Source organism: Colossoma macropomum, unplaced genomic scaffold (genome assembly GCF_904425465.1).
Source record: "Colossoma macropomum unplaced genomic scaffold, Colossoma_macropomum, whole genome shotgun sequence".
In the NCBI taxonomy this organism is placed as follows: domain Eukaryota; kingdom Metazoa; phylum Chordata; class Actinopteri; order Characiformes; family Serrasalmidae; genus Colossoma; species Colossoma macropomum.
The window spans coordinates 484,235-556,323 of record NW_023494801.1 but is presented as its reverse complement, the minus strand read 5'-3'; the positions used below and the strand labels follow the sequence as shown (position 1 = coordinate 556,323).

General features: G+C 40.3%; 1 protein-coding gene across 4 annotated transcripts; it reads right to left on the bottom strand.

Annotated features, from left to right (window-relative positions):
* Positions 1 to 19,487: 19,487 nt before the first annotated feature.
* On the bottom strand, positions 19,488 to 53,263 carry LOC118821442 (prolyl endopeptidase-like). 4 transcript variants are annotated; one of them, XM_036590046.1, is made up of 16 exons: positions 52,962 to 53,263; positions 52,844 to 52,931; positions 49,841 to 49,915; positions 48,413 to 48,546; positions 45,599 to 45,729; positions 44,706 to 44,915; positions 43,155 to 43,276; positions 42,138 to 42,243; positions 40,846 to 41,037; positions 33,304 to 33,501; positions 31,999 to 32,102; positions 31,141 to 31,277; positions 29,523 to 29,617; positions 26,544 to 26,675; positions 21,937 to 22,093; positions 19,488 to 20,155 (listed from the first exon to the last, which is right to left on the bottom strand). In XM_036590046.1, the coding sequence occupies exons 2-16, from the start codon at positions 52,883 to 52,885 to the stop codon at positions 19,861 to 19,863; spliced, it is 2,130 nt and encodes a 709-aa protein (XP_036445939.1). In that variant the 5' UTR covers positions 52,886 to 52,931; positions 52,962 to 53,263; the 3' UTR covers positions 19,488 to 19,860. The 4 variants fall into 4 exon arrangements, with proteins under 4 accessions (XP_036445939.1, XP_036445941.1, XP_036445940.1 ...); XM_036590048.1 differs by having other exon boundaries at positions 52,844 to 52,939; positions 52,984 to 53,153; XM_036590047.1 differs by having other exon boundaries at positions 52,844 to 52,946; positions 52,985 to 53,153.
* Positions 53,264 to 72,089: the final 18,826 nt, after the last annotated feature.

The following is a 72,089-nucleotide window of genomic DNA, read 5'->3' as shown; positions in this document are numbered from 1 at the left end:
CTGTAAATATGTATTTGAAAATGCAATCTATTTTTCTAATTTGTTTGAGAAACAATGCGTTGAATATATCTTCTCACTGTGTTCAGAAGTTCCATTGTTTGAATTAGGAGAGTAGCGACGAGCCTTGGTTGTTTGGAATAAACAGAAAAAAATGAACTTTTTTGTTTTCTTGGTTTGATTTTTTGATGATTTTTACCTGTTAGACGAGAGATGGCTGTTATAATACTGAGATGTGTTATTAAAAAATGCATTACAAGCACTCTCAGGTGTGCTGCTCTTTATTTTACGCTTTTTCATTCAGTTCAAACTGTTTTGCGTATAAATGTGCATTTTTTTTAGGACTTGGCTTCTGTTTTGTGATCTCTAGAATCACAGGGATGGAGAGGAATTCGTGCCAAATTGGAATTCAGTCACTACATGGAAAAACGTGAAATGCAATGCGCACGACGTTCCTGTTCCACAGTGAGGGGCGGAATACGAGCCAGAATATGAAATAATCCCTCTATTACACTGATTTCACTTCTCTTCACTGAACAGTACATGAGAATTCACATTTAAAATGAAATGCTGAATTTGTGTCAGAATTGAATACAATCCATTTTAAAAGGTAATCATCATGACTACACTGCTTTACACTGTGCAGCACTTTAAACAGCATTAAATCAGAGTGATGGTCTTTCGTTTTGGCATGTTTTCTGCATTTCACTGTTCTGGTTACATTTCAATGCATTTGAAGTACAACAAAAAAAGATGCATCAGAAATCAGTGTAATAGAGGTTTTCCTTTTATTCTGGCTAGTATTCTGTATCTCACTAGCCACGTTTACATGCAGCCTAATAGTCCATTAATAATCCGACTAGTAGCTCAATTGGAATAGAATACGTCCATGTAAACACCTCAGTCGGAATAGTCTAGTCCGATTGAGGCCATTCGGAATACAGTTCCTATCCGATTGAACGAGGTGGGTAATCCTGTAAATAATCTGTTAAATAGAAGAATAATATCCGTGTAAACGCCTGTATCTGATTACATTCCCTATCGGAAAGTTTAAGTCCGTTCTGATCATGTTCGTCACGTCATAGTGAAAGTTTATACCGTTCAACACGGCGGAGCAGAAACTGGTCTGCAGAGGAGACGAAGTTTATGCTCTGATCTTTAAAAGACGGCGGTGGGACGGACGTCCAGCTTATGTGTCTCAGAACACGACGTCTTCCTCTCGGCCTTCTTTAATAAGGGCATGTGAAGGACGTTTTCCTGAGTCTGTCATCATTTTAAAGTCATTAAAAACACAAGCACTGCTCACTGCTGCTCATCTCACTCTGACTGGTGATGTTCACTGTTGTGGCGTTTACTCCAAGTGGTTCTGTACAGATGTGCGTCATTTTGGATCTGATTACTTGTAGTGAGCATGTAAACGAAGATTTTCCATCAGACTGTTTATTAGAATGAGAATAAACACCTCAGCCTTAATCTGTAATCGGAATGTTTTCAATCGGACTGGCAAAAATCTGTGTAAACACAGCCAGTGTGGAACAGTAATGTCGTGTGTTTCACTGTTTAAAGCGCTGCACAGTGTAAAGCAGCATAGCTGTGACTTTTACATTTTAAAGGTGAATGTATTCAATTCTGACTCAAATTCAGCATCAGTTTAAATGTATATCCTCTTGTACTGTTGTTCAATAAAAAGGTGAAGACAAGTGAAAACAGAGGGTTTGATTTTCATTCTGGCTCGTATTCTGCATCTCACTACACTATAGTAATGTCATTACATTTCACTGTACTGACTATATTTCAACTTGGCACACATTCCTCTCCATACACTGGAGGCCCAATATTGAGCCACAATACTTGTGATTGTTATGATACAATTCTGTTGTGAAATGTAAGGATTTGTGCAATATGATTATGATTATATTGAAATTTATTACAAATTACGCCCCCAAAACTTTAATCTAAAGTTTACACTTTATCTTATCTTTCATTTCATTAAGTGTTTCGTCCCTCACAGAACAAAACATCGCATCTCCAAACAGGGCAGCTTTACAGGAGAGGGTAAACATTTAATAAAAGTCAATATAGAGAGTTTTGGACCTCTCCTATCTGTAATTTTGTAAAGAATGTAGACCCAATGTAAAGAACAGCTGGTGTGTAATAAAAATAAAAAGGACAAAAAAAAATTGGAGATACAAGGTTTTGTTCCAACAGCAATAGTTTTATTAAATTATTTAATCCCTCCAACGTTTACATATTTAATAGTAAAGAGTGATTATCCACTATGCTGTCCATCTGCTTCTCCCCACTGACAGAGGGCTTGTTTTCTGTACTAAACAGTGGACAGTGGTGCGTAACATTCTGTTTTTTGCTGAATAACAAAAATATCTGAGCAAAATTAATACACCTGTTCATACAAGCTACCGACACCATCACTGCTACAAATCAAATGAACGGTTTGTGAACAGTTTAGCCAAAGCAGAGTGTAAACGCTACAACTTACCCCATAGGTGAGGTTAACTGTAACAGACTGACCGCACATTCACACTAGTAGGCGATGAAGCGATAGGCGTCCAGTCACTTTCTGTGGAAGTACGCAATTTGGAGCTGTGATTTAGCGACTATGATGCAGTGAAGCAACAATCAAACTGATTGGCTCAAACAAAATCTTCCAACCAATATTAGACATGGGGGGCGGGGGGTGGGCTCTCTGAACTTTTAGTTAATTTCATCTCTAACCCCAAAATTATCACTCAAAATATGGAAGAGAAACTTGGTGTGAACAACTGATTTAAATTAAAATTCAGACTGAAATGTGTGTTTTTCAAAAGCCAAACATGTAAAGCCACACATCTGTCAATCTGGACTGTGAGACATACACTGGTCTATAAGATGATTCTTCTGGGGTTCTTTGGTAAAGAAAATGGTTCTATACAGAACCATGAACACTCAAAGAACCATTTTCATGATGAAATGGTTCTTCTGATTGATGAAGAATGTGTTGTGTTTGGTTTTATTTAGCACTAAAAAGGCTCTGCTATTGTTACGATGTCAAGCTTATAAAAGAGAAGAAGCCTTTTTGGTGCTTTATGGAATCATATACAATACATTCTCCATCAATATCAAGAATCATCTCACCATGCAAAGAACCATCCAACTGACTGGCTCAAACAAAATCTTCAGATCAATCGCAGACACAGGGGGCTCCGGCCTCGGCTCTCTGAACTTTTTGTTCATTTCGTCCGTATTTCCTAAATTATCGATCAAAATATGGAAGTGAAACTTATAAACATGTAAACATACAACTAACATATATATAGCAAATATTTTTACATTTTTCTGACATTAGGCCTTGTTCAGACTGGCAGCCCAATTTTTCAATTTGTCATATTCAGATTGTATCCAGTTTGATTTTTGAAAGTCTGGACATCTTAAAAAAAAAAACAAAAAAAAACAAAACACATGAAACCTGATTTTTGCATTCAGATCCAAACCACATTTGGAGGTGGTTTGAAATGCGACTCTGATTTTTACAGATGTGTCTCCATTTTTACTGCATCCACGTTTAAAATCCACGTCACCAGCGTAGCTACGTAGTTACTGACGCCCATGTTGTTACCACGGCAACCCATGCAGATAGACTGGTGATGTCTGGACACACAAATCAGATCTGATCACTCGCAGAGCAAAACAGAGCAAACAGATGACTCAAAAGATCTGATTTGAGAAACAAATCCGATTTGCCTGCAGTCTGAAAACAGCCTGAGTGACCTGTCGCCTCCTAATGTAACGTATGGCGTTATCAGTTGTAAACGTCTCCAGAAGGGTCTGATAAATCAATGCAACTTAATTCAGTACAGTTCTGCTGTTTGAACCAGACAAGCTCACACAAAACTATACTTCATCAAAATAGATATGATTAGTGTAAAAAGACTGCCTAACACTGATACAAAACATATTTACATAATCTATGTAAACATACATTTAAATGAAGGGAAATGGGGGATATTATATATAGTTCTGATTATTTACTTTGGGGGTGTTAGACTAACCCCCCCGTGTGGAGGCTGTACTTTAGCCTGTCTGTCTCTCACTGTGAGCTGTCTATCTGCTTCTAAACGCTGCTGTATTACAAAGACCAAGAGGAGATTAAACTAATACAGGACTGAATTCTGTACAGATCACTGATCACAAACACTCAGGATGGAGGAAGATAGTTTACTGGAGTAAAATCTGGACAATTATCCATCTGATTGCTCTGACGTTGCTATGGGACGCTGCTTAACTACATGTCAGATTTTACTCCACGCTCCCCTAATAAACTAATATTTGGGCTAGAGGTGGGCGATATGGCAAAAATCGAATATTGCGATACTTCAACAAATTTTTGAGATACACCATGTTACAATATTTAGACATCTGATTTGTTGGAATGGAGGAAAAAAGCCAGCAGTGCTGCATTTTAAAAAATACTATCAAAAACTGACTGAACACAATGATTTTTATACCATATTTGTCACTAAATCCAGTTAAACAGGACTAATTTTGCTCTCTTTTTAATGAAACAGTTGCAGTTGAAGCAGTTGGTCAGTGTCTACAAGGACTGACAATATACACGATACGACCAGAGAAGCTGTTTTGGACATAACTTATCACAATAATGATATATATTACCATACTGCCCAGCCCTAATTTGGGCCATGTATTGATAATCATTTTCAACACTATCAGTAGTTGTGCTGATGTTTTTGCTTGTTTATTTATGTATTAAAAACATGGCCACACTGAGCACACCGTTACTGTCCACTGAAATGCCATGATTAATAAATAAATAAATAAAAAAAGACTGCCAAAGGCTGATATGTCTATAAAAACTATGAAATATTTTTATTTTCCTGACATACACTTTGATGAATGTATATTGAGGGATGTTATATGTAGTTCTCTGATTGTTTACTATCTAAAACCGTGAACCCTGAGCCATTACTGTGTTGATACGCTGCCGTGACTTGAAGACTTACAAAATCAGCTGTTCCCCACTGTGTTCTACTCCTACAGAACCAAATGGAGTCACTGAATTATTTATATTCTGGTGCTTTGGGTTTTAAAAATAACTGTAATACAGTATAACAGGCCTCAGTCCTGTGGGCTTAAATAAACATATACAGTACAGTCACGTCTAAATGTAAACGAGGCAGTTAATGAAAACGGCGCAAAGTCATATAAACTAATCCATCCCAATACAGTCTCTATCCAGTACAGTGTTCTTTAGTCTAATCACTCTTTTATGGGTGTGAAAGTAAAAGAAAGTGTCAGAGTCTAGTTTCTCTGTTAATATGCAATAATCCTGCTCGTGTGATTATCCATTTGACTCTTCATAACCGCGTGTGCGTGCTGCCGTAATATTTGGGTGCTGAAATTCATTTTTATTATTGAAGTGGAGCGCTGAGTTTTGAATTAATGAGTTTTTCCTCTTTTTTTTACCCACCTTCATCCTCCCCGTCTTTCTCGGGTAAATATTTTTCTCATAACAGAAACCGTGCACGATTTCAAAAGATATAAAAACATTTATTACAGAGCTTGAGCTGCATCGTTATTATACCGGGAGCCCTCCTCGGTGTCGAGGTCAGAAAGTGCGTGTTAAACCACATAAACACAGTAGAAGCTTCTTTTAACTCTTTTTCACAGCAGAATCTGCCGGATTTGTCTCAACTGTCTCTGCACCATGTGTGTTTTTTCTTCTGTAATGTTGACTGTATATGCTGAGATGGTGATGTGGTCAATTTACTGAATCAGAAACTGGATTTCTGTCTTTGCCTGTCAAGAAGGGCTGCAACTATTGAATGATTTCCATAATCGATTAATCAATTCCTCATCTAATCTGGAAAAGAAAACATGCAGCTAGTTTGGCAATAACTGAATATTTCACGACACAATTATTTTTTATTTCCTCAACAAACGAAGTACAGAAAGGTTATTCCTCTTGCATTATGCTCTTTCAGATATTTTAGTGACTGTGCAGATCGTTATCCAATTTACATTGTTCTTCTTCTTTTGCATATTAGTATCATATAATAATATGCAAAATATATAATATGGACACCGTTCCAACTCTGGAATGTTCGGTCTGTTCGGGAACGGTGTGCTTAAAAAACAACTTTTTCATTGGAAGTACGGTTTTTGTAAAATCAGCGTTAGATTACTTTTTCCCCCCATTTAAATGAACAGAGGGCAAAAGTTTGTCCACCCAGTCTATTTCACAATTTACAATTCCATCAGCAACACCCTAATAATCATGTAGTATATCATAGAAAACCCATAGCAACCACCTGGGATACCATGGCAACCACCGAGCAAACCCATAGCAACCACCTGGGATACCATGGCAATCACCTAGCAAACCCCAAGCAACCACCTAGCAAGCCCCTAGCGACTACCTGGAATACCACAACAACTACCTAGCAACCACCGAGGATACCATAGCAACCCCCTAGCAACCACTTGGGATACCATAGCAACCCCCTAGCTACCACTTCAAACCATTTCAAAGAAAGCTCATAGCAACCACCAGGGATACCTTAGCAACCGCCTGGAAACACCTTGGCAACCGTTCTCGAATTGCTTAAGCTGCGCAATCACTCTGCGTTGTGTTCAGGAAATGTGCTACAGTAAGCTCCTAAATCAAACCTGCGAAAACAAAAAGGTGAAAGGCGCTAAAACAGTGAAGGAACTAAGGAAGTACTACAGTGGAGAGTCTGATTCCACAACAAAACCCTGCTATTCAGAGGATTTCCCCTCTAACAATGAAACAAATGTAAAAGTCTGTGTGGTCAGTAACACATCCGCGTTTTACTGTCCACCTTAAACGGTGCAGTTTATGTTATTACAGTGGAATGTAACGTCTGCTCCATTTAAGGTGGACTGGAAAATTCAAACAAAAACGCTGCTGGGTGAAATTTTCCAGTGTCCTGATTCCACTGTCACGGTTCTGATCACTGAGGGTGATGAGACGACCTAAAGGACACAAGTGGCAAACCGGGTGGCATGGTGCCAGGTCAACAATCTATCCTTAAAGGGTAACTCCACCAATATTTCAAAAATTTATTTTATAATAATTTACGTTATAATAATTCCATGGTTGCAATGTAAAGTAATTTAAAGTGATGTAAAGAAAGCCAGATTTCTTTACAGTGGTGGTGATGGGAACCAGGGGTCGCCATGACTGCAACACAAATATAGACATTTTATTTACTATCCAGAACCACCAGTGAACCTACACGAGTCTTCTGAGTCTATATGGAATGTTGATGATGGAAAATAGTGGAAAATCTGAAATAATAAGTTTTCTTTGGGGACTATTTTGTACAACACCCTGCATGTATCCCTCCACCATGAATGGATTCAAATAAATTGATCAATAGTTTGGGACCCAAACTTTATCACAAAACTATCATAAAACAGTGTCTCAGTCATCAGGCAGTGAATTCATAACCATTTCATGTAGTAACTTTCTGTGAGGGAGCTTTTAGCGGAGGACGTCTGGTTCCTATCACCACCACTGTGAACAGTTCTGACTCGGTAAGTTTCTCTAGAACAGAGCGTTTCACACCAAACCGCTCTGAACCACTCTGAACGACTCTGTTTACATCTGAACCATTTAATTATGTAGACATTTTGAAAAATTGGTGGAATTCCCCTTTAAAAGTCATCAAAATAAAGGAGAGGATTGTGGACTATCAGAGGAGGACAGACCAGCCCAAACCGCTGCTTATCCAGTGGAGTCCAAAAGTCTGAGAGAACTCCTGAAAATGCCTCAATTTTGCTTTAATTTCTAATTTAATCCAAAGATTCTATTGACAACAAAAATGAAGTGAACAGTAGATTCTTACAAATTTTACAGTGAATTTGAGATATTTAGGATGTCCCTCTTTTGCTTTAAAGACAATGTGAGATCCCACCTTAGAGTCGTCTGAACATGGTTCAATGTAAAGAATAAGACTTTAAAAAACTCTGACTTTTCTGTATAAATGCTTCAACATGATCAATGAAATCTGACCCAGAAATTAATTCCTGAAAATTCTTGAATATTTCTTCATTTTACTCACTATAACTTTCCTTTACTTTGATTAAAGTGTTTTAATATTCTAAAAGCTTCTGTTCTTTATTTCTAGGTAAAATGGATAAAAACCCATATTCTCATTGGGTTCTCAGACTTTTAGACCCACTGTACAGGCAGAGAGAGGAGCACCTTCAAACTTGCTGGTGTCCACATCAGTGAAGATCTCACCTGGTCTCCTAACACAACACCACTGCTCAGGAAAATGCAACAACGACTGCATTTCCCACAAAGACTCAAGAAACCTGCCAGAATTTGGAGGATCTTATACACATTTTAAAAAGATGGTTCTTCATGGGTTCTTCAGAAAAGGCAAGGGTTCTATTCAGAAACATGAATTCTATATATAACTACTTCATGCTTATATGGTTCTATAAGGTATGGCTGCATGGTGAAATGATTCTTCGGATTGATGGAGAACGCGTTGTACATGGTTCTGTGTAGAACCTATCTGAAAATGACTCCATATACCACCAAAAAGTGTTCTGATTGTTACGATGTCAAGCTTGTATACAACAGAAGAACCCTTTTTGGAGCTATATAGAACCATATACAACACATTCTCCATCAATCTGAATAACCGAATTTCAGCATGCACATGGTTCTTTGAGTGTTTGTGGTTCTACACAGAACCACTGTCTTTACCAAATAACCCTTGAAGAACCGTCTTTAAGTGTATCGTATATATCACTGCTTTCGGAACAAAACCTTGTATCTCCAAAATGGTAACTTTATAGGAGAAGGAAAAAACATACATTACTTTTAATGTAAGTCAATGGAACCAGAATTTTTTCCAAGTAGTTTTGGGTTGTTTCTTTTGATCCACTCATCATGAAACAGGCATTTTCAAATTATGCCAAAAACTGAAAAATGATAAAAATGGAGATTCTTCTACACCCTTATCTGTGTTTATAGTGTTTGTACAGTAAGTTGTGCAGAGTAAGAACTTCACTGTGTAGTAAATTCTTGAACCTTGAATTTTAAAAAATCTATTGAAGAAAAATAATTTCAAAAAATGATGTGTGTGACGTCTGTTCTTACTCGGATAGTCAGGAACGAGAAATCCGCACCAGTCCAGCACGTACGCCAGCAGCAGCAGCAGCAGCAGCCAGAGCAGAGTCCTGTAAAACACACTCACCTGTAATAAAAATGGAGATATGAAAAGGTTTAAAGAGGCAAATTAAGCTCAAACCCCGAAGACTCTGCAGCCGCTTACAAATCAGAGGCCAAATTACAGAAACCTCCTCTCTTTTAGTCTTAAGTTAAGATCTGACAGGTCAAGAAATGCACAAATTCGTGTTACAGAAGCGAATCTGAGCTTAACTTAAGAGTTTTAGCTCATCTTACAGCATCTGATCTCCACTTAGGAAATCTTAACCTACTCGACTGAAGTCGACAATCAGCTGTCATGTCTGCTTCCTAGCAACTGACCATAAACACATCATCAAAATAACAAAAAAGTAAGTTAAGTATATCCTGGCCCCGCGTTCAAACTGCTATTTTTTTTAAATTCACAGTAAAATTTCTTCTTCAGGATTTTTTTTTAATATTTTACAAATCTTAAGGGTAAATATATGAGATAACGACCTACAAATCCAGTGGAACGCGCTATTCGGATTTGGTAGTATATTGTGTTTTAAACCTAGCTGTCAGATTTTTGAGACGTTTTAAAAATAGAGACAATGCCCTTGGAATTAATTAGGAAATGCAAATTGCCCTCACACTAGTCCCACACGCAAAGCTCACAGGGTAACAATTAAAAAATACTAAGTTTTGGATTTTGATCTTTGGAGAATCTGGAAATGCCTCTAAAACTTTTTTAAAAGTCTAGATTGTGTTTATCTGTTATTTTTTTCTTTCACCGGTCATTTCTTCAGACGTTTTAACAGTCTCGAGGTACAGCCACAGCAGATCAACAAGTACAGTAAAAATTTGATGTTTAGTGTCGAGTTACGTTCACAATAAATGCGATCAGAACACAGTGCAGTAAAATTTTGTAGCAGATATTCAGAGCAATCAAGCAGAAAACGCACAGTCATATTTAAAAACAAAGCAGTTTAAAGAAAGGTGATAAAATCGTATAATTTAGCACTGTGATACATAGATTAATGGCAAATAAGCACAAATTTGACTAATGTACATACTGTGTTTTACACAAAGATGAACTATAAAATACGTTATGAATATTCTGAAACAGAATTAACCAGGAACACTGTCTGTTTCTTAGTTTTCTCCCTTTTATTCAGGGTATTTACGCTGAATTTTATTTACATGTGCAAGAATTAATACGAATTAAAAGCGTTATATTTTTTAAATAAACAATAGTGAAAGATCTTAAAATATAAAATGCGCACTGGTTTACAAAACTGTTCAGAACGTAACTCACTGCTTGTTTGTTTAATCCTTACAATTAAGAGCGTTTATAAAACGTTTATAAAAAGCGATTTTCAGCATGTTAAGACGCGCCACCTACAGGCGCCAGAACGTAACAGCAGCACCATTTAAGGTGGAACCGGGAAACCGAGTTCAACTTCAGCCTGACTGAAATTCCTTCTGTGAAAAAGTATTGGTACCGCCGTCTTACAAAACTCGTTATTGTCACAGTGAAGTCTACAGCAGAGAACATTCAACGACTTACAGCAGTAAAATTCGCACGAACATCCTCCCTCCTTCCAAATTCTCCAAAAGACACATTTCCCAAACAAATACAGCTCTGATAAAGAAATAAATCATAAACTGACGAATGACAGCACGCGGTATTCAAAATAACACATTTGACACAAAACAGAAATATCTCCGCTAGCTTAGGGGTTTTTATTACACAGACAGAAATATTTGCAAGTGTTCGGAATGCCGTGCTCTTACGTTAACGCATAAAAGACACACAGCTCGGAAACCTTTAATATAATGAAGACTGCTGTGCTTACCTGCCACAATGGCGAAGGAGTGAGCAGGTTTTGGGGAGTAAATACAGCTTTTAGCTCAGAAGCTCAGACTCCACCGAACCCCCGTCAGTTCACTCGGCGGCCATTTTTGCAGCGCCGTGATTTCCAGCCGTACAAGACCGAACTCCCCTCCCTCTGAACGGGGAGAGGACTCAGTACTCGAAACTGGTCAAATTACAGTTTCAAAAACAAATTTAAAATCACTGATAAAATCTGACAAAATCCTCATAAATAGTTTGTAGCGTTTGGCTCAAAAACGCACAAAAAACGTCTGTTCTGGCTACTGCGCTTGCGCAGATCCGCACAAAAAAAAGAAGGGGGGTAGGTTCCCGCTCGCCGCGTATCCAGCCAGCTGATTGGCTCTATTTCTTGAAAGGCGGGAGTTACTCTGTAAACAGACGCCATGTTGAGCGTTATGGGTTTTCCTAGTAATATTTCAACCAGTGGCCGGTCTGATCCTTTATAACGTCTCACAGTCCGGCTCGCTCTGATCACCTGCTGCACTGATAATTTCTCTTAACCTTTCTTTCTACTTTTCTTTTTAATTTCTCTTATTTTTCCTTATTGCAAATATCTATAGACTCACCATCGCTAAACATAAGAAAACTGACAGAAAAAGATACATGTATACAAAAAAGATACAAATGTATACAAAATAAATTTACTAGAAGATGTAAAATCTACTGTCCAGAGAGGCTGTGAGGTAGATATAATTTTCTGTACTGTTAACTTGAGATCTCGATTTAACTGTCTTGTTATGTTAAGATAACAATAAGAATTGTTTTCTCAAGATCACAACTAATTTTTCTTGTGATCTCAAGCAAAGAACTTTTGTTATCTTGACATCACAAGACAATTAGGTCATGATCTCAAGATAACAGTACAGAAAATTAAAAATTACTCATGGCCTCTCTGGACGTCCATAAAACATTTATGTAGTAGACATTTTTACCGCACACAGGGAGACAACTGTAAATCTGACAACAGATACGAGGACAAATATTTTGTATTATTATAATGTGTTATTATAATAGTTTTGTTGGCTACCTATTGAAACATTAGCACTAAGTAGGACGTGCTTCATGTAAATTATATGTATATGAGGGTAAATTGGGGAGTGTCTGAAGCAAATTATATGTTAATAAAGCCCTTGTGTACAAGCACTTGCTTTCACACACTGAAGGTGATTTATTGATTATAAAATTATTTTTAACACTAATTTTTTTCAAAACAAATTTTTGTGTTGTTTTTTGTTGCTATTCCCTGCTGAAAAATATAAACAGCTTGGTTGGTTCTAGCTGGGTGACCAGTATAGAGAATGTTTTCCTTTAAGTTTGATGGTTTAGCTGGTTGAGCAGCATGACCAGTTTGACCCAGTTGGTCAGTTAGCATGTCCAAGCTGGTTGACAGTATGACGAGAATGACCAAGTTAAAATTAAAAAATTCAAAACAGGAATCTGGCGACTTCAGCCTCGTAAAAAGTCAAACATTGAGAGACATTTTACAAGAAACTGTTGAGGAAAAGTTTCCTACCGGAGATGCGAGAAAAGTGGCTATAACTGAGCTAAAGCTTAAAGCAGAGCAAAGTAAGTCTGCAATTTCTTATATTTTTAGCCTATACTAACACATCCTGAGACACTTTTACAGCCAAGATGGTAAAATGGACATAAAATGTTGTGGCTCCCAAGGTGGTTTGATTTTTGTTAAAAGGATAAAATGGATCTTCTTAACGTTTGGGTTGCGACCCCTGACCAAGACTGTCACAGACCAGCTTAGGCCATCTGAAACCAATTACCAGCAAAAGCTTGTCTCAGATGGAGGGTTGCCGCAGTGTGGGGATCGTGGGGGGCCTTCCAAAGGCGCTTGTACCAAGGGGCCTTGTTCCCACCCACATTTAGACCAAAAATTCTCTTGACTGTCCCCAGACGCTCTTGTTACGAGATCACGTGTGGCCCCGTGAGACTGCTGAGTCTCTGCAGAAGGAGGTTAAAGGCGCGTGAGACGCTTCACTGTGCTATTTGTCTCAGTGACATTTAGGGAATCCCATTTCTTCTCTTATGAAGAAGTGTGAAGGAGAGCGTTTATGAGTCTGTGGAGTGAAGTGGAGGACAGTTAAGAAGTAAAAGACGCAGTAAACAGTTCTGAGGCTCTCAGCAGCGCGAGAACGCAGCAAGGGGCCTGTGTGTGTGTGTGTACACTGCAGATTAAAGCGCTGTTCTAAAGAAGCGTCCACCTCTAATCCAGTGTGAAGGGGAAAGTTTCCTTGCACAAAAGTTTGATCCGGGCCGTAAGCGTGCCGGTGCTTTAAATGGGATTTAGGAGATTAATCCAAGCGCGGGAGTGAGCGGAGTGGGACAACTCGGACTCTGAAGGTGCTCAACTGAAAGAGTTCATCACACTCACCGAGGAGGATGGAGATGCCAAAGCCAGGGGTCGGCCGACGATTATTGGACTCTGCATCCCAAAGGGGAAGGCAATTAAATGCTTAGGATGTAAATAAAGTAATTCACAGTGGTTTGGTGTGAAACGCTCTGTTCTAGAGAAACTTACCGAGTCAGAACTGTTCACAGTGGTGGTGATAGGAACCAGACGTCCACCTCTAAAAGCTCCCTCACAGAAAGTTCCTACATGAAATGGTTATGAATTCACTGCCTGATGACTGAGACACTGTTTTATGATAGTTTAGAGAACTTAAACTCCATTCATGGTGGAGGGATACATGCAGGGCGCTGTGAGGCAAAATAGTCCCCAAAGAAAACTTATTATTTCAGATTTTCCTCTATTTTCCATCATCAACATTCCATATAAAATGTGTTGCTGGCATCAAATTCAAAACGGGCAGATATTTTTCAAAAAACAATAACATTTCTCAGGTTGAACATTTGATTTGGTGTCTTTGTACTGTTTTCAATGAAATATTGGGTTTAAATTATTTGCACATCATTGCATTTTGTTTTTATTTACTTTTTGCACAGCGTCCCAACTTTTTTTGGAAATTTGGGTTGGGTTGTACATTTGAGATATATATTGGATATTTATCACACTTAAGATGTTGTCACTTGCAGGGATGTGATTTTTTTGGCAGTGAGGAAAAGCCTGTAAAGGAGGGGAGGGTTATGACAGGTGCTTCAGTGAGAAGAAGAGAAGGAGCTGCTCGCCCAGCTTCAGCAGCCCTGAGCAGCCCTGAGTCTTCACCTGTCAGTCTCTCAGTTACTGCACACCTGAGTCACCCAGAACAGAGCAGAGAGACAGAGAGAAACCTGCCCAAGCCTTACCACACACAGCCAGACAGTCGAAATTCATATTTACACGGCCATCTCCCAGCCTCTCTTTATCCCTTACAATTACTGGGCCTTTAAGACTGATATATGCAAATGAGGCCTGTTCTGGCTGCCCTGTATTATGCATCATTCAAAAAGGAGTCCAGGCTGAAACACTGCCTTTAACTTCAGTGTGTGTGGGCGGGGCTGAACTACTGTACACTCTTAAAAAAGACGCTTCTTCAGGGGTTCTTCAGTAAAGGCAATGGTTTTGCATAGAACCATGAGTTCTATATAGAATGATTTCATGCTTAAATGGTTCTTCAGATTGATGGAGAATGTGTTGTGTATTGCACCTTTTTGAAAATGGTTCTACATAGGTTCTTCTACAAAAAGGGTTCTTCTATTGTTACAGACTTGACATCGTTACAACAGCATAACCCTTTTTGGTGCTATACAGAATCCTTTTCAAAAAGGTTCTATATAGAACCATTTACAGTGCACAGCAATCTTCAGCCTGAAGAACCCTTTCACAGTGCAAAGAACAATTTGAGCGTTCATGGTTCTACATAGAACAATTTTCTTTACTAAAGAACCATATTTTTAAGTGTGTATAGAGAATTCAACGCTTAATTCAACATTTTTTTAACATCCTTTTTACGAGCGTCGTCTAAATAGGTGGATATATTAAGGTACATACATTATATTCTACATAATATATACATTTAGCACTGTTCGCATACGGTAAACACTGAGTGTTTAGTACGAGGACAAGAGGGCGCGTTGCCTTCTCAACAGTGGGCCTCCTCAGTTTTGATCATAATCAGTGTGTGAAATCCCCCCCTGGTATTCAGGGGTTCCATGTTGTCTGGCTGACTCTCTCTCCATAGCGGTGCTGAAGCTTCAATGTCAGTAAATGTCTGTTTTATCAGCTGTTCTTCTGTAGAGTCTCTGTTCTAGTGCGGTTCTGCGCTCTTCCTCACAGTAACTGAGATCTTCCTCGTCTCCTCTTGTGTAGAGTCTCTGTTCTAGTGCGGTTCTGCGCTCTTCCTCACATTAACTGAGATCTTCCTCGTCTCCTCTTCTGTAGAGTCTCGGTTCTAGTGCGGTTCTGCGCTCTTCCTCACATTAACTGAGATCTTCCTCGTCTCCTCTTCTGTAGAGTCTCTGTTCTAGTGCGGTTCTGCGCTCTTCCTCACAGTAACTGAGATCTCCTCGTCTCCTCTTCTGTAGAGTCTCTGTTCTAGTGCGGTTCTGCGCTCTTCCTCACATTAACTGAGATCTTCCTCGTCTCCTCTTCTGTAGAGTCTCGGTTCTAGTGCGGTTCTGCGCTCTTCCTCACATTAACTGAGATCTTCCTCGTCTCCTCTTCTGTAGAGTCTCTGTTCTAGTGCGGTTCTGCGCTCTTCCTCACAGTAACTGAGATCTTCCTCGTCTCCTCTTCTGTAGAGTCTCTGTTCTAGTGCGGTTCTGCGCTCTTCCTCACATTAACTGAGATCTTCCTCGTCTCCTCTTCTGTAGAGTCTCTGTTCTAGTGCGGTTCTGCGCTCTTCCTCACATTAACTGAGATCTTCCTCGTCTCCTCTTCTGTAGAGTCTCTGTTCTAGTGCGGTTCTGCGCTCTTCCTCACATTAACTGAGATCTTCCTCGTCTCCTCTTCTGTAGAGTCTCTGTTCTAGTGCGGTTCTGCGCTCTTCCTCACAGTAACTGAGATCTTCCTCGTCTCCTCTTCTGTAGAGTCTCTGTTCTAGTGCGGTTCTGCGCTCTTCCTCACAGTAACTGAGATCTTCCTCGTCTCCTCTTCTGTAGAGTCTCTGTTCTAGTGCGGTTCTGCGCTCTTCCTCACATTAACTGAGATCTTCCTCGTCTCCTCTTCTGTAGAGTCTCTGTTCTAGTGCGGTTCTGCGCTCTTCCTCACAGTAACTGAGATCTTCCTCGTCTCCTCTTCTGTCTTCAGTGTGAGAAATGAGGAACAGTCACTCTTCACTCCAAACTCTTGGGAAACTGGGCGAGTTTTCAGATTTACAGATCTGCTGCAGCTCATTGTAAAGTGTTTCAGAGGAATCCGGGCAGAGTTACAGTTTCTAGGCTATGAAGGACCAACTGGGTGAACCGGTCTGCTACAGCGCCACCCTGAGGCAGAGCAGTGCTGCAGCTCTAGTTAGTTAAGAACACCAGAGACAGAAGCTGATTGTGGGGGAAGCAGATAAACAATCAGCTTCACTGAATCTGGATGTGAGTGGCTGTTTTTCAGAAAGCAGAACGTCATAATAAGTTTATTTTCAGAGACTCCCAGAATTTTGATTTTGAGACATTCAGGGGGTCCAAGAGGTTATAGCTATTTCGCACCTTGATCATAATTATGTTGAATGTTTTAGTTTACAGTTTACTTGGGCCCATACAAATAGCCTGATTGGTTTTCCCATAGATTTTTATGGTTTGGTCAGGGACTGTGGTTGTATATTAGTGTAGGCCACATCATATCCTCCTCACTGTTGGCCGGATAAAATATCATGGAAGGTGGGTCACTTCATTTGATCACACATGAGGTACTGTCTCTGTTCTGTATGGTTCTGTCAATTATCACCCGTCGGAATTTCATACTTCCCCCCAACTCCCCCATCTTCAGTTTACCTCTCAATATAATACTTCAGGCATTAGCACTCTTTAATAATACTGCAATAGCTGAGAGTATTCACAAGATTTCTCCATTAAAGTCAGAACTGTTCACAGTGGTGGTGATAGGAACCAGACGTCCACCTCTAAAAGCTCCTCACAGAAAGTTCCTACATGAAATGGTTATGAATTCACTGCCTGATGACTGAGACCCTGTTTTATGATAGTTCTGAGAAGATTTTGAGTTTAAAATCTATTCATGGCTGAGAGGAACCTCTATTTTCCATCATCAACATTCCATATAAACTCAGAAGACTCGTGTAGGTTCACTGGTGGTTCTGGATAGTAAATAAAATGTCTATATCTGTGTTGTAGTCATGGCGACCCCTGGTTCCTATCACCACCACTGTAAAGAAATCTGAACCATTTCACACCAAACCACTCTGAATCTCTCTGTTTACTTGATGGACTTATGGAGGAAATTTTGAAAATTGTGTGGGATTTGCCGTTAATGTCCAAATGTGTCCAAAGCACATAATATATGTAGGTGGACAAACTCCTTGTACATTAGAAATCACTCAAGACTGCACAATAAATATTAAAATAATATTCCAACCAATCAGTCATTGGTATGCTATTATTTATGGTAGACTAACATTTATTGTAAGCGTATGTGTTCATTATCTATCATAACCATAAGTGCTTTAATAGCCATTCTCTATAGTGCAGTCATATCCACAATCATAAACATTATTGTGTATTATATTTGAGGTTGAATCAAGCTCTCCCCTTTAATCCAATAGCCCCTCTATTCAGGCTGTTTCTGGGAAACAGAGCTTTATCACTTCACTTCTCACCAATTGTTGTACAATTCCTCATTCAACTCTCTGTGACCTCCATGCGTGACGTAGAGTCCCACACAAAAATGTAATATATTACATCCCCAATCCTTCCACCCCCCCCAGTCCCTCTCATCTTCAGCTCTCTCTGCTCTAACTCTAACCCTGCTATCCTCTTAACCTCCCCCACCACGTCCTTAACTCCCTCGCTCCCCCATGCCTTCTCCACTGTAATTCTGATCTTCTCCCGGGCCTCTGCAGCCCCCAGACCCCCCCACCCCCCCACATCTGACTGAAGGAACCCAATCTAAACCCGTCTGTAATCAGCTCAGGCCCTCGCTGCATTATGGTCCACATGGCTGCACTCACTGACCCTAATGTGCTGCGGACTGATGTTCTGGATTACCCGTAGTGGCCTGCAGGGTTGAAGGACGGACCGTGGCGGGGATGGCCAGGAGGACAGAGCAGTAGGCTTCGCTGTGATGGCTGGAGAAAGATGACAGGGATGGATGCAGTGCTATGCTGCCCCTTAGTGGTACATTTCAGCATTGCTGTGTTTGCAGAAAATCTGAATGGATGGATGGATGGACAGATACATAGATTGATCGAAAGATGGATAGACAGCTGAATAAATAGATGCTAGATGGACAGACAGAAAGATGGATGGATGGATAGATGATGTATAGATACGTAGATCAATGCAAAGATAGATGGATGGATAAGTTTATAGATAAATAGACAGATGAATGGCTAGATGGACAGATGGGTGGATATATAGGCGGATCAATGGAAAGATGGATGGATGGATAGACTGACAGCTGGATGGACAGACAGGTGGATAAATGGATGGAAAGAAGGATGGATGAATAGATAGGTAGGTAGATGGATGGCTAGATGGACAGATATAAAGATGAATGGATAGATAGGTGGATCAATGGAAAGATGGATTGATGTATAAATTTATAGATAAATAGACAGATGAATGGCTTGATGGACAGATGAGTGGATGGACATAAAAAGATGGATGGATAGATGAATAGATGGATAGATAGATAGGTGGATCAGTGAAAAGATGGATGGATAAGTTGATAGGTGGATGGATGGCTGGATAGACTGACAGCTGGATGGACAGACAGGTGGATAAATGAATGGGAAGAAGGATGGATGAATAGATTGATAGGTAGATAGATGGATAGCTAGATGGAAAGATGGGTGATGGACTAATGGGTGGATGGACTGATAGATGAACAGATGGATGGATAAATAGGTGGATCAATGGAAGGATGGATGGATAAATTGATAGATAGGTGGGTGGATGGATGGGTGGATACATAGGTGGATAAATGGATGAAAATATGGATGGATGAATGGATTAGACTGATGGGTAGATGAATAGATAGGTGGATAAATGGAATGAAAAGAAGGTTGGATGGATAGACTGATAGACAGGTGGATAGATGGATTGATAGATGAATGATAGATGGGCAGATGGATGGATTTACAGATGAACAGATGGATGGATGAGTGGATAAATGGACAGATAAATGGATGGCTACATGGCTAGATGGACAAATCAATGGATAAATGGATAAGTGGATGGACAGACGATGGACAGATAACTGGATGGATGGACAGAGAGATAATTGTGCTGTAATAGTAATTTAGGCTCATGTAGTAGCTACATAACAAGAAACTAGCTGTATGATAAGAAACAGGAACATACACTGAAAAATGCAGTGTTTATTGGTGTGGTTTTAAAATAATGTGTAAAAAGATATAAGAAGTTACAGAATCTGTTACAGTATCTTTTAGACGCAGCATGTTAAAACGATCCTGTTCTGAACATTCAAGACTTTCTCAGAAGAAAAGTGCTGATCAGTTCCTGATTTTTGAACAGTTCTGAACGTGATCGTAAGGCAGCGATGTAGATCAGCACTGACTCAGACAAAGCTGATTAATAAAAGCACAAAATACTCAAGAATTTCTTTAGAACGTCTCACTAATTACAGAACTTTCCCAGATCCCAGATCCCACACCCTTTAACCTCCCTCTCCATCTCCTCTTTCCCGACCTTTCATCCCTCACTCCTGCTCTCACTCCTTCCAGCTAAGGCCGAGGGTCTGGGCTATAAAGGAGAAGATATGCGTGTCCTCCAGGATGGCCTTGGCGGTGGGCTTTCCCGCTCCGTGGCCGCTGCGCGTGTCCACCCGAACCATCAGAGGCTGTTTCTGTCCGGGTCTGCGGCCCACGCCGTGCTGCAGAGTGGCCGTGTACTTCAGAGTGTGCAGTGGAACCACGCGGTCATCATGGTCCGCTGTCAGCATCAGCATGGCCGGAAAAGGGGGACCCTTGCTGTCGGCCGACGGGAGGTTATGGAGGGGGGAGTACCTGCAGGAGTCGAGCGAATGGTAGTCATTAATCATTTAAAGTGAAAGTCAGCTTTGTTGTCATTTCTTTTGATGTGTAGAGAGAGGAGCAGAACGTAGGTTCTCCAAAACACAGTGCTACACAGAACAGCAGCACACAGACGATAAATACAGATGTTATACAAACACTACTCTTCTGTATCATATACATTATGATGTATGCATCTCTAACACTGAGCAAAGGACAGTAGAGAAAATAGACCAGCTGGTTTCTGTAATGTATGTATTTAGACGATATTTAGATTTAGGAGCCTTCCCGCATATCTCTACTGTCATCAGCTGAACAAATGCGCTTTAACATGCATACTGCAAGTGTACTTACTGTACCTCCACTAGATACACCTTAAAGTGCAGTTACTGTAACTGTTAACTTTAATACAGTAACTGATGCTATTTATTGGTGTATTTATAGTTTTTTAATATATAGTTTTTGAAGTGAAAAGAAGTAAACAAACCCTGCAAATCGTTAATGCAGCTACTTTATATTTAAGTATACATTTATAAATACTTAAAAAGCAGAAAAATAAAATAGTATTTGTGGCATGTGCAGAAACAACCTCCTAAGTCAGTACTTAGTAGAGCCCCCTTTGGCAGGATTTTGAGGTTCACAGTGGATCACTGTGTAACCATTTGCCTAGAGAACCCACTAGGTAATTAGCTACAAATCAAATGAGGGGGATATCATCTGGGATGGTGTAAACGCTATGGTGTTTAGTGTTGTAGAAGCCAGCTTTTTTCAGCTTCAGTGCCACAATTGCTTTCAGAATTTGCTGAAATTTAGTGGATTCCATTCTTCCATCTATCTAATGTTTCCTGAGCCCCTGGCTGCCACACAACCCCAAAGCATAGCAGATCCATCCCCATGCTTAACAGCTGCCACGGTGTTCCTTTCATCAGATGCTGCTCCTTGTTTTCTCCAAACATTCCTTGTTGCTTAATTCTGCATTCACACGTTTGTGGTAGATGAACGACCAGCAAACCAGATGTTCCTTTGTTTTCAACTGAATATTCTGGCACCCTTTTTGAAAAGTGTTCTATATAGCACCAGAAGGGTTCCACCATTGTTACAAGCCAAAGAATGGATGTAGGTTATAGAAGTGTGTAATAAAACTTTGGCCATTTAAGGGGTTAAACAGAATCTGCATTGTACAGTTTTGGTTGGACTTCAGTTCATGTGAAGTGCAAAGAAGAGGTGAAATCAGTGATATAGAGGTTTTGCTTTTCAGTCTGGATCCTATTCTGTACGTCACCTGTGGAACAGTAATGTCATGTGTGCATTTCACTGGTTTCACTGTTCTGACTGCATTTCAGTGGGAAAAATCTATTTAAAGCGCTGCACAGTGTAAAGCAGCATAGCTGTGCATTCATTACATTTTAAAGGTGAATGTATTCAATTCTGACTCAGATTCAGTGTTTCAGTTTAAATGTAAACCCTTATGTTGTTCAGTAAAGAGGCGAAGAGAAGTGAAATCACTGTAACAGAGGGTTTGTTTTTCATTCTGGCTCGTATTCTGCATCTTACTATGGAACAGTAATGTGATGTGTGCACTGCATTTCACATTCCCCCACTGTAATGACGGGTTTTCAATTTGCCAAAAATTCTTCTCCATAAATGATGAGTATTTTTTTAATACCTGCTTTACTAGTAAAACTTAGTAACTCCTGTTTAAACACACAGCTGGCCCTAAAGCCTCAGTACAGAGCCACGGTGCTTTAGCGGTTATGAAAGAGGTTTGTTTGTACTTGATGAGCCATTTGAACTGCTCGGGGTCATCCGCACAGCCGTAGTCGGTGGTCCAGGCATGGCCGATGGTGAACTTGTGGAACTTGAGCATGTCCATCACCCCCACCTCAGCTACGACGCAGCCGAACAGGTCCGGACGCTGGTTCACACACGCAGCTGAAACATACACACCTTTACTTTAACGTACATTAACACAGAGCAAACGCAGTCATGGGACAGTGATGCATCTAAAGGCTTCTGCTCAGCTCAGCCAATCAACAACGATCATTTAAAAAAGCAGCTTAGCAAACAATTCAATTTACATAATTAACTTTTTCCCGTTCTGATATATTGCCATATATGCACACATATCATAAAGGGACATGCAAAAATTTTAAAATACATGTACATATATGTAGTGTCCATATACTTAAGTACACATACATACATAAATGAATTGAATACACCCCAGTACTGTTTTAATTGTTGCTTTATTATCTGTTTACCTTTAAATATTAAATTATTTAAATGTGTTGGGGAACAATATTTTTATTTATTTAATGTTTTTGCCTAGCTTCCACGTTTTTAGTGTTATGTAGCTACGTAGTGGAAGGAACAAAGAAGACGCATAAATATTTTATATCATATAACATTAAGCTAGCATATGTGAGTAATATATGTCATCCATATGTGAAAAATGTTTTCTATCATATTTTGTTAAATATGTGTTACACATAGACTGTATCTTTGTATATGGTGACATACGACTAAAAGATATGTCTCATATTTGAAAATGACCAGTTTCAAAAAAGCTGGCATATATTTCACATTTATGTCCATATATGACAAATATAAGTTAGATAAAAGAGAAATCCATATATGTTATTATACAACGGTTAGTTTCGGCCACGCGAGCTGATTGGTTGAGAAGTGTTCTAACTGTGCTGTTGTTTCACCATAACATCACGGGTTTCTCACAAACACTATCACTCCACTGAGACGCTGTTGCTAAGCAACGGCTTTGACAGCTGTAGGAGACGCTCAAGACATTTGAACATTTTCACTTCTTACTTTGCCACAAACAGAAAACGGACACTTTTAAGATCACATTTGAACGACAGCCGATTTGGTCAGACGCTGAAGATGAGACGACACTAAATTCCCAAACTGTCAGTTGGTCTGTGTGGAGCTGGAGAACGAACTGCCGGCTGAGCAGCGAGTGGGCGGAGCTCGTTACTCTGACGTAGCAACAAGCTGCTCGTTAACGAACTATAATTTGGTGAAGGAACTGCGAACATTAAAACATATTAAAACGCCGCGTTCACGGCCCAGTTTATTAATTTATTACTGTATTTATTTAACTGTTGTATTAAAGCAGTAGAACACTCGAGGAGTGTGTTATCGCCAATAACATCACGGCTGTGATGATCTACGGCGACCAAATCACAGCCGTGATGTTATTGGCGATAACACACTCCCTCTCGGGTTCTACTGCTTAAATATAAGTCATATATTTGTAAGCCATATATTGCCATATATCAGATTTCTGTATGGGTTGCCTTACTCCAGATGTAGTTGATCAGCCAAGGCATGTTTTTAGCATGAAGTGTGTTTCTTTAGTTTTAGCGCTGGAGCTACAAGGCTGATGTAGCTAACAGGTAACGGACGTCGCCTGCCTAACTTCTAACGAAGACCAGAGCAGACAGGACGCAGATAACTTTTTAGGTACCTTTATTCCAGCTTCCATTCTTTTCAGGAGACTCACTTTTAGTTTCTCAAAGAATCTGCAGACACACCTCCAAAGTTTATTCAAGTGTGCTATTAGTATCCTTCTTTTAAACTAGAAATAAGTCAGTATGTGTTCGGTATACTTTTATGTACTTCTCAGAGATATGCTAAACAAAGTTATACTTAAGTACACTTGGCTTATACAAGTATACAGAAAAGTTCAAGTAAGTATAAAGTAACAGCACATAATGGCACAGTGGGTGGCGCTGTTGCCTCACAGCAAAAAGGGTCTGGGTTTGATTACCCTGCTGGGTGACCAGGGGGTGGTGACCTCTCTGTGTGGAGTTTGCATGTCCTCTCCGTGTCTGTGTGGTTTTCCTCCCACAGTCCAAAGACATGCAGTCAGGCTAATGGACATATATCACTGCTGTCGGAGGAAAATCTCCATTGTTTTTTGTTTTTCAGTTTTTGACATAATTTGAAAAAGCCTGTGGCTCTGTACTTTCTGTTTAAATTTCATGATGAAGGGACCAAAAGAAACGACCCAAAGTGACTTGGAAAAAAATCTGGTTCCTTTGACTTTCATTAAAATAAAGTAGGTTTCTTCCTTTTCCTGTAAAGTTACCATTTTTGAGATATCACATTTTGTTCTGACAACAGCGATATGTTTACTTATGATATACTTCAAATTATATTTTAATAAACTAAAAAGTGGACCAATTTAGCCCCAAGAAGTGAAATAGTACACTTACAAGTATACTAACACATAATATTAGTGAACTACTGTATGAAGTATACTTGGGAAATATACTTGTTAGGGTTAAAAGTTGGTAGTTAAGAAATTCAAAATACATTCAGTGATGCTGAGGCTGGGCTGTTGGGTGTCCAGTCCACTGTACATCCAGTAGTGTAGTATGACGACTATAACAGAGACGTTATGAAGAAGGAGATGGTCACTAGTTAAAATACGAATGGGAACGATCGTAACGCTCAACATGGCAGACCCCCCCCACGTACTGCTCCACAGTAGCCAGAACAACCCGAAAAAAACGAATTTCTTTGCATTAATGAGCCTATTTAACTATTTATGAGGTTTTTGCCAGATTTTACCGGTGATTTCAAATATGCTTTTTAACTGTAATTTGACCTTCAGTTACATTTCAGAGTGTAAGTCATTTGACTATAATTATTATACACTGCGCTGCAGTCAGCATCCTCTGTCCTCAGCATACTAGATGTTCACTTTTGTCGGGGAAGCCAATCAAACATAACTAGAAAGTAGGCTTACTATAATGGACACTGCTGAAAAAAATCATAAAAACCATTAGAAGTTTCTACTGGTTCCTGGTGGCATCCAACAGTCAGTAATGGTATTCTGTACTTTCCTGATGGGTTGATATTACAGTGTAAAAGACTGTGTTTAACAGCTGTTCTGGAGCTGATTATACATACATTTGATGGTTATTAATTGATGATTTAATGGATATAAAGGTGTTTCTAATGGCAGTAAATGAAACCATGTCGAGCTGTTAAGGAATCTCAGATGACACTCAAGTCCCTACACTTTGTTGTGCTGGTGCAAATATTAACCGTCATGTTTAACATAAAATAATTTCATGCTATTTTAATTTGCATGACTGGCACAGACCCTGAAGGTGCCATATGGTGGGAGTGGCTGCTGTCAAATGGCCGACTCTGCTGTTTAATCTGCTGTGTAACGGCAGGCCGACAGGCCGACTGACTGCTCGCTGACTGAGGCGACTCTAATGAGTGATGATACTGGGCTGGACACACATGCAGCTTTGAGGGACCTGCTGTGCTGACGGACGTGGTGAGAAAATGCCAGCTGTGCTGTTTGTGGTTGTGTTTATAGCAGAAGTGAGTCAGATATGAGGAATATGAACGCAGCAGCAGGAAGTCAGTCCAAATTAAATCATTCAACTAAGCTTTTTACCCTTAGTAGGTCCTACAGGTGTCTTAGAAATACATGTGGGTCATTTTCATCTTTGGTATGAGTAGAATACATACAGTGCAAGCCTTAAAAGGGAACTTCGCTGATTTCTCAAAATTTCTGCATAATTAAAAGGTTAAGAAGTAAACAGAGCGGTTCAGAGCGGTTCAGAGTGGTTCAGAGCGGTTTGGTGAGAAACTTACAGAGTCAGAACTGTTCACAGTGGTGGTGATAGGAACCAGACGTCCACCTCTAAAAGCTCCCTCACAGAAAGTTCCTACATGAAATGGTTATGAATTCACTGCCTGATGACTGAGATGCTGCAAGGTGGACTGACATGGTAAGAGTGTCTAATAGAGTGGACAGTGAGTGGACACAGTGTTTAAAACTCCAGCAGCACTGCTGTGTCTGATCCACTCGCACCAGCGCAACACACACTAACACACCACCACCACATCAGTGTTACTGCAGTGCTGAGAATGACCCAACATCAAATAGTACCTGCTCTGTGAGGGTCCTGTGGGGGTCCTGACCACTAAAGAACAGGCTAACAAAGTATCAGAGAAACAGATGGACTACAGTCTGTAACTGTAGAACTACAGAGTGAAACTATACGGTCAGTGGAGCTGATAAAATGGACACTGAGTGTAGAAACAAGGAGGTGGTTTTACTGTTATGGCTGATCTGTGTATCTTAATACTCAAATGCTATCATGGCTAAGAATGAACAGAATCTAAAGGGGGGATCACGCATGGTGTAATTTGTGCCGTTTTGACGAGCCCCTCTTAGCTGTCATTCATGGATGGTATTGTTAGAGTCTCTGGGTGAATGCTCCTCTAACACTTGCTTTTCATATTCCCCTTTTTATAAATAATAATGGCTGTAATATTGTTCAGATTTCCATCAGGAAACAGTTGTGAGGAAGAACGTTTGTGTGTTCTAACTCACCCACGAGTAACCCCCCGTTGGAGGCTCCATTGATGGCGATGCGGCTGGGGGTGGTGTAGCCCTCCTGGATCAGATACTCCGCCGCACTCTGGAAATCATCGAAGCAATTCTGCTTATTCCCCAGAGTGCCCGCTACAACACACACACACACACACACACACACGCACACACACACACACACACACACACACACAGCTTTACCATTCTGACAGTACACTACACACAACAGTACTCTATATATGTAACAGCGCATTAAAAATATAACAGTACACTGTAAACATAAAACAGTGCACTGTATATGTTGCAGTATATAATATATAGTGTATGTATCACTACATTCAGTTGGTAACAGCGCACTTTATATGCAACAGTGCACTGTATATCTAATAGTATACTGAATATTTAATAGTACATCATATATGTAATAGTGTACTATGTGTGTATCTAATAATATACTGTATGTCATAGTACTTTATAAATACTTATAATTATAATAATTTATAAATAAAACAGTACACTGTATATGTAACAGTACGTAACATATAGTGTACTGTTAATAAATAGTGCCACAGTACATATATAGTGAAACAGTACACTATACAGTTATTGTATATGTAACAATACACTATATATGTAACAGTACACTATGTATAACAGCACACTATATTTGTTTAGAGTACACTAAATATAATAACAATATACTATATATAAGAGTATATGTAACTGTGTAACTGTGTTAATAAAATATTACTGCTCTTAATCAGAAAAAAGGATTAAAGGACAAAAAAGGAACTGTAAGGTTAGAAGGCCTACAAAACAGAGTAAACTCAAAATATTATTCCAGTTAATAATTATGCTCAGTTCAGTCATTCTGTAAGCAGATCAACTATTTAAGATGTGATTAAGAACTTTATGGAGAAAACTAAAAAAGTAATCACTGAAAACCTAATTGCAGCACAGTATCATTATTACAGAATTAATATTGATATAGTTATAATATTGCAGAATAGTATCATTGTTGGATCATTATTATAGGAGTAATATTATTTTTTCACAGAAATCCATGACATGACCTCACAGGCCTCAGTCGAGTTGATGTGAAATGACCCCAGTGTCAGTTTAGTCCACCAAAAACACGCAGTTACAGCAGCTTAGAGTAAAGAGACAATTGTTGTTCCTTAGCACCTGGCGGTCGGTGGAACGACAAGCATGGTGTAAAAATGTGCTGTTGTCTGTTATAACAACAAAGATAGAGCACGTTTCAGTCAGTTTTAAACTGTGGGGCTGCGCTGATCACTGCTCAGCCAGCAGGGGGGGCACTTACACCAGCAGCCACACCAGAATCCTGCTTTAAACACATTGCAGAAATGTCCGGATTTGTTACTTAAAATGCTTAAAATTTGGTCAGTTCACTTTAGGGCAGGGGTGTCAAACTGAATCACTAAAAGGGCCGTATTAAAAAATCTCAACAAATCTGAGGGCCAGCTGTGTTTTTATTTTATTTTTAACATTTTGTCACAACCCCAACTGGCCATATTCAAAATATGCCAAAACTGCAACAGCAAAATAGGCACTGAATACTTGAACTATTCAAAAATAAACGAATAAATAAAAATTTACAATAAACATAAATTGTTTTATATAAAACAATAGGCCACAGTAGCAATAGATAACTGTTAGACCTCTTTAATGTCCCCAGGAGGTGTGTTAAAAACCTGCCTATTTGCCAGAACTAGACACCAGGGCACCTTTTCTTTTTGTGTAACCACTGGCCCAAAGATTGTTACTGAAGGGGCTTAGAGTGCACATTTTGTTACAATGCATGCTGGGGACTGTAGTGCAGCTCAGGGTGAGACAGGCTAATAATAATAGAGAATTAAAATAATTTTGCGGGCTGGAGAGGATTGTGCCACGGGCCTGTTTTGGCCTGCGGGCCTTGTGTTTGACACATAGGCTTTAGGACAAAGCATGTTCTATATTGTATACAATATTAAATTCTTATAAAAGATTTTCAATGTGGTCTCAACTGTATTTTATAATTATAATAATATGCATCATATTTGTCACTAAATGACTAAAAATACCATTTAAAAATAAGAATTTAATATTATGTACAATATAAAACGTGCATGGACCTGAAGTGAGCTGACCAGATTTTAAGCCTTTAAAATAAGTCGAAGTCAAATCCAGACATTACTGCAGTTTAAAGCGGGAAATAAACAACAGAACGTTTTAGAGTTTTGAACAAAAAAAAAAAAAAGTTATGAGAAGTAAAATGAAGAGGACACTTGAGGATCCTGCACTATTTTTAGGTCACAATTTAATTTGAGCAAATTTGAACAAAAAAGTCAGATTAGTTTTTGAGTTTTATTTCTATTTTTGTGGTTCATTTTTTTAAAAACAATTCTTAAATTTATGTACAACGTTTTAAAAATTCTATGTTTCACTCAAACTGTAACGCTGATAATATTATTCTTAATTAAAAGCCTTGTATTAAATTTAAAAAACAAACAAGAAGCATTTTTACTTTCTTTCTCTCTCCTTTTTTAATCTCTTGCTTTCCTTTCTTTCTTTCCCCTCCCTCTTATCTTTTCCACCTGTTTTTATTTTTCTCCTTCTTCTCTCTCTCTCTCTCTCTCTCTCTCTCTGCTCTCTCTCTCTACTTTCCTTCTCTCTCTCCTTTTTCACTTTTCTTTCTTTCCCTCTCTTGTTTCTCTTTTTCTCTCTTCTTCTCTCTCTCTCTTTCCTTTCCTTCTCTCTCTTTTGCTTTTCTTTCTTTCGCTTTCCTTCTCTTTCTTTTTCTAACTCTCCTCCTCCTCTGGACCGGTCAGCTGCAGGTGAGCTGAGTCGTGGTTTCTGATGACTCCTCTGAACCTTGTTGGTCTTTTTTGATCTGAGCCTTTTATCTGTGATCCTCCCTCTTGGGGACATTAGGTCCAATAAAAGGTCAGTGACTGATGAAGTGGTGAGGGGTTGTACCTTTGTGCCAGGTCTGGCCGTACTCTCCGCCTCCCCTGATGTTGGCCACGGCCAGGATTCCCCCCAGGTGCCGCACGAAGAGCAGGTTCGCCGTGCTGCGCACACACACACACACACACAGAGACACACACACACACACACACAGAGACACACACACGCACACAGAGACACACACACGCACACAGAGACACACACACATGCACACAGACACACACAGAGACACACACACACACACAGAGACACACACACGCACACAGAGACACACAGAGACACACACACACACACAGAGACACACACACATGCACACAGACACACACAGAGACACACACACACACACAGAGACACACACACGCACACAGAGACACACACACGCACAGAGACACACACACGCATACAGACACACACAGAGACACACACAGACACACATGCACACACATACACAGACACACACACACGCACAAAGACACACACAGACACACACAGACACACACACACACACACACACACAGAGACACACACACGCACACAGAGACACACACACGCATACAGACACACACACACACACACACACACACACATGCACACAGACACACGCACACACATACACAGACACACACACGCACAAAGACACACACAGACACACACACACACACAGAGACACACACACACACACACGCACACAGACACACGCACACACACACACACACGCACACAGACACACACACACACACACACACACGCACACAGACACGCACAGATACACACGCAGACACACACACACACACACAGACACACACACACAGATACACACGCAGACACACACACACACACACAGACACACACACACAGACACACACACACAGATACACACGCAGACACACATACCAGTTAACTTTAACCCATATCACACATTTACAACACACTCTGTCTCTTTCTCTCTCTTTCTCTTCTTCTTTCATGCCTCTCTTTCTTTCTTTTCACCTCTCCTACTTTTTCTTTTTTTCTCTTTCAACTTCTTTCTTTCTTTCTTTTTCTTTCTGTCATTCTCTTTCTACCTCTCTCTTCTTTCTTTCTCTACATCTTTCTTGTTCTCTTTCATTTTCTTCTAATCTCTATCATTTCTCTCCCTCTCCTCTTTATTTTTCTCTTTTCTTTTCCTCTTTCTCTCTCTGTCTGTCTCCATTGTCTCTCTTTTCTATCTCTCATTCTCTCTTTTCTTTTTCTACCTCTCTTTCTCTTCCTTTCTCGCTCTTTTCTTTCTTTCTCTCTCCCTTTCCCTCTATTTCTTTTTGTCCTTCTCTTTCTTTTTCTATCTCTCTCTCCCTTTTTTTACCATTTAAAATTCTGATTCAGTTGTGAATAATTTTTTAAAAATACAACAAATACACAAATTCACACACGCTCAGATGTGTCTGGAGGAAGTTTCACACAGTGGTGGAAAACAGACCATGAGCTTTTTTGCTGTTTACATTTTAAAACAGTCCTAATTAGATGTTGGTGTTAAAATGGGTTCATGCATTATTGAACATTATAATAATCGATTCTAAAATCGTGCAGTTCACAGTGCTTCACTGCGTGGTCTTTATAGTGACCGCAGTGTCCAGTGTGTGACCCTCACTTGAAGTACGGCTGAATGGAGTTCTCGAAGCCTCCGTATCCGTAGAGGAAGACCGGGTGGGAGCCGTCCTTCTGTATGCCACGGGCGTGAACCAGGAACATGGGAATCTTAGTGCCGTCCTTACTGGGGTAGAACACCTGTAACACACACCAACGGCTCAGCAGCACCGTTCATCATTTGTTTACTGGCCTATCAGCTTGTGTACTATTATTATAAGACCTTTATCTAATGAACAGAATCGCTCTGATGTTGGCACAAGTGTCCTGAAGTTGACGTGCCAAATGCACTGAAGCGTGAGGAACAAAGAACAGTTCAAACACTTCCAAGTAACCAGTAATTACACTGAGGTATGGCACGGACTGCGCTTTTTCAGAGAATGTTGGCTCAGGCTGGAGCGTGCTGGGCTTAAGGCCTGACCGACTCTCTTAAAAAAAAAGGTTCTTCACCGGGTTCTTTAGTACAGACAATAGTTCTATATAGAGCCGTGAACACTCAAAGAACTGTTTGCACACTTCAGTGGTTCTTTGCATGGTGAAATGGTCCCTCAGATTGATGGAGAGTGGGTTGTATCTGAAAAAATATAGCACTAGAAAAGTTGTTCTACTGTATACAAGCTTGACATCGTAACAATAGCAGAACCCTTTTTTGGTGCTATATAGAACCACACATTCTCCATTTCACTATGCAAAGAACTCTTTAAACATGTGAATGTGTATTTGAGTGTTCATGGTTCTATATAGAACCATTGTCTCTACTAAAAAATCCTTGAAGAACCATATTTTTAAGGGTGTAGAACCACAGATGCGTTCTCTAATATAAACTGTGATGTTGGACAGGTGCGTGCATGTGCAGTCCTACCTGGCTGGTCTGGTAGTCTGAGGCGTGAACCCCCTTCACCTCCACCTGTCTGAAAACAGTGGGCTCGGCGTCGGGCTCGCTCAGATCAAAGTGATAGATGATTCCTGCAGCAGATACACAGTGTTTATTTAGTTACAGACCATAAACACAGAATCATATCAGCATGGATTCAAGCAGGAGACACGCAACACACGCCTGTCAGACAACACGCAGAGCACAGACAGCAACGTGGAGAACACTGGGCAGCATGTGACTGATCAGACTGGCCAGCAGGGGGCGATGGAGTGTGGGTAAAGGTGGGGATATGTGGGAGATATGCAGACAGACAGACAGGCAGACTGACTGAATGACAGGCAGACAGACAGAAGTTTGGTAGTGTGTACTGAATAAAAGTAGTGTGTACTGAAGTACAGCAGTGTGTACTGACGTTCGGTAGTGTGTACTGAAATATGGTAGTGTGTACTGAAGTACGGTAGTGTGTACTGAAGTATGGTTGTGTATACTGAAATATGGTAGTGTGTACTGAAATATGGTAGTGTGTACTGAAGTACGGTTGTGTATACTGAAATATGGTAGTGTGTACTGAAATATGGTAGTGTGTACTGAAGTACGGTTGTGTATACTGAAATATGGTAGTGTGTACTGAAGTTTGGTAGTGTGTACTGAAATACGGTAGTGTGTACTGAAGTTTGGTAGTGTGTACTGAAATACGGTAGTGTGTACTGAAGTACAGTAGTGTGTACTGAAGTACAGTAGTGTGTACTGAAATATGGTAGTGTGTACTTAAGTACGGTTGTGTATACTGAAATATGGTAGTGTGTACTGAAGTTTGGTAGTGTGTACTGAAATACGGTAGTGTGTACTGAAGTATGGTAGTGTATACTGAAATATGGTAGTGTGTACTGAAGTTTGGTAGTGTGTACTGAAATACGGTAGTGTGTACTGAAGTACAGTAGTGTGTACTGAAATACGGTAGTGTGTACTGAAATACGGTAGTGTATACTGAAATATGGTAGTGTGTACTGAAGTTTGGTAGTGTGTACTGAAATACGGTAGTGTATACTGAAGTACAGTAGTGTGTACTGAAATATGGTAGTGTGTACTGAAGTTTGGTAGTGTATACTGAAATATGGTAGTGTGTACTGAAGTTTGGTAGTGTGTACTGAAGTACGGTAGTGTGTACTGAAGTTTGGTAGTGTGTACTGAAATACGGTAGTGTGTACTGAAGTACGGTAGTGTGTACCGAATAACAGTGGTGTGTACTGCACTCCTGTATGTGAGTGTGCAGCAGTGTGCGGTTTGTACCTGGGGTGGTAAAGGAAGTGAACTTGTAGAAGAAGTCAGAGTGTTTCTTCTTGCAGCTCAGGCCCACCACCGTTCCCACATCCAGCGGCAGGTCACGGATCCACGTCCCAGTGGAAAGCTCGTACAGCTGCAGGATGTCTTTCACATCATGCACGTAGTTCACCAGCAGGTGGTGCTGGTTCACACACTGCACGAAACCTGGAGGGGTTAAAAACTGAGGATGGAGCGTTATCAATTTAAATACACCACCCAATCATAATCATACTGCTTCAAATAATACCAAATCTGATAACCGTGTACAATTAGCGCCTTTTCACAAACGGATGGTGTAAGTTAATAGTGCAGATGTGCGTACGAGTGAGTGTCAAATTCAGAATTCAATATATTACAGAAACGATGGTGTCTCAATTCTACACATTTCTGAAACACCCAAAAATAAAGCATGGCTGAAAATGTGCCTTATATCAATATGTTAATGTGTCCATTTCAGTCTATTGAAATATTCATCACTATAAAAGTAAATGTGAAACATAAGTTGTGCTTTTTTCACAAGCTAACATGCTAGCCCCAAGCTAACACACTAGCCACAAGCTATTATACTAGTTTTGCCACAATGATACAATATGTGCGTTGTGTTGTTGTATCCCTATTCTTTACAGATCCAGTCATATAGGAAAGTTTATGATTGGTCAAATTATGTGTTTTTTTTTGTTTTTTATTTGTGTTTAAATAACACACTTAAATATAGACTTTTTCTGCTATTTTTAGCGCCTAATTATTTATTTGCTGGGTTTAATGATTTTATGATATTTTGTTAAATTCAGTAAATAAACAGTAAACGTGCAGAAGTGTGTTCTGTAGAGCCCATATATCAAACACAAGGCCCGTGGCACAATCCTGTTCGGCCCACAGAATTATTTATATTTTCTATTAATATCAGCCCATTTCACCGTGAACCGCACTACGGTTCACAGAATGCACTGCTCCCATCCCCTCCCCAGCAACAATCTATGGGATAAAAAAAAATTAATAAATAAATAAAAGTGCCAAGTGTCTCATTCAAGCGAATGGGCAGATTTAAAAAACCTACTGTACACTGGGGACATTTAAAGAGGTTTAACAGTTTAACATCTGCAGCTAATGTAGTCTATTATTTTATATAAAACAATTTGTTTTTATTTACATTTTGAATAAACAATGGCAAACTGCAAAGTAAAAATAAAATAAAAACACAGCTGGACCACAGATTTGTTGAGATTGTTTCATATGGACCTTTTAGTGGTTGAGTTTGACACCCCTGCTGTAGAGGATGTGTAACTTATTTACACTCAGAAAATAAACAACAACAAACTTTTGCATATAGCTGTCTTGCTGTGATCATATTTTCTTGTGACATTAGTAATTATTAGGGAAAAGTGATATAAGTGTGTATGAGTTATATAAACACGTTTACAGAATCATTATGTAAACAGTGAAACAGTAGTGCTGGTGATATTTTCATTTTTATGCAAATTGCCATTGTTGTTTTGATGCTGCTAATAAAGATTTCCTTGTTTTAGTTCCTTGAAGACATTGTATTATAATTTAACACCACTGCAATATTTTACGTGATCAGTTTGCTCAGTGATGTGGTAACAGGAGAGTCTCATGTCGTCCCTTTTTCTAGTTAAGACTGTGTCTGTGTTGTGGTGCAGACTGGAAAAGATGTTCTGGGACGGAATCCTTAGTTTCAGAAGAAAACAAGGTCTGTTTACAGAAAAAAAGCTGCTGCAGGACACTTGCTCAAACACGCTCGTTTCCTCTTTTCACCCCGAGATGTGCAAATAAAACTAGTAAGTGAAAGTACTTAGTCGATGAAGTTGTGGCTAGCTTTTCTGAGAAAAAAACAAAAAAAACAAATGTCATAACCATTTTCATGACGTTCAAACGAAACAGACCAGTGTTGCAAAATCAACCCGCACTCAGTGGTGGAGCTGGTCTGAGAAGGTTCCTCCTCAGAGATCTGCGTTCGGGAAATGAATTATTGCTGTAATCTTTTAGGAAATAGGAACAAAACAGTGCAGCTAATGGACCTGACGGCACAAACCTGCAACTTTCTTCAACATTTTTAATACATAACACTGCCTCAAGGAAGGGGAAGTCCATCGTTTTTTCAAAATTCATGCATTATTAAACGGTTGAGACGTAAACAAAGTTCATTCAGAGTGGTTTGGTGTGAAACACTGCAGCAGCAGGAAATCAGCCCAAACTGGCCTCACTCAACTAGGCTTTTTATCCTTAGTAGGTCCTACAGGTGTCGTAGAAACACATGTGGGCTATCGTCTGTGTTTTGAGTGGAGTACATACAGTGCAAGCCTTAAAAGTCCAATGATTTTTTAAAAAATCTTTATAGTTAAAAGGTTAAGATGTAAACAGAGAGGTTCAGAGCAGTTCAGAGCAGTTCAGAGTGGTTTGGTGTGAAACGCTCTGTTCTAGATAAACTTACCGAGTCAGAACTGTTCACAGTGGTGGTGATAGGAACCAGACGTCCACCTCTAAAAGCTCCCTCACAGAAAGTTCCTACATGAAATGGTTATGAATTCACTGCCTGATGACTGAGACACTGTTTTATGATAGTTTAGAGAACTTAAACTCCATTCATGGTGGAGGGATACATGCAGGGCGCTGTGAGGCAAAATAGTCCCCAAAGAAAACTTATTATTCCAGATTTTCCACTATTTTCCATCATCAACATTCCATATAAACTCAGAAGACTCGTGTAGGTTCACTGGTGGTTCTGGATAGTAAATAAAATGTCTATATCTGTGTTGTAGTCATGGCGACCCCTGGTTCCTATCACCACCACTGTAAAGACATCTGAACCATTTCACACCAAACCACTCTGAATCTCTCTGATTACATCTCAGCCATCTAAAAAATATTAACGTTCCCCTTTAATTACACTTACAATGCTATATGCATGTTTACATACAGACGTGCATTAAATTAGTTGTGTTCAGTTTGTTCTGCACCTGTTTGTTTTATCTCTGTTTTAAAACTGAACCAGTGAAAGGCGACACACATGAATATTCTGCATCTGTATGTAACAGTTATCTGCACTGTCACTGTGAAATAAATGAATAAAAATAAAATCTGACACTTTTAGACTTGTTATGCTGGAAGCTCCTGGTTAGTTTGAAGTCAGTTTTGCATATTGAGCACTGCGCCACATTAAAGATACTCAGTTTTGTAAATAGCCTAATTATTGGCCTGTTTCCATCCTACAGTCTGTCCCTGCTTTTATTTCCAACATGCTGAAAAGCACCTGATCTCCAGAGCCCTCCAGTGCATCACTCTAATTAACACTCATCGATCTTACAGGCTCACATCAAAGCCCTGAATGAGATGAAACATTCCTGTAAATGATTATTTTAGCCACACGAAACAGCATGTCTGTGAACTAGTAAAGTCAAAGTAATTATCATGCTTAAGTGTCGGTGCTGTTGCCCAAAGCAAGACCAACACTTTTAACACTTTAATCTAAGAGTTTATTGGACTGAAATCATCTAAGAGTCTATTAAAATGTAATAATGCAGTACCAAGCTGCCCCCCCATGTGGTCAGAAATTTAGCCATAAAGTTCCAATGAGTGACGTCACTCAGCCCCACATCAACGTCCAAATCGACCCAAATGGTCTTTCGTTTGTGCTGCTAAAAGAAACGTCTGTGCTGTTTTAACCCCTTCTAACATTCCAGGTTTATTTCATATTAAGGCTTATTATTCAGTAACTACAGGGACTTCAGTGCAAATTCATGGAGTTATTCTTAGTTTATAAAACTGTGTAATAAAACTTTGGGCTAACTTGCTAACGGCCTGCAGCTTAAGGCTCCGGGTGGAACTCGCTTGTGAAATTTGGTTCCACATTACAATCATCAATGTTACGCACGTTCTGTATGATTTATGCACGTTCTGCATGCAGTTGTTCAGAGAACGTGTGTAAGGGTGCCCACACACTAGACAACGCAAGAACAGAGCGGTAGACGCAAACGCATGTGGATCTTGTCCATGTGGGGCGGAGTTTGTACAGCTTGAAATCCATTGGGAAACCCAACATCAGGGGCCGTATTCCAGAAACTTCCTATCTTTATGTCTTAACTGAAGATCTGACAGGTCAACATAAGGTTTTTCACAATTCCGTATTACAGAAGCAAATCTGATCCTAATTTAAGAATCATATCTTACAGCATCTTATCTCATCTCAAGTTAGGAAACCTTAACTTTCTCGACTGAAGTCGACAATCAACTGTTGTGTCTGTTACCTAGCAACTGACCCTACGTGCACAGCTGAAACGTAAACATGTAATCCAGTTAGTTAGTCAGACAGCTAACGTTAGCTACCGATACTGAGGTAAAAAAGGTCAAATAAAACTAAAGCAATAAACTGAAAGTTAAGAATACTGCGAGAGCGCCCCCTGCTGTTTATCAGAGCGTCGCCGCTCCCCAGTTTCAGTCTCCATTTCCCAAATGCTTCAGCCGAGCGCGCTAACGTTACTCCTCCTAATAAACAGACACACGTTCAGCTCCGCCTCCTCATTATTCACCACCATCACTGTAATATTCCATCATCAACATTAACACACGAAGGTGATCAGAGGGTTGGTGGAGATCGAGTCTGCAGCGTCTGGGGCTTTTAAACACTGTTATACTGCTTTCTTATCTGGAAATAAGATAAGATTATAGACTTAAGAACTCTTGTTCTGTAATGGCTTCTGTCCAAACTTCAGTCTTAACTGAAGTTGCCATGACAACAAAGCAGATAAGATATGGTCTCAGACTTAAGAATTTTCTGTAATATGGCCGCTGGACCAGAAACAAAGAAATCTGGGCCATCGGATAGAAAGTTTTGGTGATGGCCTCATACAGAGACAAGCAGACGACGAAGTCATAAGGAACATGAAGAGACTGCACAGCGCTCCATCTTGGATTTTCATCCATGTTCTGCTTGCATGTTTCTATTGGTTGAAATGGTTTGAACTTTTTCGACGCTTGGCGATACGCAGTGTACGAGTGCGCAGTCTGTGTGTAAGACTGATGAACGCAGCACATAATCAAATTTCACAGGCTGGAATTAAAGAAGTGAAGCGAGTCTGATTCTCTACTCAGCCTGAGAACAGATTCAGCACCAACACTTACAGAGTTCTCTGTGTTTCTGCTCCAAACTACAAAATCACAGCTGAAGTTGAACTATCGGTGCACAGATTAGTTAACGTTGGCTCCCCGTCGAGTGTAAATGTCCCACTACAGGCTGTAGCATCTAATGTTACCTAAAGGGGGCGCTATATGGCACTCGGTGGAACAAACTGCAACATGCGCTACTGCCTTATGCATTTGGGGGGTTTTGTTGCTTGTTTGTTGTTTGTTAATATTTATGTATATATATCAGATTCGAGTTTTGCACATAACAGATGCAGATTTATTGATTTATCATTGGTCATAGTTACAATAATCATCAATTACCACTGTGCATTAGCTACTTGTCGAATAACTTAATGAATAATTTAAAGCTCACATTGTGGAATTCTTGTTTTACTTCTATCGGTACTTATTTTAGTCGACTGGCTTGGCTTGTCCCTTTTATTCATATACTAATAACTAATAATTCATTTACATAACTTATATGTACATATTTCTTTATTGTTTACATTTAAGGTTCCACTGTTTTATACTTTTTGTCATTCTATTGCTTTTATTTTTTACTATGATTGGTTTCCTATCCTCTTCTTTTGATGTTCTTTTTGCTTTTGTTTATATAAACCACACTGAACTGGCTTTGTGTATGAAATATACTGTATCTATAAACTTGCCTTGCTTATGGTCTTTGCTTGTTTTTTATTCAGCTATATTGAAAATGATGATTCTTCCTTAATGTGTTCCCGAGTTAAATAGAGGTTCATTTACTGAATATGTACAAAAAACAAACAAACAAACAAACAAAAACCTTAACACGCTTCCTCGTAGTACAACTGCCAGTAATAAGCACTTAGATTTGGTCACGGTTTGCAGGCCGAGAATTTTCAAGCTCGATCTGAAGATGATTATCTTCGCGCTTATCTTCTGCATAGCACACATACTCTTTCATATGTATTTATGTCTGTGTTCTTTTGTATCTCTATCTCTGAGATACGCTTCAGATTTAATTGTCTGAACTTAGTTGAGGCTGAATCGTTCCGCAGTAAATCGTTTTTTGTTTTGTTTGGAAACAAAACTTAACTACAAAATAAAATAAAATCTTAAAATGAAAATGATCCAGTCAGGATTGTTCTCTCTGTGGTATCTGGGTAGATACAGCTGAGCTGCTCTTCTATTGGTTAGGACTTCAGGAGCTGGACTGAAGGCCTCAGACGTTAGATTAAATACCATCATAATAAGAAAATGAAACAATCTTGCTCAGAGTCACTGTAACACTGATACACACAAGATCAGATATATGATAATGTCTGTTACAAGCTTCAAATGTCTGTGTTTAATCTGGAAAGGCCCATCTGAATCACCATTAGCTTAGTGCTACAATATTAGTAGAATCCCATAGGGGTGCTAGCAGAAATTAGCATTATTGTAGAGGTGTTTTTCTTGTTCTTTGATCATGTTTTGACAGTAATCATGGTTCAGCATTGATGTTTTATGTGGCTTCTATGATACGTTTGTTTTGATTCGGCAGGTGTTCTGTTTGAGAAACATGTTGAAATCTAGCAAATTCCATTTCCTGATGAAAATGCAGAGTAATTGTGCAGCTTAAGCGGTTGCTAGGGTGTTGCCAAAGGGTTACTATGGTTATTTTAAGTTGCTGCAAAGGTTTTGATAAGTGGTTGCTGTGGGGCCCCAGGTGGTACGTTACTGCTTTGAGGTTGCTAGGGTGTTGCTAGGTGGTTGCTAGGTTATTGCTTTGAGGTTGCTAAGGTGTTGCTAGGTGGTTGCTAGGTTATTGCTTCGTGGTTGCTAAGGTGTTGCTAGCTGGTTGCTAGGTTTTTGCTTTGAGGTTGCTAGGGTGTTGCTAAGTGGTTGCTGGGTTATTGCTTTGAGGTTGCTGGGGTGTTGCTAGGTAGTTGCTATGGTATCCCAAGCAGTTGCTAGAGTGTTGCTAGGTGGTTGCTATGGTTTCCCACTGGTTAATAAGATGTTAACAATAGACTTGCATCAACATGACGTATGCTGTTTGCACAAACTTTTGCACCCCATCAATGCCTACAGAAAAAAATGTTATTTAACTATGATGGTATGAATATTGATCAAGAATGTGTATTTCCGATCAGACCGATTATTCCGAAGTTGGAATGGTGTTGATATTTGGAAAAGTGCGGGATCAGTTAGGGGATAAAAGTCTGGCAGTGAAATAAGGAGATATGAATGGGCCACCAATGTGCCTTCACTAATTACTGTTCGTGGTAGGTGAGTGTGTTCTAGAGTGTGACTAATAGAGATGAGGTGGAGAGACGCTGGAGAGTTCCTTCAACAATGAGGCAGCTGTGCGGTTCTCCTCTTTAGCTCTAGTGTGCGGGTTCTTACCCAGGACGTCCTTGTCATGTTGAGGGATGAGCGTGCTCCACTTCTCTCTCTCCGACTCCTGGAGGTCGATGTTGATAACTCGGTAGCGCGGAGCGTCGAGGTTTGTGCGGAAGGTGAACACGCTGCCCTCGTTGGTCACATAGGAATACTGCGCCTCAAACGTTTCCACCAGCTTCACCCACGGCAACAAACCTGCACAGGGTTACAGTGCATTAAAAATCAGACGCGAGTTTGAATGAATAAGAATAATGACACTGTCTCCATTGGCGACACTCATGGGGGCTCGGACCTGGATTTTTCTGTAAAGCTGCTTTGTGACAACACCTGCTGTAAAAAGCCCTATATAAATAAACTTTGACTTGACTAATAATAATAATAAATAATAATCATAATAAATAATAATAACACTGTAGCGTTCACTGCTATTAAGGAAGATCACAGCTTATGCACAAGTCATTGTACTATGTATAAACACAGTGAAGGCAGGCAGCCCCGCTCTGTTTGTGTGGCCTACAGCTTAATGACTGAGCTGTTGTTGCTTTCAGATGGTTCTATTTCACAATAATAACACTTACAGTTGTCCGGGGCAGTTCTACACACTTAAAAATGATGGTACTTTAAGGTTCTTTAGTAAAGAAAAACCATAGACAGAACCATAAACACTCAAAAAACCCTTTGCATGATTAAATGGTTTTTGCATCACAGAAGGGATGCTGGCCGCTGAAACACACATGGATTGAGGTGTAAAACGTGTATGCAAATATAGAGGCAACTTCTGAGCCCCAAAGCAGCCCAATACTGTCTCTAAAGAAATCAAAAATTATATAAATATTTAAATCCATTTTCTAAATCAACTGTTATATCTCCTGCTCGGTGTGTGTTCGAGTGTGTGACTGTAGGAGTGACACAATTGGTTACCATCACATCAGCAATCTGATTGGACATCACTCAACTCATTTGCATGAAGTTTGTTTGATATGTCACGTCTCTGTTATGTGGATATACATATATGACACTCTGTTTAATATAAAATAAGTAAAACTCAAAATTTTAGAAAGGCAAATCGTTTTGCATGGCATCACCGTCCACATCATCGTTGTTATGTGCTTAAAATTTCAGAATCCCCAACTTAAAACACCTTCCTGTCCCTGGAAAGAACTCATTGCAGAACCAGCGGTCAAACGCTCTCTGTTTTCTGTTGTTGTTTTTCTTTTCCACCACTAACAAGAAACCACCTGTACATCCTCTCTCTTTCACTTCTCTCTCTCTCTCTCTCTCTCTCTCTGACTGACCTGAGATGCCTTTGGGCAGCTGCTGTAAGTCGCAGTACCACAACTGATTTACCGGCTCACAGCCTTCAGTGATGGACAACACCGCATACCGTCCATCATCAGACACCTGCAGAGGGATAGAGAGAGAGAGAGAGAGAGAGGAGATAGAGAGAGAGAGAGAGACAGAGAGAGAGAGAGAGAGAGAGAGAAAGAGAGAGAGAGAGAGAGAGAGAGTGAGAGAGAAAGAGAGAGAGGGAGAGAAAGAGTGAGAGAGAGAGAGGAGATAGAGAGAGAGAGAGAGACAGAGAGAGAGAAAGAGAGAGGGAGAGAAAGAGTGAGAGAGAGAGAGAGAGAGAGAGAGTGAGTGAGAGAGAGGGAGAGAGAGAGAGTGAGAGAGAAAGAGAGAGAGGGAGAGAAAGAGAGAGAGAGAGAGAAAGAGAGAGTGAGAGAGAGGGAGAGAGAGAGAAGGGGAGAGAGAGGGAGAGACAGGGAGAGACAGGGAGAGAGAGAGAAGGGGAGAGAGAGAGAGAGAGAGAGAGAGAGAGAGGAGAGAGAGAGAGAGAGAGAGAGGGAGAGAGAGGTTAATGAGTACAGAGTAATGTGAGATGATAGCTTATCTGAATTCTAAATATGCTCTTTTGCTTTTGAATTCCGTTCAGTTTAAATGTGCCACATGTTCTTTCTTGCTGTTTTCCTGTTCTGTTGTTCCGCTGTGGTTCTGAGGCAGAAGACAAATTTCTTTTGAAAGATTTTTATCATCAAATTATCATCTTGTTGTTCTTTCTTTTCAGATTTCTGCTCCTCTGTGAGTGTGAGGGATGCTGCTTTGTAATGCGTACGTTATAAACAGTGCTGAGTGTTATAAACAGTGCTGAGTGTTATAAAAAGTGCTGGGTTACTCTGAGTGTGTATAAATGTGGTGTTGGGTTTAAAGGTGAAGCTGAGCTCAGTTTACAGACTAAAAGCTATCATGTGACCATCATGTGATGTCATGTTTGGTGTGCAGGTGAGGGTCATGTGACCACGCTGCTCTCTCACAGTAACGCTGCTGTGCCACTTCGGGTGGTCAGGAAACTCTGCCACCAGGACGTCATCTGATTGGCTGGTACCGATCACATGGTAGTAGAGTTTCTGATTGAGGTTGGAGGTGGTCTCAGTACCTGGGGGAGAGAGAGAGAGAGAGAGAGAGAGAGAGAGGTTGCATTATACCACATTTTCTCTGATATTCTAACTTTAAGGTACAAAAAAAATTCTAAAAAAACTTTTTTTCTAAATAATTTTGTATCATTTCTGTTGATCCTTTTGTGCTGAATTGTTAAAGCAATGTAAAAGAGCCATTCAGCACTGATGCAAACAGTACTGTGCAAAATACAGACACCACCCTATTTTTTTTAATTTCCAGCTATTCAAGCATAAGTTATCTAGATGTTTGAGTGTTCAGTGAGTCTCTCTTCCTTTATTCCAGCCTCCACTCTCTTCAGGAGCCTCACTTTCAGCTCCTCAAAGAATCTGCAGACACACCTCCAAAGTTCAGTCTTAGAAGCTGGTTGAACATTTTCTGAAGTAATCAAACACATTCAGTGGTGTTGAGGTCTGGACTCTGGGGTGGTCAGTCCATCGTTCAGCTTCTTTGTTTGATGTGTCCGTCTCCTTTTCTCAGTGAGGTTCTTCTTGATCAGCTACACATCCTTTCAGACCCACAGCGCTGAGTCGTCTTCTCACAGTGGAAGGATGGACAGAAACACCTGTGGATGTTTTCAGATCTGATCAGCTTGATTTTCTCCTCTCTCTCAGAGATGAAAGCTTTCAGTGCTGTTTATCTGATGGGGGCAGTTTTGGGGTTGACCAGCTCTTCCAGGTGGTTGTTAGGAGACACATTTTCTCTGTAGCTTTTAATCAGTTTTTGAGCTCCAGTTTTGGAAGTTCTTGTTTTACCTTTGACTTTTTTTCTCTGAGCTCTGAGGTCATTCTCTCTGGATTTGTTCATCTCTTCTTAAACTCTTCTCTAAAGGCTCTTCATATAACATGATCCTCATATGTTTCATATCTAAATCTCCGTTATCTTCATCACTACTTTCCAAAACCGCTGCAGCAGCTTCAGCAGCTGTAAACTCTCTGCACGCCGTTTCACATGAGTCTCCGATGTGGACTGAATGAAGAATGAAGGGTTTCCGGCGTGATGGTCAGTCCTTAGTGATTTCCTGAGTGTCCATCGGTCAGTTTCACACAGAATGTAGACGGACACACCAATCCACCAGTTCCACACGGTGAGAGGCAGATGACGTGTATCTCAGCCCCTCTTCATAGGCTCATAACTCCGGATGTGAGTCTCGTATGATCTCGTGATAAGATGGAATGGAAAGGGCGACTCTACAGATTCAGGAAGTGTTTGAACTGGATTTCTGAGCTGGATCATCACAAAGATACAGAAGCCCATATAGAGACACCCAATTTGTGGATGAGTTTTGGACTCCAGAGGGTTAATGGCCATTAATTAAATGAAGGGTGGTCTCAGACTTTTGCACTGTACTGTACATACATTCATATATACATATACACACACACCCCCTAACAAATACACAAACCCACCGTCAGCCTTGCCGTCCTGTAGTGGGTAGCAGTTGTAGAATACTCCTTTAGCATCGTGAGTCCAGGCCAGGCAGCTGAACTTCACCCTCTCCAGGATGTCCGGCAGCTCAGTGAGGTCATCAGCCTTCATGAACTTGACCGTCACCCAATCAGAGCCAGCGCTGCTCAGACCGTATGCAAAATACTCACACTCCTCCGACAGACGCCCCACTGCAGCCATGGAGAGAGAGAGAGAGAGAGAGAGAGAGAGAGAGAGACTACTGTTGCATATGCCATAGCACAAGTTTAAATACTGCTATTGCTACTATTGTATAAAAATACTATAATAGTTCCTCCAAAACGTATTAATTCTGGTTGGTGGAACGAATTGTCATTTTTACTGTGGACAGCATGTAAAACATTTGAATATGACGGTAAAACCCTGATTCGTAGCTGGCTTTACACGGGACATTAAAGCTCCAAACTGAATACCTTTTGTGCACTGTGTACATTGCAAGGTCCTTTGTTTACCAACATTGAGATTCATAGTGCAGTGTTAGAACTACCTGATGGACTACAACTACCAAAAACACTAGAACTGAACCTGTATAACAGTGGGTTTGACTATGCTGAGGAGATGATTTGGGCAGGGGTGAAATGTTTAATATTTTACACGCCATGAAGAGAGAACAGTTCACAAATTAGATAACAAATTAGATAAAAAGGCAATTTTGTCAGTCAGAATAATTATGACTTACTACACTGTCTCATAATAATGAACGTTTCTCCTAATTCTGACTTACTACCTCATAATTACGACTTAGTGTTTCATAATATTCAATACTGTCGCATTGTACAGCCCTGATATATATACATATACACGTATGTGATTTTGCGTGCGAGTGAGAACCCACTCTTGAGAGCCACAGTGCCGTCCTCAGACAGTTTGTTTGGGTCGAAGAAGACGGAGGCAGGACTGTCCAGAGAGTCCTGAACATACAGGACATCCTGATTCTGTAGACCCTTGTTATGGAAGTAAAAATACCTGCAATAAAAGAGCACTGATATAAATGACTGAACACAGTTAGAGAACCTACACCACCGCTCTATAAAATAATAATAAATAAAATAAAACTGTTTTGAGGTTGCTAATGTACAACTTTAGGTCTGTACAACTTCACAAGATTCAATAAGCTGCCTTATCCATGCTTTGACCAGAAATACATTATTTCGTAGCAACTGTTGCTAGGCTGTGCAAACATTTGCCAAAAACCTTGGAGAATTCCTGATGTTCTATGAAGTCAAGATCAGGAAAAGCCGAAGAAAAACTAAGCACGACAGTGGCCCAGCAACAGCTAACAGGCTAATGGCTACAAACACCACAGAACATGTTTCTATCACTCCAACACCAGTTACTTCACTTTGTGCTTTCAAATGCGAGTCTTTATCCTCTAATCGAGGGTAATTTGAGCATCAGTTAGCTGGAATCAAGTCTGTCCTGTGGTGTGTTGCACTTTTAGCCTTCTAATTAGCCCAAGTCCAGCTGATGTTAGCAGGATTTAGCTCCAAACACTATAGAATAGGTTCGAATTCACCTCTACAACACCAGTCACTTGACTTTGATCACTTAGACAGGGCTGAACGATGTGGAGAAAATATCTTATAGCAAATTTTCTGACCAATAGTGCGACGGCAATTGTGATTGTGATTAGTTTCTATAAATTTAGGTTGTAGTTTTTTCTTTCAACAAGAAGACCAGCATATGCATTTGTCTGGACTTAAACTGTGAGTGTCCTGCTGAAAAAACAACACTGATCAGCTGGTCTAAGCTGGTATGAACTGGTTCATCCTGGTCCAGTGCTGGTTTAGCTGGTCACGCAGCATCCAAAATACAACATGCTGGTTTTGCTGGTTGTTTGTTTCTAGCGGGGTGTACTGTACCAGACTGCACACTCACAATCTCTGCGTTATTATATACGTTCCCCACTTGAATCTTGTCCAGACGATAATAATGTAAGATGAAATTAAAAACTGTGCTCAAATGGCTGTCTGGCTGTGAAAACATGATTACTCGTTTAGCCCTACTCTCGAACAGGAGTTTTGTCGTCTACACTTGTGTCAGTTAGTCAGGACTGAACCAGTACCCTGTTGCCTGCTTGCTAAGCTCACATTAGGTTATCTAATAGAACACAGATCCAAACCCCACAGAACAGGTTCATTTCATCTTTCAGTACCTCCAACACCAAACGCTTGACTTCATTCCCTCAGATTTGAGTCATTATCTTCTAAACTTGCCTCAGGTTCAGTTAGCCAGAACTGGACCAGTGAGCAGAGCTGTTAGCAATGTAGCTAATGCTAATCAGCTCCCCTCTCCTAGTTAGCAGCACTGTTTAACATTTAGCAATTGTTGATATACTAATAGGTTGGCATATTTTGAATGATGGATTGAAAATCGAGTCCTGCCTTCACTTAACTGGCAACTGTGCAGTCAAATTTTACAGAAGCCCTAGTAGGTCACAGATTTGCATGTATTTTTCCTTTAAATCTGTTTTTCCAAGTTACTTTTATTTGTTTTGATGAGATACCGTGTTATTTTTATAATTACAAAGACAAATAGAATGAGATCTCGAGATCATGACAAAATGAATATTATGCTGATTAAAAAATGTCCATTATGTCATGAAAAGTTTGGGAAAACAAATGTAAATAACTCATTATCACAGAAAAAAGGAGTAAAAAGATCATGAGAATCCAGGCCCTTTAGGGCTTCCATAACATTGAACTTTTTATTGATTGATTTTTGTTTGCAGTTTAAAATAATGCAGGAGTGAAGAGATGTGATGTAGAACCAGTCAGTGAGCAGCTCCACCTTTAAGCCATACAGAGTCTGTTTATTCTCGTGTTTTGCGTGACGTCACATTGTATAGTCGCCGCCATTTCGAGGGCCGAATCAGGAAGTGACTGCGCTGCACGATGCCTTCAATTAGCTGTGCTTTGTGAATGATTCAGCTGCAAGACACGACAGAAGCCGAGAGACGAGAGACACACAGACCTTTAATTCAGTTTTTTACTCCAGGTTTGGAGCTGCTGCACTGTATAGTTCAGTGTTTCTCTCTGCTGTTCACCTCGTTCAGCTCAAGAAGGGATTAATTAGCTGATAATATCAGGTATTTTAACCAGGAAACCACAGTTATGCAGTGCAGGGGTTGCAGGACTGGAGCTGAACTCTGAACTAACTGCACTAGCAAACTTACAGAATCACGTCTGTCGAAACACGACGTCGTTTTCAGTCCCACGACATTCAGTCTGATATTTAACGTTAATGTTTCTCCATTCAAACATCATTTAAATCAGAAACAGAGAGTGAAGTTATACCGGCTGTCTGCAGCTCCGTTAGGGGGACTGTTTATCTCCCAGCCTATTATATCGACTCTGTCAGGGAAACGATTTTCTCTTCCAAAGTAAGGAGAGTAATTTTAGCCGTCTTTTATCTCTAGTTACGTTCATGTGGAGCAGCGAAGCCAGAAACTCGGTCCCAAATATGGCGGCCACAACAAAAAACATCACGTGACTGAAACCCTGGGATAGTTGTGATGGGGCGGTGTACGGTCCTGGGGTTTTAGCACAGGGAACATGTGCTCATTTAGCTACACTGAATTTTACAAAAGCTGAGTGTTTCTGAGGCGACCGTAACGCGTCCCGCTGTGTGTACGGATTTATGGTGTTACCTCTGTCCTCTTTTGTAGGGGCAGCTGTATTTGGGGTAGTTGTAGAGCTCGGTCAGCCTCTGCTGGAACTGAGCCCTGACCTCACACTTCTCCAGGAAAGGCATGGTCAGCTTATTCTGCTCCTCTACAAATGCCTAAATACAAACAAACAAACAAACAAACAAAAATATGCATGAATAAACAGCCACACAGCGTATGTAAGGTCTGTAATGGAAACGATATGAACAAAATACCAGGTTTAACATTATTTGCTACATATGGGGATTATGATGCTACTTGTAATACACTAAAACTACATTTAAGGGCCCGTATCTAATATTTCTCTTACATATACACTACCAGTCAAAAGTTTGGGCTCTATGATTTCATTCATACAAAGCCAATTTCTTTGAAGATGCATGTATAAAATGATTTTACAATGAAACTAATTTCTTACAAGTTTGTATGAAGCTGTAATAATGAAGGTGTTTTGATTATAAACTGAGCTGTAAGTGATTTATGATAATGGATAAATCTGTACAGCATTGAGAATGAACTGATAAAGAAACTCACAACCACAATGCCTCATATTTGAAAACCCATAACCAAAATCTCACTAATAAACAGATAATCCGAGTTTTTACAGTAAACAGAAAATTATATCTTATTATTTAATAACTCGTACATATTTTTTACCATGTTCTAACATTATGTTGCTCCCAAAATACTGTAAACTGTGAATGAAGTGTTGGTTTACATTTTGGTGTCTAGTTTACAGCATTTATGTATTATATATAATGTATGTGTTAAAATATTTGTGTGCATTTATACACTAAAACAGTCCTAATTAATTTTTACATGACCATTTCCCAGCCTCTCTTTATCGCTTAGAATTAAAGTTTTCATTTCTGTGCCTTTAAGGCTGATATATGTAAATAAGCTCTGTTCTGATTGGCCGCCCTGTATTAAGTTTTACTCAAAAGGCAGGCCAGGCTAAAACACTCCTTAGCTATAGGTGATATATAGGTATAGGTATATACAGCTATAGGTAAATGATTTGTTTTTGTGACATCACAAAAACAAAGAATTCAGAATGGGCTGTTTTTGCAGCCTAGTTTCCACATATGGACCATATGGACTGGAGAGTGGATGGGTCACTTTAAAAACAACGCTTATACTATATCTAACTCTTTTATCTTTAAAAAGCTGATATGTGCCCTTTAATAAAATGTTTGAAGATGGGCTGTATTATTTGGGCTCAAAACAGTTTACATTTGTTGGATTGTGTGAACACCCACAGAAACTAATCTAATAATTAGTAATTGGATCTAATAATTAGTAATTGGATTTATCTTGTTCTTATATTTCCTAATATTATACATTATATAAATCCTATTGTATTTTATATAACTATGCTGTGGTATTCTCTTAAAAGTCTTAGTTGTTGACCTTGGTCTCCTCACTGTCCGGGTCCTCTAGCCACCAGTAAGGGTCAGAAATCTTCACCCCATGATAGTCGTCCACCTGAGAAACACGACAGCAGTTTTAGAAACTCATACATTCACACTCACACATGTACATGCAGTAAAGAGCGCTTAATGTTTTAAAGCAGTGGTTCTCAATCCCTGCCATGCACTTTTGAGAGTTTCCCTTTCTTGCAAACAGTGGGAGCCCTCAGGGCCCTCTCCACCTTCTCAGACTGCTTGATATTTTATAGGATATGTGTATGTGTACGTAATGTTTAGATTTATTTAATAGAATGATGCTTTTTAAACCCTGTACATATTGTAGTAATACTCTTTTTACATGGTTCTGCTTTGGTTGGAAACAAAAAGTCTAAAATCTTGAAACCACCAAGGATTGAAGTGAGCTCTCGCACTGGTTGGGACTTATGGAACTGGACTGAAGACCTTACACGTTAGATTAACTACCAACATCATTAGGAAGCAACAGAGGAACCAACCACTCACAGTGAGTCACACTGTGTCCTAAACCACATCTACAAGCCTGCACCATCTTAATGAAGAGCCGGGCGCGGTTTGAGAGACGTTTTTGGGATTTGTTTCCTTTTCCGTAACAGCTCGTTCGCTACCCAGCTCACATCTCCTCGTCAAATCGAGACGGAAACCTGATTTGGGCTACTCGTGCGCAGCAGAGGTATATCATTTCCCACATCGTTCTCCAATGTTGCTGCGCATGCATAGCCCAGATCGGGTCGGTTGACGTATATGTTCACACATGTGTAGTCCAAATTGGGTTTCTGGTTCAAATTGGGCAGTGAGAGGGCGTTTCCTGGCCCTGCCCCCTGCAATAAAGACTGTTGCTCACTGGACATCACGTAGCAGAGTGCTGCTATAGAACGCCGGCAGGGAGAGCCCAGGTTCAAGGTCATTTTTACACTCTACTCATATAAATTGAAGTCAATTTGAAATTGAAATGAAGTGTTCTGCATCACTCATTACACTTGGTATCAGTTTACTATCTCTACACAGACTGGCTGTTTACCAGCTGAAACATACGAGCTGAAAAAGGCTAGGCTAAGCTGAGCTAACTTACCATTTTGTTCTTATCACATTTGGCATCAGTTTACTATCTCTACACAGACTGGCAGGCTAGGCTAGCAACATTAGCTGAGCTAACTTACCATTAGCATCTGTCTGTTCATCTAGAAGACTGTCTGCCTTCCTCTGTGTACATTTCAAGCCACACGTGATCTCCCGTGGCTTTGTGTGGTGTCGATGGAGCTTTAATCTAATCTGTCTCACTGTGATGCACTGAGGAATTGAACAGAGCTCATGGAGAGTCATTGCCATTGCTGTGCTGTGTCTGTGCCGGTGTGCGAATTTTTGGATGCTGCATGACATAACGTGAGGCATCCCAGTGAATAAATGTTGAAGAGTACCAAATAAACACCGATCAGGCATAACATTCTGACCACCTCCTGGTTTCTACACTCAGTGTCCATTTTATCAGCTCCACTTACTATATAGGTGCACTTTGTAGTTCTACAGTTACAGACTGTAGTCCATCTGTTTCTCTGATACTTTGTTAGCCCCCTTTTACCCTGTTCTTTAGTGGTCAGGACCCCCATGGACCCTCACAGAGCAGGTACTATTTGGGTGGTGGGTCATTCTCAGCACTGCAGTAACACTGACATGGTGGTGGTGTGTTAGTGTGTGTTGTGCTGGTCTGAGTGGATCAGACACAGCAGTGCTGCTGGAGTTTTTAAACACTGTGTCCACTCACTGTCCACTCTATTAGACACTCCTACCTGGTCGGTCCACCTTGTAGATGTAAAGTCAGAGACGATAGCTCATCTGCTGCTGCACAGTTTGTGTTGGTCATCCTCTAGCAGTCACAGGACGCTGCCCACAGGACGCTGTTGGCCGGATATTTTTGGTTGGTGGACTATTCTCAGTCCAGCAGTGACACTGAGGTGTTTGAAAACTCCAGCAGCACTGCTGTGTCTGATCCACTCAGACCAGCGCAACACACACTAACTGGGGGGAGTTTCGGTTGCATTGGGAGGAGTTTTGGTTATGCTGGGAGGAGTTTTGGTTGCACTGGGAGGCGTTTTGGTTATGCTGGGAGAAGTTTCTGTTGTGCTGGGAGAAGTTTCTGTTGTGCTGGGAGGAGTTTCTGTTTTGCTGGGAGGAGTTTCGGTTATGCTGGGAGGAGTTTCTGTTGTGCTGGGAGGAGTTTCTGTTGTGCTGGGAGGAGTTTCGGTTATGCTGGGAGGAGTTTCTGTTGTGCTGGGAGGAGTTTCGGTTATGCTGGGAGGAGTTTTGGTCGTACTGGGGGAGTTTCGGTTGCACTGCGAGCAGTTTTGGTTGCACTGGGAGGAGTTTTGGTTATGCTGGGAGGAGTTTCTGTTGTGCTGGGAGGAGTTTCGGTTATACTGCGAGCCGTTTTGGTTGTACTGGGAGGAGTTTCAGTTGTTCTAGGAGAGGTTTTGGTTGTACTGGGAGGGCTTTTGGTTGTACTGGGAGGGGTTTTGGTTGTCGAATGTATCTTGGAGAGAGGGATGTGTTTACGCTGTTATAACATGCGGCTCAAATGCGTCTCAGTCCTCCTGAAGTGATCTGAGTGATCAGATCTGTATCTGTTTAAATGCGTTCTGGGTGACTCGCATTTTTATGTGGTTATTATGTGGATATAATCCCGATACTCATAAAGTGACCAGGTGTGAACCGGATCAGAGTTTTTTGCTGAATCATTGCTTTAAATCTATGAAAGCACCCAGGCTCTTCATTAGAACCAGGAGGACGCGTGAGGTACTGACAGATTTGTGGAAGTTTCCACCGAAACGAGAGCTAAAGAGAAACACAAACACTCCCTGACCCCGACACATGACCCCCAACACACACAGCGTTCCTCTCCGTCTGTGTGTGTGTGTGTGTGTGTGTGTGTGTGTGTGAGAGAGAGTGTGTGTGTAGTGAAAACCACACTGACCTTCTCCTCGTCCCGTCGAGCTGCAGGGTATGTGAAAGCCATCTCAGCGCTGCTGTGTCTGTTTTCGGGTGTCTTCTGTCTTTGTGTGTTTGTGTGTTGTGTGGTTGTGTGTTGTGTGGTTGTGTGTTTGTGTGTTGTGTGTTGTGTGGTTGTGTGTTGTGTGTTGTGTGTTTGTGCGCTCCGTGCTCCGGTGAATCAGAGAGTGAAAGTGAAAGCAGGTTCTCTCTGTGTTCTACATCATTTCCACGCACACAGGAAGTGAGCTCACGTGGCAGAGTGACAGCAGAGCGCGGTTCTTCACCCGTTACACTTCCAGTCAGCTCAGCCTCTCAGTGGAACTCATTCATCTTCCAGCATGTCGGGTTCTGTCACATGGTTCTGTGATTAGTCTGTCACCCCCTTTCTCTCTCTCTCTCTCTGTCTCTCTCTCTGCCTCTCCCCCTCCCCCTTTCTCTCTCTCTCTCTCTCTCTCTCTGTCTCTCTCTCTCTCTGTCTCTGTCTCTGTCTCTCTCTCTGCCCCCCCCCTCTCTCTCTCTCTCTCTCTCTCTCTCCCTTTCTCTCTCTCTCTCTCTCTCTCTCTCTCTCTGTGAGGTATTTTAATGTAGTTCTATGCTACTGAATTAATGCTCAACATTTTTGTTTTTAACTTATGGTGTAAATAAAGCCGGAGTGTGTGAGCTGGCTCTGTAGGCCGGTGTGTGACAATCTGCTAATGTTCCTCTTTTTGGGCGAAATGAACCTGAATCAGGTTAATTAATGCACTAATTTAACTGTTAATTAAGTAATTAATCAAAGGTCACTAGTTAAAGCACATAAAGAAACCTTAAAGTGAATCAAAACATGAAAACAGGACAGACTGTGTGTGTGTGTGTGTGTGTGTGTGTCACATGGGGGTGAGTGTGTCGTGTGTGTATGCGTGTGGTCTTAAAAATATCAAAGTTGTGCTTTGAGCTTTGAGTGACAGTTCAGAGACACCACCCACACAACAACACGCGCACAATCACATACGCACACAGCTACGCACACACACACATACACACACACACACACACACACACACACACAAACACACACACACACACAAAGAGAGAGAGAGAGAGAAAGAGAGAGAGAGAGAGAAAGAAGAGAGAGAGAGCATTTACTAATAAATTATTTTACTAACAAACTGTTTTGAATTCTTTATTGATTATATGATTATACATTCAGTTTTATCTGATCCTTTAACAGGACAGAAGCGAGTGTTGTGGGTATTGATACTCTGTGAAAATGCAGTTATGATCTGATATCTTGTTTATGTGAAATACATTGTGTGTGAGAGTCTGACTGCAGACGTACATGGTTAATGTAAAGTACAGTGCAGATCACAGAGGAACGTTTAGTTACATCTGGAACCTTCATTAAACACAACTGAACTAATTGATAAATACATTTGGAATATGTATTTTTTCTAATATAGGAGAAAAATGAACTATTTAAAGTGTCATTTTTTCTGACATTGTGCTGAACCACCAGTGGGCCGACAGTCAATCATTTCATGCTTTAATGATTTTATTGTGTTGCTTACAGGGTGTAAGTATCAAATATTGGACATAATATGCATAATTAATAGATCATACATATAAATGCATCCCTATATGGTTATAACTGTGATATGAAGAGTTTGTTTGCATCTATATTTTAGTGAATGTTCATAAATCATGCGTTTTTATCGTGCATTCCAGGTAACATCAATCAAACTGCCCCCCTTTCACTTCTTCTGGTCTCATTTTTACTTAATTTTATTATTATGTTCTTTTCCAGTCATTTTATCATTTTTAATAAAATCATATTATTTTCTACTTTGATGTTATTTCTATTACTGCTTATTTTATTATTTTATTTTTATTTTTTTCTTTACTTTATCTTACTCTTAATAACATTTTGCTTAACTGCTTCAAATTTTAGTTTGCCGTATTTATCTTTATCTGAAATTTATTAGCTGGTTTTAACTACGTTATCTTGGATTTATTGATTATTTCTGATCCTCTTCTTATTCTTATTCTCCTTTTTTTTCATTTTTCTTGTTTGCTTTTAATGTCAATTTGTTAATGTAGTTCATTTTAGGTAAACTGATTAAATCCCATTTTAATTTATTTTAAATCCCTTTGTGCTGTAAATGCTCGGCTGCTTTGAAAATGAGAGTCACCCTCAGGGCATTTCCCACTGAAACAATAAAGTTTCATTGATTGATTGACATTTGAAATCCATAAATTGCCACATAGCAGATTTCTGTATGGGCCTGTCTGGTTTTGCAACAGCTGAAATCTGGCAACCCTGGTTAGATGCGAGTCAGCATACACACCTACACTGCTGGAACAAGGTAAAAGTTCACCACAATGGGCTCAACATAAACAAAACTAAAAGCACCGGTGCTGTAGAGGTGACCCGCGGTGGCTCCTGACTCCATCCTGAAACATGAGGCTTGAAAACAGAACTCAGATAATGGAGGAAATGTGCGGTGAGTCGGGGGGAATGCACAGCCTCAGATGATGAGGCTCTCACTCAGCCCGCTCACAGAGAGTAACTGGCAGCTCCTGCAGGTCACGCTTACAGGCAGTGGCCAATCAGAAAGCCTCAAAGGGCACGAGATCCAGGCGGTGTGCCTGGAAACAAATCTCTGGACTGTCTAGTTTTGAGGCGAGTCCATAAGCAGGAAAGTCCCCACCTGACTCACCCTGAAGTTCACCCATACGTGTGTTTGTCTTTCGGCCTTTAAGGCACTTTGACTCCTTCTGTATTTAAAGTATGAACCACCTCCAGACCTGCCGGCTGATATTATTTCAATTCAAACCCATGATGTCATTTTCATGTCATTTGCAAATCTGAAGGAAATTTCTGGATGTGTTTATTGAGGAAGTCAGCCGAGGTGAGTGGTGTGCAGTGACTCAGGTGACGCACCTTCTATCTAATGACCTTTTTACATGTTGTTCTGTACTTTTTAAACGGTAACATTTTGTCTTTTACACAAGTATATTTGTATTTCTGCTCCGTTGGTGACCTGGCCGTCCCCTCCTGGTTTCACAGGTTTAGCTGAAATCACCCATGTGGTTGCCTAGACGACTGAAAAATGAATTGAAAAATGTTTTTGAAGAGCCCAAATCATATTAACAGGTAAAACTGAATTCAGTTCACTTTTATTAAAATAAAAAAGAGCTAACGTTGAATGGGAGTCAATGGAACCAGATTGTTTTCCAAGTAATTTTGGATCGTTTCTTTTGGGTCATTCATCATGAAATTTTAACACAATGTTAAGAGCAGCTGGTATTTTCAAACTGTGTCAAAACATGAAAAATGACAAAAAGGACGTTCTTCAGTGGTTCTTTAGTAAAGACAGTGGGTCTATATAGAACCATGAACACTCAGGGAACCACTTGCATGCTTAAATGGTTCTTTGTGTGGTGAAAGCGTTCTTCAGATTGATGGAGAATGAGTTGTATATGATTCTATTTTAGCACCAAAATGGGTTCTGCTATTGTTACAAGCCTGACATCGTAACAATAGTGAATCCTTTTTTTGTGATATTAAAAGCTTTTCAAAAAGGTGCTATAAAGAACTATATACACTCTTTAAAAACATGGTTTTTCAAGGGTTCTTGATTCAATTTAGAACCATGAACACTCAAATAACCCTTTGCGTGATCAGAGGGTTCTTTGCATAGTAAAATGGTTCTTCAGATTGATAGAGAAGTTGCTATAGATGGTTTCATAAAGAACAGGACAGCAGGGTTCAGATCATACAGCCTGAGTTTGAAAAGAAACGGTGGAGCTTCACGTCTCAGAGGAAGCTCGTGCTAGCCTTCACCCAGCCAGCCTGTTAACATTAAAGGAGCAGTGTGTAAGATTTAGTGCCATCTAGTGGTGAAGTTGCAGATTGCAACCAACTGAATCCCCTCCCTCACCCCTTCCTTTCCAAGCGTGTAGCAGATCCTACTGTTTCCGTCAGGTTTTCAGTCGTCGTCTGTCCCAATTTCGTTCTGCTTCATGTTTTCTCTTCTTTGACGGTGAGGATTCAACCTCCCTCACTTTTTCTTGTGCTAAATAATAAGTTTGATCCTCCATTTGTCAAAATTTGGGTTCTCAAACTTCTTGCAGCACAAAATGGTCAGCAGCACCGACAGCAACCACTGATTCTTCTTCTTTCTACGTCTTCCAACCGGAACTACAGTGTCACCAAATTCAAGTTGCCATTTTAGCGTAAATTCGTGAAAGACGCCCTCTAGAGGCAGAGTTTGGTTTGTCCATTTTGGGCTACTGTAGAAACATGGCGGCCTCTGTTGAAGAGGAGCTGCTCGCTATGTAGATATGAAGGGCTCAGTCTAAGATAACGGGAACATAATGATTCAGTTACAGCTGATTATACACTAATGAAGACATGGTTTTGTTACTGTATTTCATTTCTGATAATAGATCCCCCTAAACATTACACACTGCACCTTTAAGACCTTTAAGACAGTCTTGGGAGGAGAGACTGTTACAGTCCCCACATCAGAATGTGTTCTGCTTTGCAATTGGTCTCACTCTGAAACTGTGGCATTTTATTTTTGACCACAAAGAGAAAAAACGTCTATTCTGTCAGAAAGACTCAGGAGGCAGGAGTGAAGGATTTTTAACCCTCGATGGGGTTTTACAGGTTAAAAGATAACAGTTAAGCAGAAATTAAAGGGTCTTTGGCGTAGACCCTGTCCTCAGTCCAGGTATTGGACCGTCAAGACCCTCGCAGATCCTGCCGGCAGGAGACCAAACTGATGGTGGTGGGGAGGAAGGAAGGAAACGTTGAATTGTAGGCACCTGAAAGCAGCAGAACAGGTATGTGAGTCAAGCCATTTTAAAGACGGGTGTAGGTCCACGATTGGTCAGGAGCAGTGAATGAATGAGTGATGTGGCATTGGAGTCTTCCTGGCAGAACTTTCACTAAGCTTTAGTGAAAACCTTTCCGATGCTGCATAGAAAAACAAGTAGCTGTCCAAAGAAAAACAAGTATCTCCAAAATAGTAACTTCACAGGAGAGGGCAAAATGTTCTTAACTTTTAATGTAAGTCAATGGAAGGAGATTTTTTTGAGCAGTTTCGGACCATTTCTATTGGTCCATTCATCATGAAATGCATGATAAAGAACAGCTGCCATGCTCAAATGATGTAGAAGTGAAAATCACAAAAATTAAGATGCATGTTTTTCTTTAGACAGTGACAGATATAAAGAAGATGCAGTTTTATAAGGATCTGATACTTGTTGTTTTACATCACTGCTACATCTACTTGATCCACTATTTAATTGAACTAACAGCTCATCTTCCTCTGTAAACAGGAACATTATGTTCAAACTGTAATCTGATCTGGCTCACTCTGCCACAGGTCTGCTGTGCTTGTAACAGTTATGATATTGCTGTGTCTCTTGTGAAAGTGTTGAGATGGGAGAGTCTGTTTCCTGACATGTGTCAAAACTGGACAGCTTCTATCAGTGTCAGACGCTGCAGGGCTGTCTAGCACCCCGAGGAAGCCGTCTCACCTCTCTGCACCTCTCGAAAGTTACTGATAGACGGCCACTCAACACACACGCCCAAGCCAGGATGAGTGCCGTCATGTTTTGAAAACAACTGCTTCTCTTTCTTCGTAGACGATGACTGTATTATTCAAAATAAGTCTTCCTCTGAATGAGCCGACAGCTCGACTGCAAATGTTAAATATCTCAATGATACTAAAGATGTGTGATTTAACTAGAGCTGGATTAGTTTAATCTGGGGAGCTGCTGTAAATTGAGTGATTAGAGATCTGTGAATCAGAATGTATCTGCACTGTCTGTAGTTTTTATAATCAGCTAATGCCTGGCCCAAACTACAGGACAGTCGGGCCGATTCTGAGGCCGATTTGCTCCTCCGGGCAATCAGCAAATGTCTCCCCATCTTAAACGATGATCTTCCCAGATTCCCAGTGCTGTGGAGCATCTATAATCCAATCTTTACTACTCCCATCTGCTCCCAGTCCAGTCAGGGCCCTGATTGTGAATCATAAACATTAAACATGTTCAATGTCTTTGGGGTGGACGCTGAGTCTCTGGCATGAAACATGATGTTGTCGTCACACCTGAAAAACTGTGAACCAATAAGGAATGTACAACGGAACTCGTTAGTGTGTACAGACAGACTTATATATGTATTCATATGTATACGTGTATATATATGCACTTTGTAGTTCTACAGTTACAGACTGTAGTCCATCTGTTTCTCTGATACTTTGTTAGGCCCCTTTTACCCTGTTCTTCAGTGGTCAGGACCCCCATGGACCCTCACAGAGCAGGTACTATTTGGGTGGTAGATCATTCTCAGCACTGCAATAACACTGACGTGGTGGTGGTGTGTTAGTGTATGTTGCGCTGGTGCGAGTGGATCAGACACAGCAGTGCTGCTGGAGTTTTTAAACAGGATGACCTAGAAGGACGAGAGGATGACCAATACAAACTGTGCAGCAGCAGATGAGCTATCGTCTCTGACTTTACATCTACAAGGTGGACTGACAAGGTAGGAGTGTCTAATAGAGTGGACAGTGAGTGGACACAGTGTTTAAAAACTCCAGACCTCCTGACCACTGAAGAACAGGCTAACAAAGTATCAGAGAAACAGATGGACTACAGTCTGTAACTGTAGAACTACAAAGTGCACCTATATAGTAAGTGGAGCTGATAAAATGGACAATGAGCGTAGAAACAATGAGGTGGTCAGAATGTTATGCCTGATCGGTGTATATATGTATGTACTGAACTCAGATGTATATGTATATATGTATATATATATATATATACCCATATATAAATGTATGTATGTATGTATTCACCTCAAGTTGGTGTCACAGTGTGTATCAGCCCTGGTGAGATGGTGGTGTGCAGAAAGCAACACCACCATCACAGCACCAGCCTTGCTGTCATCCGCCATGTTTGTTGAGACCAAAAGTCACGTTAGTTCGCGATAAACTCCTGCAGGTTATTGAGAATCTGAATCATCAGCCCGGACTCTTGATCATATGCATGATCTGAAAGTGTGTAATGACTAACAACCACCAAGGACAAAAAAAAATCTGTGAAGAATGTCATAACATGTGGTCTCTCAGGTTTCCAGCATCAGTTAGGACTTTTAAATCCTGTAATGTGGGCCAGGCATGAGTAATAATTCTGGAGTGAATTACTTCCTATAATTCGCTGAACTCTGAGCTCCCTCAGTAATAGCGATCATGTTCCAGTCAGCATCACAGAAATGTAATAATGAAACCAGGTAACAGAAAACGCCACCCGTTTTTTTTTTTTTTTCTTTTTCCAACCTAAAAACACTTTCCCGTGTCTCTGTCACTCAGTCAGATCATGCACTGATTAGATTACCTGATGTCCACTGGTAAACTAATCCAGCTCCAATAGGGCTGAAGTAACATTTAACCCTTTCAGGCCAATGATATTATATGTGACATCTGAGGACGTTGTATATAAAAGAATAAATCTCGGGAACATATAAAAATGTATATTTGTTTTCCCAGAAGGGTGGCATTGTGCTGTTCCAAAGAGGGTGTGATCGTATCCCATTTGGAAGCTTTGTAATCCAGCCTTGAAACCATCTTTTTGGAGACTTTGTAAGATAAATCCAAAATGGAAAATCCAACACTGAATATCTTCTGTGATTATTTACTGTATTTTCACTGTGTTGAAAAGAGCTACTGTTGTTGTTAGCATGGCTGTTAGCGTCCACCAACTCCTTGGATTGAGTCTGTGTTCCTGATTCGTCGACCAATCGGAGGCTACATTCCTAAATTGTCAACCAGTCATAAGCTTTCAACATTTTCACATTTGCCAGCTTCCTTTTCCGTTCCACCTTAAATGGTGCCTGAGGCTCCAGAATGTAATTGCTGCACCATTTAAGGTGGAACGGGACAATTCTAACAAGAAACTGACTTTAACTTTCTGACTTTTTAGTGTAGTTGCAGATTAAACGTATCAGGAAACCAGCTGGAGTGACTATAAATGCAAATAAGTCCATTCGTCTCTAAATTATCGATATTCATCTTAAATCTCTCTCTTTGCTGTTTCGTTAGCTACTAGCTAGGTGAGACTGTTGTCTGTGTTGCTATGGTGACCAGCAGTCTGCGCTGATCTTCAGGATTAAAGGGTGAATCAGCAGTTCTACATTAACTCCAGAGTTTAAGACCATTTATTGTTAAACTGTGTTGAACGATCAGCAGAGCTTTATTTTACTGTAAAGGAGGATTATTTTATTTTTACCTACTAATCTGATTCAGCTGTGGAGCAACAGGGCAGGAAAAGAGCCGCATGTGGGATAGCAGATGCTAACACTCATGAACATGCTGTTACAGTAGTCTAAGCAAGATGAAACTGAACTGGCCTTCTCCGGGTCTTGGGGTGACAGAAATGATTTCATTTTGGCGGCTGACCTAAGTTAAGAGTTAATTTGTCTGTCAAACCTGAGGTCAGGGTCAAATATTACCCCAAGGTTCTTCACCTGCAGCAGTCCACCAAGATTATTCGTTAAAGACCGGTAAGCCTGGGAGAGCCAAAGAGGATCACTTCAGTTTTATCTTCATTAATTGAAGAAAACTGCCTTCCAACCAACACTCAGTTTCTTATAGACATTCTTTCAATGTCTCTGACTAAAATCAAACCCAGACTGTAGGATTAGAAAGGCAGCAATGTTAAAGGTGTTTCAGATTGAGCACAGCTGCGTGTAACTCAATCGCGATTGACCAGTCGATCACACGGTTCACGTTGGTAGATCGCGGCTCGTTCAAACAGGCTGTCATATTCCAACACTTTCTTACTGTTCCTGATGGCAGGCAGGTCAACGTGATTGATTAACGTGAAATGTAGCCACCGTCTCTTTAATTTACTGCTTGTTAGCGTAGCTACACCGCAGTCTGCCTAAAGCCCTGCTGTGAGTTCGCCTCTCTAGCAGTCTAGAAAGTTTGTGTTTATCGGTTGCCAGTTTGTGTAGCACCATTTTGTGTTTTCCTTTTGTAACCTACATCGGCCACTGAAGTGCATTAAAAAGTTTCAAAACTTTTTAAAAAATTAGGCCAGCCTTTATTTTTAAAGGTAGATCATGATGACCTGCCCCCTGGAAAAAGCAGATCTCAAGCCACAAAAGTATAGGCACCCCTGGTGTGACTGGTTCAAACAGAATCAGATCACTTGAACTCTTGAAATTGCATTTTCATAAATTGTTGTATAGTTTTAAATGAAGTGTTTTATTTTGCAAAAAAGATCTGAGGAGTTCTGCTGTGTGTGTGTGTGTGAGTGTGTGTGTGTGTGTGTGTGTGTGAGTGTGTGTGTGTGTGTGTGTGTGTGTGTGTGTGTGTGTCTGTGCTTGAACAGTCTTAAAAACTGTACAGTTTCTACTGGGTTAGCTACTTGGCCAGCTGTCTAGCTTACATGCTCAATAAGCTGCAGACTAACAGACAGTTATGAGTTAGCCTCTGTCCGTGTGTCCGTATGCTCAGCGCTGTCTGACCCAGATGTGAACTCGGCTAGTGCCAGTGCAGACATGCGGCCACCAGTGCTCAGAACCGGATTGCTCCACAAAAACACCTCTAATGAACAACAGTTCCTGTGTATGAGGTCATGTACCTGCAGAACCACAGGCAGCAGAAACGTGCAGTTTGAGTAAGAGATGGAACTGAAGCAGAAAACGCCTCCACACCAGCCGCTGATGGTGTAACCTCCACACAGCTGGCTTTACCGAAGATACAGCTCAGCAGAAAAACGGCCAAACAGCAAACATCCCCTGCCACTCACAGGAAGTGACATCACCGTGCCTTATGGAGGCCATGCTCAGATAGTCAGTTGAGTAATGAGTCCAAACTCCAGTTTCACTGTTTATCTCTGTTTCTCTGAGTTTCACTGTGTTTCACAGTTTCACTGTGTTTAGCTGTTTGCTGTGTTTCACTTTGTTGCTCTGTTTCTGCATTTCTCTGTTTCTCCATATTTATCTGTGTTTCTCTTTGTTTTTTGTTTTTCGCTTTGTTTAGCTTTATTACAGCGCTTCTGTGTTTCACCGTGTTTCTCTGTGTTTCACCGTGCTTCACTGTTTTTGCTGTGCTTTGTTGTTTCTCAGTGTTTTTGTGTTTGGCTTTCACTGTTTCTGTATTTCTCTGTTTTGCTGTTTGCTGTGTTTTGTTGTGTTTTACTGTGTTTCATTGTTTCACTGTGTTTCGTTGTGTTTCATTGTTTCGTTGTGTTTCATTGTTTCACTGTGTTTTGTTGTGTTTCATTGTTTCACTGTGTTTCTGTGTTTCTCTGTATTTCACTGTGTTTCTGTGTTTCTCTGTATTTTGTTATGTTTCTCTGTATTTAACTGTTTTTTTTAATACTTTATATTCTTCTTGTGGGAACTGTAAAGAAATGTCCATTAACACTGTGGGAACAGCCCTGAAATGTCACTTGAATATTTTACACTTTCAATCTCGGATCACCTGTTTTACGTGATACTTTTTACTTATTTATTTAATATTGTTAGTTTAATTAATAACTTCATTTGTTGGTGCAGATGATTAGATTTCCTTGTTGTCTTATCTTAGTGGGTTCTTTTAATTACTTGTTCATTTGTTTTCATTACATATCTCATTGCTAATTTATCTCTATTTCTTTATTTAACTTTTTTTTTATTAATTTGACATTGTTCATTTAATCTTGTTAGTTTGATTTGTTTTAGATGTGTTTTTAAATTTTTATAATCCTGTTTAACATGCTTAGCTACAGTGTATAAAAAGGTCACCTTTGATGTACAGCAGAGTTTAAATAAATGTTGATTGAAGGTTGATTGATCTTGTGGCATTTTTTACAGTCTAATCACTGCTTAGCTACCGTTGCTATGAAACCACTTATCAGTCCATCATTACCTTGAAGTTTTAGTTCACTAGTCAACGTTTCCTGCATGCATATATTTTGAATGTAAAGCTCCAGATGTGGGCAGGTGTTTCTGAAGGATGAGAGTCTGACAGGACAGGACTGGACGATGTTTTAAACACCAGAAACGATTGTAGAAACATCAGGTCTGGACTGGTCTGAGTGGAGAACCTCACCTTCAACCAAACACAGACAGAAGAATGAACAAAACCTGCGTTTGTTTAAAGTTGAGTCATTTCATTTGCTGTGAAGTTGGTAACTCGAGATAAAAATTTACTGAAAGCTGTGAAGTGAGAGTGAAATCATCCTTTGTGTGAAGCCGTTCTCACTCATATAGTACAGTTTGAAAAACGTAAATGGTGGAAATTACCTCCAGACGCAAGACCTGCGTGAACAGATCTCTCGGTGATGATAGTGAGAAAAAATGTAGAAAAGTTCTGATATGTGTCTCTTACTGGAGCTATTCATTCTCACTGAAAACACATTTAACAGAAAATTACACAGAAGCCCCGACAACAAAATAAATAATATATATTTATTATTATATAAATAATATCAGGTGTTCTGTGTGTGACTCTTTCCCTTTATTACAGCCTCCATTCTGTTCAGGAGACTCACTTTCAGCTCCTCAAAGAATCTGCAGACACACCTCCAAAGTTCAGTCTTAGAAGCTGGTTGAACATTTTCTGAAGTAATCAAACACATTTAGTGGTGTTGAGGTCTGGACTCTGGGGTGGTCAGTCCATCGTTCAGCTTCTTTGTTTGATGTGTCCGTCTCCTTTTCTCAGTTAGGTTCTTCTTGACAGCTACACATCCTTTCAGACCCACAGCGCTGAGTCGTCTTCTCACAGTGGAAGGATGGACAGAAGCAGCTGCTTCAGATCTGAAAACATCCACAGGTGTTTCTGTCCATCCTTCCACTGTTTCCACATTTTCCACATTGTCTCTGTAGCTTTTAGTCGGCGTTTGAACTCCAGTTCTGGAAACTTGTGTTTTTCACTTTCTCCTTCCTCAGGCAGGTGATTTATTTTACACTATGTGGCCTGAGTATTGAGTTCAGGTGTTCCAGCCACACCCTTTGCTAACAGGTGTATAAAATTAAGTATATAGACAGACAATCTCCATAGACAAACACTGCCAGTAGGATTGGTCATACTGAAGAGCTCAGTCACTTTAAACATGGCACTGTCATAGTATGCCAGTTAGCAAAACAAACTACTGACCTCTTACAGGCGGAAACACCTGCCCCACAGTGAGAAGGAAGCCAATGACTTGACAGAAATTTTGAGATGCTTTCTGGAGCGGCCAGTCAGATTTGAGGGAGGGTACTGGACACCCCTTTAAAACTTTGCATGGCTAGGTGTGCCCCGGTCAACTGTAGGTGCTAATATTGTGAAATAGAAGCACTGAGGAGCAGCAAAAGCTCAGCCACAAAGCAGTAGACCACACAAAACTGAGTGTGGCTGCCAAGGCCTGAAGCACATAGTGCATAAAAATAGCATAAAAATCTCTGAGTTTTCTAAACTGCCTCTGTTGCTTCATGAAATGAGTTTCCATGGCTGAGCAGCTGCACACGAGCCAAAGATCACTATGCTCAATGTCAAGTGTCGGCTGGAGTGGAGTAAAGTGCCACCACTGGACTCTGGAGCAGTGGAACTGTGTTCTCTGGAGTGATGAATCAGCTTCTCTATCTGTCAGTCTGATGATGAATCTGGGTTTGGTGGATGTCAGGAGAACGTTACCTACCGGAATGCAGAGCCAGCAGTAGAGTTTGGTGGAGGAGGGATGATGGGCTGGGCTGTTTTTCAGGGTTTGGGCTCCTCAGTTCCAGTGAAGGGTGATGTTGATGCTGCAGCACAAAGACATTTTACACAGTTATCTGCTTCCAGCTTTGTGTCAGCAGTTTGGGGAAGAGCCTTTCCTGTTCCTGAATGACTGAGACCCTGTGCACAAAGCAGCTCCATAAAGACATGGAGTGACCAGTTTGGTGTGGAGGGACTCCAGTGGCCTGCACAGAGCCCTGACCTCAACCCCACTGAACACCTTTGGGATGAACTGGAACGGAGATTATGAGCCAGGCCCACTCGTCCAACATCAGTGTCTGACCTCACAAACGCTCTTTTGACTGAATGGACACAAATTCCCACAGACGCACTCTTCTCAGAAGAGTGGAGACTGTTAAAAGGGGGCAACTCCATATTAATGCCCGTGGTTTTGGAATGGGACTCATACAGGTGTGATGGTCAGATGTCCACATACTTTTGGCCATGTAGTGTATATCTTATCTCCACACAAATGTCACTTGTATTGCTTTTAGATGCTCATGAGAGAGAAATGTGTTCAGCAGCTGAGCTGAGTTGCTGCTTGTGTGAATTTTAGTGTCTGTTTGAAGGAAATATATTGTCAGTGAGATCTTTGGGAAGCTGCTGCTGGAGGACACAGCTGTAACTGTAAAGCTGTTAAACTGGGTTTAAGATTGGAAGAATGGATAATTTAGAACAGTTTTTTTTCAGCATAATTAACTGGTTAAGATGTAAACAGAGTCATTCAGAGTGGTTTGGTGTGAATCTCTGTTCTAGAGAAACTTACCGAGTCAGAACTGTTCACAGTGGTGGTGATAGGAACCAGACGTCCACCTCTAAAAGCTCCCTCACAGAAAGTTCCTACATGAAATGGTTATGAATTCACTGCCTGATGACTGAGACACTGTTTTATGATAGTTTAGAGAACTTAAACTCCATTCATGGTGGAGGGATACATGCAGGGCGCTGTGAGGCAAAATAGTCCCCAAAGAAAACTTAATATTTCAGATTTTCCACTATTTTCCATCATCAACATTCCATATAAACCCAGAAGACTCGTGTAGGTTCACTGGTGGTTCTGGATAGTAAATAAAATGTCTATATTTGTGTTGTAGTCATGGTGACCCCTGGTTCCCATCACCACCACTGTAAAGACATCTGAATGATTTCACACCTCTGAATCGCTCAGTTTACGTCTCACACACTGAATTATGCAGATTTTTTGGATAAATTGGAGCAGGTGCCCTTTAAAGTGACAGTAGGTACACAAAAGTAAAGAGTGGACAAATGAAATACTGATAGATTTGATACACTGACACTGAAAAATTAATAACATACTTTATGGCTGTTTTTACAGCTGGGGGAGGGGGGACTTTTGCACAGTGCTGTACATGACATTATTTGCTGTGATACACAGTTTTGAGTGTGCTATTTCTGTTGTAATGAAAAGTGCTGATTATGGTCTTTTCTAACTGAGCGAATATTCAAGAATAAGTGGCCTAAGGAAGCACAGCTTGGGAAAATTTGATGGTTTATTTTTAATGCTGCTCTTTTGAACAATGCTGTGTTATCTAAAACAGTGTAGGCCGTAGGGGAAAAGGTTTGGGTCACATGTTGTTGTTTTTAGCTCATGTGTTACAATTTCACGATTCTGTAATGGAAAAAAAATCACCACCCACGAACGATGTTTCTCCTTTTCCCCCTCATTATGTAACACTTTGTCTGCAGGTTTCGCTCTTGATCAGCAGCCTGATGATGGTGATGGTGGTGATGATGATGACACTGAGCAGGTGTGAGGCCGTTTTACTGACACAGGGAGAAAACAGTGTGATGCTGGGAAGAGGCGTGAGCACGCTTGTTTCGTCAGGCAGAGCTTCAGGTTGCCGTAGACGGTAAGCGAGAGGGCGATCCTTAAACACTGAAGGGATTTAGGCAATTAGCAGAGTCACTTGTTGTCCGAAAGACGGCCGAACAGAGCAGATTAGGTGAAGAGAATTAGGTCAAAGTGATGAAGGAGTGGAACAGGAACAGGGGAGGAGGAGGGAGGGATGAAAACAAGGTCAGGGAAACATCGAGGGAGAAGAAAGGAGAGAGGATAGAAGAGGAGTGAAGATGGAGAGAGGGAGAAAGAAAGAGTAGAGCGTGATGGGGAGAAGAAAAGAAAGGTGGAAAGGGATGAACCAGACAGAGAGGGAGGGACGGGTGAGGAACGGGCTGAGTCTGCTTTGATAATACTAATAGTAATACTAATACTAATACTAATACTAATACCAAAAGACTCACACAGACAGTATGACTACTACAATTAGTAATCAGCGCTGAACTGTAAGGGTCTTCTAGGCTTTCTGAGAAGTGCTCATGATTTCTGTGAAACAACAAATTCACGTCTGTAATTTAACGTTTTTATTTAAAGGTTTTTAAAAAATAAAAGACTTTGCTTTAGTAGCAACTGACGATTCGCACACAGCTGAAATGTAAACACGTAATCAAAGTAGCATTAGGAGTGTGAGTTACAGCCGTCGTTACTGATGTAAAAAAGATCAAAACAAAAATAAAGTGTGATAAACTGTAAGCTGCAAATACTGTGAGAGCGCCCCCTGCTGTTTATCAGAGTGTCAGCGCTCCTCAGTTTATTCAGTTCATGTCTGTAATTTTACATTTTTATTCAAAGGGCCCATAAACTATCCCTCAGACTACGTGGACTTCTTCAAGCGGAAAAAATATATTAAAAAAAGTATGTGAATTCTTGAAAAGTGCAATGGAAAACTGTCCAATCAGGATTGTTCTCTCTGAGGATCTGTGTAGATACAGCTGAGCTACTCTCTCACTGGTTAAAACTTCAGGAGCTGGACTTACACGTTAGATTAACCACCAACATCGTGTTGTGATTTAAAATAGGACCAATTCTGTGAGAAAAAAACTTTCTGGAGGTTCTAGATACGTCACTGACTGTGATTGTGAGCTGTAGTCTAAGCAGGTTCTGGTTAGTTGTTAGGAATGTTAAACAGCTCTGTGCAGGACTCTTTACTGAAAGAGTCACTGTAACACTGATACACACAAGATCAGATACATGATTATGTCTGATACAAGCTTATAGTAAAATGTTTACTTTTTGGAGTGATTTTACAAGCGTCACATGTCTGCGTGTAATCTAGAACAGAGAAAGAACTTTAACAATCTTCATAGCACATCTAACTCTTTTATTTGAAAAGTGAGGAAAAGTGTGTGATGTAGATCCTTTAATATGGTTTATATTTCACTCTTATTTAAATGATAAACACATTAAAATTAAGTAGATTCATAGCATCACTTATCACCACCACTGTCTCTAGTTAAAATCTGACAGGTCAAAATAAGATTTTTCACAAATTTGTATTACAGAAGCAGCAAATCTGATTTTAATTTAGGAATTTTATCTTATCTTACAGCATCTTATCTCCAGTTAGGAAACCTTAAGCTACTCTATTGAAGTCAACAATCAACCATCATGTCTGTTTCCTAGCAACCGACCACACGCACACAGCTGAAACGCAAACACGTAATCAAAATAATGTTAAGTATGTGAGTTAAGCTGCTGTTACTGATGTAAAAAAGGTATGAACAAAACTAAAGTGTGATAAACTGTAAGTTGTGAATAATGTGACAGTGCCCCCTGCTGTTTATCAGAGTGTCGCCGCTCCCCAGTTTCAGTCTCCATTTTTCAACTGCTTTAGCCAAGCGCACTAATATAATATGTTCATGTCTTTTACAAGCTTCAAATATCTGTGTTTAATCTACAACTGCCAGATAATAAATAATGAATATAAATATAATAATGATATATAATAAATATAATAATAAAAAAGATAATAAATGATGAATATAAATTAAACACGAATGAAATACAAACAGACCTAAAACAAAACAGGCGCTTTGGTGCCTGGACCCCTGAGATTACTGAAGATGAAGGTGAACTGTGAGACACCTTCTCAAGGTAAAATCCCCTTTTCCGCTCCGTCTGTCTGAAAGCTCTTTCCCTCTGTCTAGACGCCTCTGAATCACTACAGCTCTGTTTACACTTCCCCTCCTTCCCTCTCCTCCACCCACTCCCTCTCTCCTGGCCTTAATTAGCAGGGCGTGTTTATTGATCTGCAGGATTTGGGAGGTAAAACCCCCTCGTCTGTCAGACGGATCTGCGCTCAAATCTTTTTTGGGGGGGGTCTGAGGTGGTCTTAGACCAAAACCCACCTGTTACGACAAGCCCAGGACCCCCGGCTTGAGCTTAACCCCCCACCCTGCCTGTAGCATGCTATGTATTTAGCCACTTGGGGCTGTTGAGGGAAGTGTGGGGGGGTTTGCTTTGAGTAGGCTGGAAGAGAAACCAAACAAACGAGCTGAAACTCATCAGCAGGTTCAGATTTAATGTATCCTGTATGATTTATTAGTGATCCGACATTAAAGGCTGTGATTAAGCTCATGACAGCTATATGAGTAATAAAAATATTGGTTTGGCAATAAAAGTAAAAGGGCTTTCAGACGATATTCTGTCTCACTGGCACATAACAAAGTCTGTGTTTTTATTGATCCTCTCATTTCAGTGTAATGTTCAGGATTGTTTTCCCGCCCAGTCACGCCATTCGCGTGTGTTTCTGAAGGTGTGACACTTTCAGTTGTGTTTCTCCTCCCTGTCACTCACACCTCGAGCTCCTCTGTCAAACCTGTCATTTAGAGAAAATCGCAGCAGCCTCGTCTCTCGCTTCACAGAACACGGACGCTCAGCATGTTCATAGAAACGCTGTGTCACCGCAGTGTGTGACTGTGTTCATGAAAGGCCAGCATCATGTTTCTGAAACAGAATAAATACAAATAAAAAAGCCATAAAAACTACTTTTAAAAGAAAACTTGCATCTCTAAAAGGGTGAAAAAACATTCTTATACATCAATGTAACATCAATGACTTTTCACACAATGTAAAACTGTTATATTCAAATTATGTTTCAAAATTAAAAGTATGTCAAAAATGATAGTGACAAAATCCCATAAACAAAGTCTGAAAAACAGATTTTGTCATATTGTATCATGTTGTATGGAATCATGTCATAGTGCATCATGTTGCATCATATTTTATCAAATTGTATTGTAGTAAACTGTATTATACTGCATCATCATCTGTATCAGAATTGTATTGTATCCTATTGTATTGTATTATGAAGTATCATATCATATTGCATCATATTGTTTTGTATCATATCATATCACATCATGTCATATTGTATAGTGTCGCATTGTATTATATCACATTGTATTATATTGTATAGTGTCATTGTATTGTATCAAATCGTATTAAATCATATTGTATTGTATTGTATTGTATTGTATCCTATCATATCGTATTCTATTGCATTATAATGTATTGTATTGTATTATAATGTATTGGATCCTACTGTATCAAACCGTATTGTGTTGTATTGTTTCACATTGTATTATATTGTATAGTGTCGCATTGTATTTTGTCGTATCATATCGTATTGTATCGTATTGTATCATATTGTATCGTATTGTATCAAATTGTATCGTATTGCACCCTATCATATCGTATCGTATTCTATTGCATTATAATGTGTTCTATTGTATTAGAATGTACTGGATCCTACTGTATCAAACCGTATCATATTGTATAATGTATTGTAGTACTGAGTCATATCATAGTTGTATTAAACTGTATCGTACTGTATTGAATTGTATCATACTGTATTGTATCTTACTGTGTTGAATCATATCAGTGTATGATGTTGTGTTGTATCACATTGTTTTGAATTGTTTTGTGTTGTGTCATGATGTATCAAAACTTGTATCACATTGTATTGTATTATACCAAATTGTATCACAGTGCACTGTATTGTTGTACTGTCACTAGTGTGTAGTGTGTTTTGGAACAAACATAAAAATATCTTTGAAATACAAATAAACACCAATCAAACAGGAGCAGCTTCTGCGAATCAAGAACAGTCAGCACACAGGAAAGTCATGCCGATTTTAGTTTGTCTGCTTTTCAGCTGCTCGAGCACACTTTTCAGAAGCGACCGGTTAGCATGAGGTCATCCAGCTGGACGCGCTGAGATATTTTGAGCTGATGAGAGATGGTACAGATACAGATCCTCCGAGTGGACTTCCTCTTTACTAATTTAGAGAAACAGAGGTGTGAACTCTGCGGCGGCTGCACCGAGCTGCTCTGTGCATCCTCTCTCGCCAGCGCTGGGCATCGCAGAGTGTGAGAAAGTGCAAACTCTCACTTGGTGGAGGAACAGGCTGTTTATTTGGTCGCCTTTGTGTGGCCACAGTTTCTTTAATTGCCTACAAAAAGGCAAAAGTCTAATAGATTTGGGTCAGCTGGCCACTGAGGTCCAGTGTATTGTTTTCATGGAGCGTTTAGACACATCATGCTGGTAGATCCTGATATAGTGTGGCCCGTGGCTAAAATCAGCCTATTAGGCTTGATCTGGCCTCCCCCCTCAGCCAATGAGAGAACAAACA

What these genes read in the sequence shown, in the direction of transcription:
- LOC118821442 (XM_036590046.1), bottom strand. Translation starts at nt 52,885, where the DNA reads ATGGCTTTCACATACCCTGCAGCTCGACGGGACGAGGAGAAG. An exon ending in CCCTACAAAAGAGGACAGAG is followed by an intron (nt 45,730 to 48,412) that starts GTAACACCATAA and finishes CTTTTATTGCAG; the next exon opens with GTATTTTTACTTCCATAACA. An exon ending in CAACGGGGGGTTACTCGTGG is followed by an intron (nt 22,094 to 26,543) that starts GTGAGTTAGAAC and finishes TGTATGTTTCAG; the next exon opens with CTGCGTGTGTGAACCAGCGT.